Below are 71,548 nucleotides of genomic sequence, written 5' to 3'. Positions count from 1 at the left end.
GACAGGTTCACCCTTGATGTGGATTGTCTGTGATATGATGCATTTCATGAAAGCATGAACTTTAATATAATGTTTTTAGTTTCTGCTCACTGGGCTTTTAGCTCACCCCTCTCCCCTAACCCCAGGTTTGCAGGTACGGGAGTGATAGAGAAGAAAAGAAGAGAAAAGTCATGTGTATGTAATAAGCTAGAGTATGTGGACATGACAAATGATAAGAATGTAAAGTAATTATGTTATTGAGGATAGAGTTGTGCTTGACTATAGTATATGTTAATCCCTTGGTATGTACATGATCTTGTGTTTTGATATTGATGTAAACCAACTCACCATATGATGTATAGCCCTTGAGGCTTTGATGAAATCCCACAGAGGGATTAATGTTTACGTATATGATGAATATAGTGCATGCACAGGTTGAGTTTGGTGAATGAAGAAAAAGAAAAGTTTTTAATTCTTATGTATGTTTGATGATCATGTATGGGATTAAACAGGTGAACAGGATGTATGTAGGCTTGCTACGGGTTCCGGCGGCCTTAAGCCGACCTGAATCCTAGCGCCGGTAGCGGTCCGATTTTCGGGGCGTTACAGAGTGGTATCAGAGCCCTAGGTTCATATGGTCGGACCTAGAGTGTCGGGCTCATAGATGTTATAGAAGGTCAAGCACAATAGGCAAAAATCATGTCCACTAGGATAGGATGTAGAGTCCTGTCTTGCTATGATTGTATGATATACCATGATGATATGCTATGTGTGTAATGTAGCTGTGAGGTTCATGCTTGCCGACATGAACCATTTAATGCTAATGTTTATGTGATGTTTACTGTTTCTCAGAAAACAGGATGAGAGGAACCCGTCGATCTGCACGATTGACTGGAATACCACCTCAGGACGAGGGCATTGATGCCCGTCCTTCAACATTGCCTAGGGCAATGTCAAGTAGGTCCAACAGGGACCGAGCAGTGAGAGACCCTAGAAGGTCTTTAGATCTGGGAAGAAGCAGATCAGTCAGAGGAACAGTGCAGGGAGGTATGTCAGAGGATATGGGGGATCAGATGGATGTTGATCAAAGGAGGGATGGCAGTTTGGGCGTCAGTATGTCAGAAGAGGGTATGGGAGAATCCCAAGGAGGCACTCAGGCCTCGGGATTTGTTCAGCCACCTCACTACCCGCCCTACACCCAAAATCCCGGGTATTCGATGGGAGGTACATCGGATTACCCTAGTTTTAACCCTTACTCCACACAGATGCCATACCCACCATACTACCCTCCATATCCACAGTACCCAATGTACCCACCTCCACCATATCATCCAAATCCAGCAAACCCTACCTCAGGGGATGCTGTACCTCCTCCACCACCAGCACCTACAGTCCCAGATACCCAGATACCTCAGCCTAGCTCATCTGGGGGAAGTAAGGCTAAAATGACAGATTACATGAAGTTGGGTGCTCCCCAGTTTGAGTCAGGCGATGACCCGTTCGTATATTTGGAGAAGGTCAAGATGATCACAGAGGAGATCGGAGCTGATGATAGTAGAGCCATTCAGATGGCTGGTTTCACCTTGAAATGCAAAAAGGCCCGTGAGTGGTTCAAAAACTATGTGAAGCCGAGGGTGGATAGCCTATCATGGGAGGAGTTCGCTAATGAATTTGCAGGATGGGCTTTCCCTGATAGTTCAAGGGAATTGAAGATGATAGAATTCGAGCAGTTGAGGCAAACCGATGACATGAGTGTAGACGAGTATACTGACAGGTTTATGGAGTTGCTGCCTTTTGCTGGGCAAGACCTTAGCACAGACCAGAAGAAGTCGAGGAGGTATATCATGAAGCTCCATCCCAGGTATTCCTCCTTGGTACAGTCAGCAGATAGAGAGAGTTTTCACGCCATAGTAGACATGGCTAGGAGAATGGAGGCTAGTGCCATCGTTCAGGGGACAGTCAAACAGACAGTGGCACAAGCTTCTGGTTCTAAAACTCCGGGAGGGGGAAGGTTAGATCCCTCTACCTTGAGTGCAGCAGCTTCAGGCAGTAAGAGATGGGGTAAGCCCAAGGGTAAGAAGAATAAGTTCTGGAACAAGGTCAAGTCTAGTCTGGGGTTTGGCAGTGGTTCTAGTTCTGGGGCAGATAATGCAGCTTGTGCGAAGTGTGGTAGGCCACACAGGGGTTTATGCCGGTATGGGACGACGACCTGCTACAGATGTGGGCAAGAGGGGCATATGTCATGGCAATGTCCTAAAGCAGTTCCTATGGCACAGACACAGCAGACAGCTTCAGGAAGTGTGGCACAGCCAGTAGCTCCAGCTGCTACACAGGCCAGTGGCAGAGGCAGAGGGAGAGGGTCAGCCTCTTCTTCAGCAGGGTTCAGAGGTGAGGGTCCGTCAGCTCCAGCCAGGATCTTCACCATGACGCAGCAGGAGGCTAACACATCCAACACCGTGGTGTCAGGTAAACTCATCATTGGGTGTTCTGATGTGTATGCATTAATGGACCCGGGTGCATCTCACTCTTTTATTGCACCGAGAGCCGTTCAGAGGTTAGGATTGATGGTCTCTGAGTTAGAGTGTCCCCTATGGGTCAGTGGACCCAAGTGTGACCCGTCAGTTGCAGAGTCAGTCTGCCAGTGTAGTCCAGTTTTTATAGAGGGAAGATGCTTGTCCGCCGACCTTGTGGTTCTAGATTTGACAGATTTTGACGTCATTCTAGGGATGGATTGGCTATCTACCCATGGTGCTACCTTGGACTGCAGGGACAAAGTGGTTAAGTTCAGATGTCAGGATGGGTCAGAGGTCGTCTTCAGAGGAGACAATAGGGGTACACCTAGAGGTCTAATTTCAGCTCTTCAGGCTCGTAGGTTGCTTAGGAGGGGATGTCAGGGGTTTCTAGCTCATGTGAGGGAGTTGGATAGTCATGTTAGAGAGCCCGCCTCAGTGCCTGTGGTGAGTGAGTTCTTAGACGTTTTCCCAGACGAGCTGCCAGGGTTACCACCTGCTAGGGAGATAGAGTTCGAAATTGAGTTAATGCCTGGAACTAGGCCTATCTCTATCCCTCCCTACAGGATGGCACCAGCTGAGATGAAAGAGTTGAAGGAACAGTTGCAAGAACTGGTGGACAAGGGTTTCATCCAACCGAGTACCTCACCTTGGGGTGCTCCAGTACTCTTTGTGAAGAAAAAGGATGGATCCCTCAGGCTTTGTATCGACTACAGGCAGTTGAACAAAGTCACCATCAAGAATAAGTACCCATTGCCAAGGATCGACGATCTATTCGACCAACTAGCAGGAGCGGGTTGTTTCTCCAAAATAGATCTGAGATCCGGGTACCATCAGTTGAGAATCAGAGAGGAAGACGTGCCAAAGACGGCCTTCAGGACCAGATATGGGCACTATGAGTTCCTTGTAATGCCGTTTGGGTTAACCAACGCCCCTGCAGCATTCATGGACCTCATGAACAGAATATTCAGACCATACCTGGATCACTTCGTTATTGTCTTCATAGATGATATCCTAGTGTATTCCAGGAATGCAGAGGAGCATGCCCATCATCTGAGGATAGTTTTGCAGACCTTGAGGGAACATGGCTTGTATGCCAAGTTCTCCAAGTGTGAGTTCTGGTTAAGGAGCATATCATTCTTGGGGCATATAGTGTCAGAGAATGGAATAGAGGTAGACCCCAAGAAAGTAGAGGCTGTGACTAACTGGCCCAGACCCACCTCAGTGACAGAGATCAGAAGCTTCTTGGGTTTGGCTGGTTATTACAGGAGGTTCGTACAGGACTTCTCCAAGATTGCAGCTCCTTTAACCAGATTGACCAGAAAGAATCAGAGGTTCGATTGGACCGATCGATGTGAAGAAAGCTTTGAGGAGCTCAAGAAGAGGTTGACTTCAGCACCAGTGTTAGCTCTGCCAACCAGCAATGAGGACTTCACAGTATTCTGTGATGCATCCAGAGTAGGCTTGGGTTGTGTGTTGATGCAGAATGGTAGGGTGATCGCTTATGCTTCTAGACAGCTAAAGAGGCATGAGATGAATTACCCCACACACGATCTGGAGATGGCAGCAGTAATATTTGCCCTCAAGATGTGGAGGCATTACCTCTATGGGGTAAAATGTGAGATCTTCACAGATCATAAGAGCCTGCAGCACATCTTGAGTCAGAGAGATTTGAACTTGAGGCAGAGGAGATGGGTAGAACTGCTCAGTGACTATGATTGTAAGATACAGTACCATCCGGGTAAGGCTAATGTAGTAGCTGATGCCTTAAGCCGGAAATCACTTGGCAGTCTATCCCACATCACGGCAGAGAGGAGACCGGTGGTGAAGGAATTTTATAAGCTCATTGAGGAGGGTCTACAGATGGAGTTGTCTGGTACAGGTGCTTTGATTGCACAGATGAAAGTAACCCCCGTGTTTCTGGAGCAGGTGGCTCAGAAACAGCACGAGGACCCAGAGTTAGTGAAGATTGCCAGGACTGTTCAGTCAGGCAAAGATAGTGAGTTCAGATTCGATGATAAGGGGATCCTCCGCTATGGGAACAGACTATGTGTACCAGATGACATCGGGCTTAAAGGAGACATTATGAGAGAGGCTCATAATGCAAGATACAGCATTCACCCTGGAGCCACCAAGATGTATCAAGATCTGAAGAGGGTGTATTGGTGGCCAGCTATGAAGAGGGAAGTGGCACAATTCGTGTCAGCCTGCGAAATATGTCAGAGGGTGAAGCTGGAACATCAGAAGCCGGCTGGAATGCTTAACCCGCTACCTATTCCAGAATGGAAATGGGAGAACATAGCTATGGACTTTGTAGTGGGGTTACCGGCAACATCCAACAGACTAGACTCCATATGGGTGATTGTGGACAGACTCACCAAATCTGCTCACTTCATTCCAGTTAGGAGCAACTACTCTGTGGATAAGTTAGCGCAGGTTTATGTGGATGAAGTCGTCAGACTACATGGGGTCCCGGTATCTATAGTGTCAGATAGAGGGCCCCAGTTCACCTCCAGATTTTGGCGGAGTCTGCAGAGTGCTATGGGTACCAGGTTAGATTTCAGTACTGCCTTCCACCCCCAGACTGATGGACAGTCAGAGAGGACCATCCAGACCATAGAAGATATGCTCAGAATGTGTGTGCTAGATTTTGGCGGTTCTTGGAAGCAACATCTACCTTTGGTGGAGTTTGCCTACAATAACAGCTATCATGCTAGCATAGGGAGGGCTCCATACGAAGCTTTGTATGGGAGGAAGTGCAGGTCACCCGTTTGCTGGGAGGAGGTTGGAGAGAGGTCCTTAGCAGGGCCTGAGCTTGTTGAGATCACCAGCAGGGTGGTGCCCATTATCAGAGAAAGGATAAAGACTGCCACCAGCAGGCAGAAAAGTTATGCAGACATCCGCAGGAAACAGGTAGAGTTTCAGGAGGGGGATCTAGTATTGCTCAAGGTGTCTCCGATGAAAGGGGTGGTTCGATTTGGTAAAAAGGGTAAGCTAGCTCCGCGGTACATTGGACCCTTTGAAGTCCTGCAAAGGATTGGGAATGTATCATACAAGCTGGACTTGCCTGCTTCTATGGAAAGAATCCATCCGGTTTTCCATGTTTCCATGTTGAGGAAGTTCGTGTCAGATCCGGGCAAGGTTCTTAGCGAGCCTGATGTGGAGATCCAAGAGGATCTCACTTATGTTGAACAGCCAGTGCGGATTCTTGACACTCAGATCAGAAAGTTGAGGAACAAGGAAATCCCGATGGTGAAAGTCCTTTGGAACCACCACAATTTGGAAGAATGCACTTGGGAGACCCGGGAGTCCATGCTCCAGCAGTACCCCCACCTCTTCTAAGGTTAGTTGAGATGTGTTCCATGTGCTATATGTGTGTATGTTATGTTTGTTTCGCTATGCATGTACTAGTTGAGGAACATTCGGGGACGAATGTTCTTAAGGGGGGGAGAATGTAATACCCGGCTAGACTCCGGTATCGGAATTCCTACCGTCCGGTGGAATTTGGGTGTCGGAAACCTCTAGAAGGGTAAAAGCATGTTTTTATTAAATGTTTTCATGTATTTTAATGTTTTAAGTATGATTTTAAATAAGTTTTTGCATGAAAATTCTTTAAGGAAAAACCCAGGTTCGGCCGCCGAAACTCACTTTCGGCCGCCGAACATGCATGGACTTTGGGAGGCACGTTAGGCCCCCGAAAGTCTAAGTGAGGGAAGTGCAGGTTCGGCCGCCGAACCTCATGTTCGGCCGCCGAACATTGCATGGATGCGGAGGCACATTCGGCCCCCGAACGTGGCCTGGCCAGCCACTATAAAAGGGTCCCCTTGGTCCGCACGGGCGAGCTTTTTCTCTCCCATTGTCGGCCAAGGTGAGTCTCCACCGTTCCTCCCTCGATCTTGAGTGTTTCCTCTAGATCTTTCATGGTTTTAACAAGTTTATAACTTTGTTTTGAAGATTTGTGAGCTTTGAGCAAGTTTTGAGTGCTTGGAGGTTCAAAGAGCTTAATCTCTCCATCTCCAAGCTAGGATCGCTTTCCTCTCGTTTCTTCAAGAGGTAAGGGTCGATCTTGAACCCTTTTTATGTTTTAAACAAGTTTTAAGTAAGATCTATGGGTAGAAATGCATGTTAGGACATATGTTGAGTTTATGGGTTTTGATGATGTTTGAGCAATGTAGCTTGATTGTGTGTGAATGAAGTGTTGTAGATGGGGTATATGCATGTTTGAGACCCCTAGGAACTTGTATGTGTGTTTTGGTTGAGAAATATGCATGATCTATGGTTTTGGGAGGCAGGAGGTTCATTTGAACCAAGTTTCTGCCGTTTGGCAGAAACCAGGTTCGGCAGCCGAAGGGAGTTTCGGCCGCCGAACCCCTCTTGTGAAGGCAGCTTTCGGCTGCCGAAGGTGCCCCCGAAAAGAGACTTTCGTCTCTGTCTGGCACTTTCGGCCGCCGAAGGTGCCGCCGAACCTAGCTGAGTTTCGTCTCTGTCCAGGACTTTCGGCCGCCGAAGGTGCCGCCGAAGGTGCCCTGTTCAGCCGTTTCATGCATATTTTCTGTGATGTTTTCATGATGTTTTAGGGGGTTTTTGGGGGATGTATTAGAGTTGTGTTTATATATGTTTGGTCCCTCATTGGAGTCCACCTGTGTAGGTTCGGACCCGAGGAACCGAGGACCCCAGCAGTGAGTGAGCTGCTTCAGTGTCTGGACAGAGCTAGCCAGAGGTGAGTGGAAACAAGCTTAATGTTTTAAATCAAGCAATTAAATGTTTTGAGCATGTTTCATGCATCATGATGACATGTAATAGGCTGATTGCATTAGTTCACGAATATGTCGCATTGCATTTTATTTTGTGGTTGTGGGTGAATGCTGTATGATCCAATTAGTCCACGAGACTTTATATATGATATGACAGGAAGACCAGGACCCCATGCTACGGCCTGGCACGAGACTTTATATATGATATGACAGGAAGACCAGGACCCCATGCTACGGCCTGGCACGAGGCTTTATATATGATATGACAGGAAGACCAGGACCCCATGCTACGGCCTGGCACGAGACTTTATGTATGTTATGACAGGAAGACCAGGACCCCATGCTACGGCCTGGCACGAGACTATGTTGGGACTAATTGGTGACAGGTTCACCCTTGATGTGGATTGTCTGTGATATGATGCATTTCATGAAAGCATGAACTTTAATATAATGTTTTTAGTTTCTGCTCACTGGGCTTTTAGCTCACCCCTCTCCCCTAACCCCAGGTTTGCAGGTACGGGAGTGATAGAGAAGAAAAGAAGAGAAAAGTCATGTGTATGTAATAAGCTAGAGTATGTGGACATGACAAATGATAAGAATGTAAAGTAATTATGTTATTGAGGATAGAGTTGTGCTTGACTATAGTATATGTTAATCCCTTGGTATGTACATGATCTTGTGTTTTGATATTGATGTAAACCAACTCACCATATGATGTATAGCCCTTGAGGCTTTGATGAAATCCCACAGAGGGATTAATGTTTACGTATATGATGAATATAGTGCATGCACAGGTTGAGTTTGGTGAATGAAGAAAAAGAAAAGTTTTTAATTCTTATGTATGTTTGATGATCATGTATGGGATTAAACAGGTGAACAGGATGTATGTAGGCTTGCTACGGGTTCCGGCGGCCTTAAGCCGACCTGAATCCTAGCGCCGGTAGCGGTCCGATTTTCGGGGCGTTACACTATCTATGTATGTTTTTGATGTTGTTTTTGGAGTTTAATCTAGTTGTTTAAGCTCCTTTGTGCATGGTTAAGGGTTTATGCATGTTTTGGTAAAGTTGGATGCTTGTTTTGGGGTGTTTGGAAGGTTTGGGAGGCTTGAATGCATGAGAAGCTGAGTTCTGCCCTTCCGGGAAGAACTCAGGTTCGGCCGCCGAAGGTGGTTTCGGCCGCCGAACCTGCCTTTGGATGCATGGTTTGGCCGCCTAACCTTGCCCCGGAAAGTTGAGTTTTGGCTTGAAAGCAGACTTTCGGCCGCCGAAGGAAGGATTCGGCCGCCGAAAGTGCCTGACTTTCGTCTCTGGAGAGGGACTTTCGGCCGCCGAAGGTGCCACCGAAAGTGCCCGAGTTTCGTCTCTGGAGAGAGGGTTCGGCCGCCGAAGGTGCCGCCGAAAGTGCCCTGTCCAGCCTTTTCAAGGTTGTTTTCTATGCAGGTTTAAGTGATGTTTTAGGGGGTTTTTGGGGAATTGTTTATGAGTTGTTTAGAGTGTGTTGGCACCTCATTCGAGTCCACCTGTGTAGGATCGGACCCGAGGGATCGAGGAGGCCATCAGTGTTAGCAGTTGCAGAGTCAGTTCAGCGTCTGCCAGAGGTGAGTAGAACTAAACTTAATCTTTTATTTTATGACATCAAATGCCTAAAGCATGTTCATGCATCATGTTTATATGTAATAGGTTGATTGCACTAGTTACACGAATATGATGCATTGCATTATTTACTGTTGATGGAGATTGGACCAAGGACGACCCCACTAGCCCTAGAGATGTTGTGAGACCTGGCCGGGCCAGGCATACATTTACAGTTGTTGTAAGACCTGGCCGGGCCAGGCATACGAAGGTTGTGAGACCCGGCTGGGCCGGGCATACTGAAACTGGAAGGGATGTTTTGGGGTTGGTCTAATCCGTGATATGACTTGTTTGTGTTGTGACGCATTTCATGAAAGCATGTAATTAATGAACTGTTTTTCTTTGTTTCTACTCACTGGGCTTTTTAGCTCACCCCTCTCCCCTAACCCCAGTGTTGCAGGTCTGAAGTCGTCCGGGAAGTCTAGAGAGTTAAGGCTTTGCTTTTGTAATAGTATTAGCTTAGTACTTTTAGTGTGGACATGTATTATAAATTGATATAATGAATTGTAAGAGTATGTAATGTAAAGTAAGTGGAGTTATGTTTATGGTTTAGTACTGTGCTTGGCCCTGAGACTTGGTTAGTCCCTGTTTAATACATGATGTATGTTATGCTAGAGGTTGAGTTGTGTTTGAGCGAATCTTGTGGCATGTGTTGTTTACCACGCTATGTTAATTGATGAGGACCTTAGTGGAGGTCTTATGTTTGTGGTTTGAGGCATGCACAGGTTAGGTTCTAGTTCTTTGGATGTGACTCCGGCTTGATGTATGTTATGTTGACCCAGCTAGAGTTGTGATGAGGACTCTAGTAGGGGATCCTTTTATGTTTTCAGTTATGTCGCATACAGGTCAGGCTCGGTTTGTACATCAGATGTTTCAGTTTTTATGTTTAAGTTTTGATCATGTATGGGATTTGACCAGGTGGTAGGAGGTATGTTTGGCTTGCTACGGGTCCCGGCAGCCTTAAGCCGATCTGGATCTTAGCGCCGGTGATGGTTCGGGCCGTTACAGAGGGGTACCGGTTTTCGGGCTGTTACAGAGATGATATGGCATGAGATGGAAAGACCAGGTGTGGCCTAATCGCCCCTGGCGTAGTTGGACATGTTATGATATGAGCTAGTTAAGGGAAGCCCAGGTGAGGCCTAACCGCCCCTGGCGTAGTTGGACATATTACGATATGTAGAGGGCTATTGGTGACAAGTTCATCCTTGATGTGATATGTTTGTGATGTGTTGTATTTCATGAAAGCGTATGTTTAAAAGATTATGATTATTATTCTGCTCACTAGGCTTTATAGCTCACCCCTCTCCCCTAACCCCAGGTTTGCAGGGTCAGAGATAGTTCAGGGAGTCGGCAGGATATGGCTATGGTTATGATATGTAATAGAATAGTTGTGGACATGATGTAATGTAAGGTTATGTAATGATGTAAAAGAGTTGTATTGAAAAAGGATATTTTGTAATGTGTTCAGAGTTATAGTATTGTGCTTGGCCCGAGTTGGTTAATCCCTTTGTACATGAGTTTTATATTATATTGATATATGTGTTGGACCGAGTATGACATAGGGTATGCTGACCCTAGGGGTTCTATGAGTTCAGTCATAGTGCATACACAGGTCAAACTTGGTAAAGGTAAAGTTTTAAATGTTTTATGGAAATGTTTGATCATGTTTGGGATTATACCAATTGTACAGGATGCATAGTAAGCTTGCTACAGGTCTCGGCGGCCTTATGCCGATCTGGATCCTAGCGCCGGTAGCGGTCCGGTTTCCGGGTCGTTACAGATGCTTTATCTAGACGTGAAGATGACGAACATGTGGGGGGACACGTGTTGGCAATCTCTTGTCCAATCCCGAATTGGATTGATCCGATCAAAGAAGAGATCATGGCTGATCCTGATTTGCAGAAAAAAATTCAGCAGATACATGATGGGGAAGCGCTTGGTCCATGGGAGTATAGAGATGGAATTCTATTTTTCAGAGGTAGAATATTTTTATCTAGGAATTTAGCTCTGTTGAAAGATATAATAGAGCAATTTCATAACAGCACTCATGAGGGATTTTTTAAAACTCTTCATCGGATACGATCAACCTTTTACTGTCCTAATCTCAAGAAAAGAGTGAGGGAATTTATTAGGGAATGTGATATTTGTCAGAGGCATAAGATGGAGCACACTGCTCCGGCTGGACTTGTTCAACCTCTTTTCATTCCCAACAAAATTTGGGAAGACATTTCCATGGACTTTATTGATGGACTCCCAAACTCCCAGGGTAAGTCTGTGATATTTGTGGTGGTGGATAGGCTCTCAAAGTATGCTCACTTCATTCCTATTTCCCATCCTTATACTGCTGTAACGGTTGCTAGAATATTTTTTGATAATATTTTCAAGTTACATGGAATGCCACTGACCATAGTTTGTGATCGGGACCCTGCTTTTACAAGTTTATTTTGGAGAGAATTGTTTGACTTGAATGGCACCCGGTTCAATTTTAGTTCAGCTTATCACCCCAAAACTGACGGGCAGACGGAGGTGGTAAACCGTACTTTAGAGATGTATCTCAGATGTTTCACAAGTTCCCAACTGAAGTTATGGACAAAGTGGCTGTCATGGGCTGAATATTGTTACAATACAAGTGTTCATTCTGCAACAGGGAAGTCTCCTTTTGAGGTAGTTTATGGGAGATCACCTCCTGCACTTCTTACTTATGTTTCTGGTACAGCCAAAGTCCAGGCAGTTGAGCGGGAATTGGTTGATCGTGACATCATGATTAAGGAGCTTAAGGAAAAAATTCAATTGGCTCAGAATCGTATGAAGCGGGTGTATGATTTGAAACATCAGGAGCGTGGATTTGAAGTTGGTGATATGGTTTTTCTTAAGTTACATCCCTATAGACAGCAATCTCTGGCTTTGCGGAAGAATTTTAAATTAGCAGCAAGGTTATTTGGCCCTTTTAGGGTGCTGCAGAAAATAGGAAAGGTAGCTTATAAATTGGATTTGCCGCAAAATGCTAAGATACATCCTGTATTCCATGTATATCTTCTTAAGAAACAGATTGGGACCAAAAGCATTGTGCTTCCACAATTACCTTTTTTTCATGAGCTTAGGGAATTAATTCTGCATCCTGTAGCAATTCTGGACAGCAGAGTTCGACGCAAGAAGTTGGAGGTGTTGGTTCACTGGCAAGGGTTGCCCCCCTCTGAGGCCACGTGGGAAGAGTTAGCTAGAATTAAATCCAACTTTCCAGATGTCCTGCTTGAGGACAAGCGAATTGTTTAAGAGGGAAGGAATGTCACGTGTCTTTAATTTAACTTTTGAATAATTCTTGCTTTGAATAAGTCTTGATTTTATTTGTATTTTATTTGTTAGTTACTGCAAAATAGTAGTTTGCTTCCTTGTATTTAGCTTGAAGTTGTTAGCTTGTTGGCTATTTAAAGTGAATGAAATAAACATACCGGGGGAGAAAAAAAACAATTATCAATACGTTACTTGGACGTAGAGGCCTAGTTTCCTCAATTAAACCATTTCTTCTTTTAATCTTTTCTTCATTATCAGTATAGGTTCCAAAAGTAAAAAGCAGTTTGTACCAAAATATGTAAAAGGCAAGAACTCTCAGGCACCGCTGGATGCAGTCAAACGAGAAGCAGAGATACCAGCGATGGCTTTCTACCACTGAAAAGAGCAAAAAAAAGAGTTCTTTTCTTCTTGCAATGGAATAAAGACATGAGGACAAATCAAAAGAAACTAAAAGTGAGGCCAATTGACCGGCGATCACACTCAAGTTATCGAGCTTGAAAATATAGCAGGTTTGATCTAGAGAAAGAGGTGAGGCAGAGCTCTAGGGACTGAAGCATCTTATAGAGAGTGTCGTGTGCATCTCAAAGAAAAGTACCAAACTCTAAACGTCATAGAAAGACGAGCCTTTGAGGGAGACCATATAATTATTTTCATCGGGCAAAGGAAGATTACTTACAATCACAAACCAATGACATGCAAGAATAAAAAAAAAAGGGAAGCACTATACGAACGATTAGTGCCATCTACATGCAAAAAGAAAACCCAACCAACAAAAAATAAAGAAAAGTATATATGTAAAAAAGAATCTCTAAAAAAGAAGCTCATATCTATCAAAACAAACAACAAAAAAAAAATTATATATCTATAAACTCCGTTCAAAAATGGGGAGGGAAAAACCCACATCCAAGGCAAGAGAGGAAGTTCGTTGTCTCTTGCTAAGAATAGGAGAAGATGGCCACATGTAGACGATAGTGAAAGGCGAAGTGAAGCCACAGAAGAAAGGAAGAACCGAGAGAGATTTCTCTCTCTTTTGCAAATCCTTACGTAACATGTTTAAGTGAATTTGAATTTAAGAGAAGATTCTTGTGGTGTAAGAAATATATTAAAATATTTATAATGTTTTAAAAAAATTACTAATTAATTTTTTGATGTTGAGAGTATTTTAAATTTTTATTAAATATTTAATTACTAAATTAAATGAAAGATTAATTAATAAATTTTTTAAAATTTTAAAAATATTCTAATATATTTTTCAAAATCGAATTTCTAATTAATAAATTTTATTAGAATTAAACAGTAAATATTTAATAATTAAAACTAATAATATAATTAATTCGTATAATTTGTTGAGATTTTAAAAAGATTTTATTATATTTTTCAAAATAAATAGATGAATTAATATATATACTGCATTTCAAAATTTGATCTCGCAATATTACATTACATGTAAAAGAGAAAACTCTAGTTGTGCTCTATGGGTGACTATTTTCTGTATGGTAACTCTCGGGTATGATTTCTGGGCCTTGGCCGGTTGTTTTTAGTAGAGCTTGTAAGCCCTTTTTCTTTTGTCTCTGAATCGTGCGGGCTCTTAGGCTGAGACTCTAACCCTGTAATTTATGGTCATGGAAGGTAATCTCTACATGGAAAAAAAAAAACAAAAAACTATTTTTTATTATATAGAAATTCATTACGTAGTCTTTAATTTTAAAAAATATATTAAAATATTTTTAATTAATTATTTTATTAATTTTAACTGTTAAATAATAAAAAAAATTAAAAGAGTTGCGTTGAATATTTAGTAAATATAAGGTTAAAAATAAGTATTAACCCAAATTATTATAATAAAAATAAACATTTAAAAAATAAATCATTACGTTACCAGCTACCACCAGCCTACCACTCTTGTCATAAGACTTTTAATTTACCTATCTGTCCGCTCATAAAGTAAACAAAGACTGTTCGTACATTACCCACACGGCTCACCAAATACCAGTAGTTGGCTATTTGATTTCATCTCTACCACTCGGTATCTGCCTAATTAAAGCTACGACTTGTCTCCTCGTCGGCTACCAAAATGGCAGCGCTCAACAGCACCACCATCTTCTTTGCTAAATCTGAGTTTCCGGCGGTCTTCCCGTCGTCATCATGTGGAATGAGTAGTTCCTGCATTGACTTTGACTCCAGACGGTTGTCTTTAGTGAGTAGGAAGATGGACGCTGGGCGATCGAAGTTGCGGCTTCGATGTGCGATTGGTGGCAGCAATACCAGCGGTAACAGCAATTGTAGCAGCAGCAGCGATGGCAGTAAGAATAAAGCGGTCCCTAATTCCAATTATGTGGTGCCCTTGGATAAATCCTTCTCTTCAACATACTCCTCCTGCATCACTCGCCCCCTCGCCGAGATCCTGCGTGATCTCAACAAGAGGATTCCCGACAATATCATCAAACCATCTTCCCCTGGAACCACCTTCATCCCTTGGTATTTTCATTAGCATTCACCCTCATGTATTTATCATTATTTGTTTTTATTTTTATTAAATTCAATTTTTAAAAATTTCCAAATCTGTTACTGATTTTGATGTTTTTCTTCTCTAGGTACCATGCCAACCGTATGCTTAGCTTCTATGCTCCTGGTTTGTTCTTTCCTCCTTTTATTTTCTTATTTTTTCAATTTCCCCCATATCTGTGTTGTATCTTCCATTTGTACCTTCTCACAATCTCACATTACCATTTTCTAGTACGTTTCTGTTCGACTGATGCTTGCTTGGATTTTATTTCCAGAGCTTGTTGCTATGCCTTATTCTGCTTAATCAAATGATATTGCATCCATATTATTGACCCATTTACCGTGAGTTTCAGACCCAATTTCAAGCATGCAAGGATAGACAGGATCTGTTAGGTTGAAAGTTCTATGCTACTATTATTAGGCAGTTTAAAAGGGGTTTTAAATTATGATCGACCTTGTAGAAATCCGTTTTATCTTGTGGTTCAATTAGATATAACAAAATTCCCCTCTCCACAAACAAATAAGCGGCTTACATCCGTTATTGCAGGATGGTGTGGAGAGATTCGCGATCTCATATTCTCTGACAATGGAACCGTGACTGTGGTATACCGTGTTACAATACGAGGATCAGATGGCGAGGTATGGCTCATGTTCTCCAATTCTCTATTGATTATTCACCTTGTTATTGCTTTAATAAATTTGGAATTGATTTGATGGTATTAGAATTTTTTTTTTCAAAACTTACTTTTAGTAGTTTAATTTATAGGAAACCTTAAAGTTTTGCAGCTATTTGCATGTCATGGTTTATTATCTTTGTATCCGCAGCAGGCTTAGGTATTTCCATAGTGAAAGTTGACCATTATTTCGTTTTAAATGAGTAGCTGGATATCTGGACCAAACCCATAATATTTCTCTACTTTTGTTCTTTTTCCTTCCCTAGTAAAAAATCTCCTTTATGGGTTTGATATTTTGATACCTTGGAAAAGTGCAACTGAAAAAAGTCAAAATAACTGAAGCTTTTATAGAATAAAATTTAAAATGCATTTCTAGAGTGAAAAATACCTTTACATGAGTTGTATTACATATGTAACTGAACAAGGAAAAAGTTTGACTTGTTGATGATATGGCTTATTTGCATTTGCCTTTAACTAATCACTATGCTCATGCAAGTATTTATCATGAGAAGTTTAGGTTACTTTTTTAAGATGGATATATACATGTATTTGAATTACTATGAGCATGTTTCTGCCTTGCTTTGCTTGATCTATATTTTTGGTTTGGTTGTCTTTGTTTTTCTTCCCATATTTTCATTTTAGACTTGAGAAATAGGGCTATGTATGGTTCTTAGAGGTCCCGAAGCGAACTGAAGAACTGTACCATAACTGAAAAAGAATTGATGTTATAGAAAGTTAGAGACCGAACCATACCGAATCAAACTTGTTTAATTATTTGGTTTTGATTCTTTGTCAAGAACCATACTAGAACCATACAAATCAATTTTGTGTATGTGTTTTTTTTAATAATAGTGATATTATGATTCCATTTTATAGTTTTAATAATATGTTTTATATCTCATATGGTTCCAATATAATCTTGTAAATTATATTACCAAAATTCTATGATTCTATTAAAGAATTCAAATCTTATTTATAAAATGTAAATTATATAAAGTAGAAAACTATAAATAAGGGTATAAACAAAATAAGTTTTTTGTAAACTATTTGAAACTTAACTTGATAAAAGTTTAGTTCATTGCGTATTTATATAAATATATATATTCTCTTTAATTATATTTATATTTAATATTATCTATGAACAATTTAATTATGACTATCTCTCTTAACTATTAAATAGTTATTAATAATATTATAAAATAACCATATATTCTAATTAGTTATTAATGATTTCTAACTATATGATTTAAATATTTTAATTAGTTAGTTATTGTTCTATTCTACCTAAGTAGATTATATATATAAAATATCCTTATTAATTGAAACAATAGTAATGGAATTTATATATATATGTTTGTGTGTATATTTGTTATTTCAAACATAAATATAGTAGTTACTTTATAGTTTTTAACTATACGTTTGAATCACATATTAGTAATATAATATACTTTTATATATTAATTACACATGTATCTTTTAATCAAAATTATATAATTAATAATTATATATAAATAATATAATATTTTTACTGAAAATTGTATATATATATATATTAATATTATTATTATTATTTAAATGTTAGTTTTATTATTTTGTTTTGATGTTAGTTATTTACTATTTTATAATAAACATAAGAATATTGTAATTTATGCGTGACAATCAAGATTTGAATGAAATTAAGACTAAAATTAAAGTTAAAAAAAAACTAAAATGGGAACCGAAACCGAAACAGAACCATACTGAAATTGCTTAGAATTGTATCGAAATATGGGTCCAAGTATAGTTCTTAAAAATTAAAGAACTAGAGGTTTAGTTCTGGTTTTGGTTCTTAGTTAGAACCGTACCAAAACCAGAACCAAACAGCTCTATTGAGCAATCTGAAAAGGTCTAATGACTAAAAGGGCTAAAAGCCAGCAGTAACATAAGGAACTGCACCCATATTGAGGTTTGGTTGAGTTGGTTAGTTTTTAGAAAATTGCAGCGAGTTCAGTTACTCCTAAATTTTAGTTCAGTTAACCCAACAGGACAAATGTAATCCACTGGACCAAGATTGATGCCTGAGTTTTATATTAAGCAATATGTAATTTAGTACTTTCATGCATGTGTGATCTGACTTAATTGAAGGAACTTGATGATGCTTGCACGGTTAAAAAGGGGAAAACTGGTTTGAAAACTTAGATTGAAGTCATTTATTGTATACCAAGAAGAAGATGTTTTGCAAAGGAAAAAGCATCCTAAGTGGTTAGCTATTGTATCCAACTGCTTTTTCAAGAGTTCTGCACCTGAGTTTGTAATATCATGCATTTTCAGTACGTTCTTATCCAGTATGCACTATCCCATTTAACCATTTAGAAGTTATAGACTCCTTTCAAAAGCTTGTTTGACCTCAGCTTTTTAGAAGTAAGGTTGTTCACTATGCTATCTGATGACCAATAAATTCTCAGAATTAGATTATAATAAGTAGAACACTAAGGCTTCTAATTCTAATTATGTGCAACATTTCACCACTTTAGACTTAATTAAAAAGAACACTTATTTAAGACATGTCTGTTTGATATCCTTGATTTAAGAAATTTATATGTAGTAATCATAGCTTCAGGGAGACTTGGGGTCCTTGGGGACCATTTTAGGTCAGGATCTCTTTTATTCTTATTCAAGAAATTTGGTCTTAATTAGTATCTAATCATACTCCTGTGACACAACTTGCTCCTAGTTAACCATATGCAACTTTGGATATCAATTCCTCATATTATGAAAACACATTGAATTGATAGCTGCCTGCAACAATTTTTGGTTTGTAAACATTCTATTTGATTCATTATGAGTATCTTCTTTCCCTCTGCCTCAGTCCCTCTCCTTCTTTTTGGTTAGTTTATGTCAGATGTGTGTTCTAATTTTAACCTTACTTACAATTCGTGCCTCTAGTTTCTGTGGTGGTGTATCTCCTATATTTATGCTTTCTTTGTATATTTAAAGCTGCAAGGGAAGGGAAACAAAGAGAAATAATATTATGGAAAAGATAAGAAAGAGAAGTGAATTTAAATTCCCTCATGTTATTTGAATTCTTACAAAGAGAACTTCCAACTTAAATTCACTGTTATAACCTTATTAAATGGCTTTACTTTTTGTTGGTATACAGAAATTATATCCGTTATTGAAGTTTCAGTGTTTTACTTGAGTTATGTCCTTCCATTTCCCTTGATTTTATCCCAAAACAAAAAGAAATTTAAAAAATGGAGTTGAAAGGAAAATAGGGAATCTAATTTCCCTTCGCATTTTTCTCTCCTCTTTTTAATACCCAAAGAAAGGACAAAAATGTTTTTCAATTATTTTCTTTCCAATTCCACTCATTTCCCTCAGAACAAGGTGTTATGTTTCAACCAAGGTGCAAATAACACGAGGAAGATATTGAAACGATATATTGGGAAAAGCTTAGAAATGTATCTTCTGTTCTAGTGTTTTGGTAGTTAATATATACTGAAATTGACAGAGTATGATTCAGTGGTATGAGGAATCATCTGTTATTATTCTTTACAATTTTGATTTATACAATTGAATTGTGTTTAATATATATATATATATATATAGATTCTTATGGATAAATTATTATAAGCAACTTTATAATGATATTTGTAATTCATTATAGATATTATTTTATGTTTATTTTATTTCTTTATCTATAATGGAACTTTATTCAGAAAAGAAAAAAAATTCTATTAAAAAAGAATTGATTTGATGCCACATGGTCTTCGTGCAATTAAGTATATAGATAGTGCACAAATCTAATTGTCATGTATAACATATGAGCATTGCAGAAGTATGATTCTAATACCATTAGCCAAAGATAGTGTTAATAATGAATTAAAATGCAAAGAATTTACTCGGTTAAAGTGCATGATAACAATGTACTTTTCTAAGCTTTTCCTTAGAATGTTAATTGTGTAAGAACGATTTTCTTATTTTATTCCTGACTGCACTTTTGAGTTGCCTCAATTTCTGCGAGTTCTAAACCTACATTTTGGTTTCATTCTGCAACTTACATGTAGTGTTTGGTGACACAGGCCTACCGTGAGTCAACTGGCACAGTTTCATCTAGTGATGCCCTCATTGCAGATCCTGTTGCTGCAGCAGAGGAAATAGCTTTCTGCAGAGCATGTGCCCGGTTTGGCCTTGGCTTGTATCTATATCATGAAGACTAAATCCCTGTAGACTGCAAGGAGGTACCTATCTTGGGCATGTCCAGTTATTAATCTTTTGAGATATCAGAAGATTGTATTCTATTCCGCCCTTATGACGTAGTGTAAATATCCAGCATTCTCTGGTAATCAAGTTTGGTTTGTTGGACCTGCAAAGGAAGATTTTCTTAGTTACTCTTGAGATAGGAAACAATATTTTTCAATTAAATAATAAAATGCTTGATTATTAATATAAATTTGTAAGCCGCGAGAACAACCATCTGATACTGAATGGTTGGGTGATACTGAATGCATGATGAGAATTTCTTCTTCACAATTCCAGGAACATAGAATGAATTATTTGCTTTTTAAAATTTTGATGCCTAAACATATGAACTATTGTTTCATTTCTACAATCACTTGTAATAAACGGCTTGCATTTCTGTTTCAATGGACGGGAACATCAACCTTACTGTGTTGGAGGAAAGAGAACTTGTCCATGAAAAAACTGGAATAAGATTCGTCATCCCAGCGCTTTAAGTTATGACAATTGGGGTTAGTTCAAGCATATGCATGGCTAATTGAGGAATGGAGAATGGAAGTGCCAAGTTTATATAGGCCTTGCATTTTGAATAAATGTGATTGGTGTGATCCCTTAAATTAGGTAATTAGGTAAGACAACATGCGTGAACATAGAACAAATGACGGTAAGATTTGAGAACCAAATTATTATTCAATCTAATGTTTGTTGCGGAATAGACAAAGAAGTATAAACAAATCAAATAAATAACAAAATTGAAGAGTTCTCTTATAAAGTAAAAAATTTTACTACTCCACTATGAAAAAAGTACACATTAAAACCAAAAACACATTTTATTTCTTTCATTTATATTTTAAATCTATAGAATTTCTGATGTTTTTATTACAACCTAAGAAATTCTTAGATTAAAAAGAGGGCACAAACTACATCTGCCTTCTTATGAAAAAAAATATGAGAACCTGTCCACTCCTACTTAGTTGAAAACCTTATTTTCATTAACTTCTAAGATTGGACATGTCAAATAATTACAGAATGTACAACAGAATACCATAAAGATTATATTCCTGAAGCACTTTTCTAGCATCTCCAATGTTTGCTTGATCTAACAACCCAATTCATCATGGTCTCAAAAGTTTTGGACCTGAATTAGAGGCCATCCACGAGGTGATAACTTCAACTAGCAGGTTTATGTCCTTAGATACTTCAGCACGAAGAATCCTTGAATCTGCACCTATTGTGTTGCCTACTTCTTTAGCAACTGTCTCCCACGGTGTTCCCACTGTCAGATTGGCCAAAAACTCACTTCCCCGGTTTACGGCATCTGCCATTGCTGGTGGGACATCTGGAAGAACCTGGGAGACAGATACACAGACTACATTAAGGAATGTCATTCGGATTGGGGATTATAGTGATTTGATTTCATTTAGTTCATCATTACCTGTTGCAAAGGAAGCCCATGATCTCCTGGCAACGAGCGAATTGACATGTCTAGCATTGAACTAATAGCTGCTTCTGAACTAAGCACCTGAGCTAATGTTGAAGTTTCGTCAATTGCATCGTCCTTGAACTTTATGAGAAGATTTCTAGAAATGCCATAGTATGACTTCACCTGTAGAAATACAAAACTTAGATTATGAGGTCTTCATAAAAAAAACCTGAAAAAATGTTCTATAAAGTACATTGAAGATTGCAGAATTGAGTTGTGAGTTGCAATTAACTCGGCAATTTTCAAGCAATTGCAAAAGTTATTCACAATAAAGACCTAAGAACCTTCTAATCTGCCATCGTATCATGCAATCACAAAAAAGTCACAAGTTGCCACGGCACTGGTCTACGACACAAGGCTCTACAATCATGAAATCAAAACATGATTGTACCATCACTAAAATCAGAATGGATAAATATTTCACTTATTGAGGCCCAAGAAATTTTGTATAATGCAACAGAAATTCCACAAATGATTTAAGTTGTTTTGGAACTTTAACATACAAGTCGGCGGGTTTCTTCAGGTTTTGGAGAAAAATCTTCTCTTCCGTTGACCAAGTCCGTGTATAATGGAGGGAGTTGTTCCACCAAAGGAAGAACTTGCTTCATAATGGGCGGGGTTAGGTTCTGTATTTGCTTCAAAGTCATCTCTGCCTGCAAGAATTGTAAGTCATTAAAGGGAACTGCAAAGATCAGTCATAGAAGTGCACACCAGAATTTGTTAGAGATAAGCATCTCCAACCAAGTATGACGATGTCTACACCTTTTATAATATCATTTGGCCTTCTTTCAATTTGAATGAAATTGCCTAGCAATTGAGGTATCTTATTACTGCTACCTATACATCTAGCAATTGCACATTTACACTAAATAAGCAAAATAAGCACAAGACATGAAGTCAATTGATCTCTTCACTTCCCATTTCTGTTGTTGGGGGGGGGGGGGGGGGGGGCTTGTCAAAGTGGCAGACTTAAAAAGATATTTCCAAAGAGGAGTGAAAGAAAAAAAAAAGTTATTTAACTAATGCTGGCAGAGAAACTCTGCCAGCGGTAATTTGTACCTTTACTAGCAGTGAGGTACATATATGTATATATATAATATTTTTATATTATTCTTGTTAATATGATAAAAAAATTTATTTAATAATCTTTATAGGATTGTATAATATAATGTCGGTCATAATTTTTTTACATAATATTATTAAAAGTGAGGTGAATACCCGATTCTCTAAATCTCGAAATATCCTAAGGTATTGCCATTTGTGAATGTTCACTGGACTGCTGAAAATCTTTTCAGATGGTTCGGATAGACGGGTCTCAAATCTAACTATTCGGACCTAACATCAATATTATTTTTAAAAAGTATAACCTCGTGTAGGAAAAAATTAAATTAAAATAGATTGTTAATTTAACTTTATTATTCAAAATAAGTTTCAAAGATATTAATTCAAATCAATTCTAATTTCAGATAATATCAATCCGATTTAATATTTAATTAGTTCCTAGATTAATTTGTAAAATTCAAAAGGCGAATATGCTACCAGATTACTAGAAATTTTTTTTAAAAAAAAAAAAATTCCTAAATTTCACAATGCAGTTCCTGCATCATGGTTTTGCAAGTCTTTTCACAAGTATGAATGAGAAGTTTTTGAACAAGGTTATTGTCATCTTCCGTTTGAGAACCTAGTGTTTTCATTTGTATTTACTCCATTCATGAGAACCGATCATGACCTCGTTCGCTAAAAGGAGATCCGATATATCAATCTAGGAAGGGATTGATATAAGGTTATTATTAAATTAACAATCTATTTTAGTATAATTTTTTTACTACACAAGGTTACATTTTTAAAAATAAAAATTGATGTTACAGTCCGATAATTAGATTTGAGACCCGTCTATCCAAACTATCCGGGTAGTCAAAATTTAGAATAATAATTATAAAAATATAGTTTATAATAAAAATATATATTATTATATTCTATTTCATTATATTATTATATTATAATGTGTGTGCGTTTGTGTATTTGTACCTTGCCCCTGGTACAACCAGCTGTAAGGTACAAATTAATGCTGGCAGAGTTTCTCTTCCAGCATTACTTTTTTGTTTTTCAGGTCCTGCTGCCGGTTGGGTGGAATCTCTAACATGCACCCCACTTTGACAAGTTTTTCTTTCATCCCTCTTTGGAATATATCTTTTTCAAGTTCCCCACTTTGACAAAAACCCCCCCCACATTTTTGTGCATTTTGAGAATTTGACTTAAGTTCTGAATTAATTTGGTCAGTAGCTCTAAATTATATGTATAATATTGAGAAACAGATAATTGACTGATGTATCTATGCATTGACAAACACACTATTGGCTGACAAGAGAACTAAAATGTCCAGGTGAACCACTGAAATTGTTAGAACAGCACCAAACTTTGTAGAGGAGAAATATAAAGTAAGCGGCACTAGATGAGACACTAAGTTGTATGACAAAATGGATGGTACAATGACGACCAGACCAATTCATATAAAATATAAGAGACGGATGATGAGTTCCTCAGGATGGCCTTACGCTGAATAAATGAAGAAGCAATCTTATAGATATTGCTTCCTTCAATGGTTAAAAAAGAAATGTAGATTGCACTGAGAAAATTACCAACTTAGAATCTCACCCCAAGGCGGACTGTTGGTGATGATGCAATTTGTGATAGAAGCGGTCCAATGCTTTGAGCCATAGGAACAACAACAGGCGAGAACAAAGGGATAGCTGAGCTTGCCTCCTGTGAGATCAAGGAAAAAAATTTAGTTAACCTCAAACTATTCAGAAAAAGGGATTCTAAAAATAAATGTACGAGAATCAAGATATATCTGTTGTATAAGGATTAAGGAAGACTAAATGATTATATTTAAACATATGTTCAAAAATGTAAAAGAAATGGATTACTAAGTAAAAGATAAAAGAGAGAGAACAGGAGAATCTTGATCATTTGTGTCATCTGTCAAATGAATTATATGAACCCAGTCCATAAGTAGACCAAATAAATCAACTCACATCATTGGGATGGTAAGATTTCCAGGATGGCCCTACAAACTATATTGTCTTATAATTACTCTTTACTCTTTTTTTCTTCAGTCTCTACATCTAAAGTCAAGACAAGAGTCAACTACCTTGTTGTTAAAAGCCATTAATATGTTCCCATTTCTTTGCACAGCATATCTTGATCCTGGTAAAACAGATAAATCATGTCAAGCTAATAAATAGATATAAAGCGAAGGTAGTCCAACACTGTGAGTGAGAGAAATATAAAGAACTAGCAAGTATACCAATCAACAGGTGGATAACAGATCCCAATGAGTGGCCAATGCCAAAAGTAGGAAGATCTTGTACCTGTCACAAGAAGCACTTTAAGGCTATTTGCTTCCTCAACACCCACCCTCTCCCAAAAACTGAGGTAAATATCATTTTGCAGGAAATGAATAGAATAACTCACTGTATCTTGTAAAAACCGTAAACACCTATCAAATTTAAACTGCACTTCATCCGCAATGAAGAAATGGTCAAAGCCACTAGCATATGGCGTGGCAATCACCAAAATACCCCTAAGATTGCCCAAAAGGATAATATCATCAAGTCCTCATTTATCAGCAGTAGACAAATTGACTAAGATTCACCAGTGGCAGATCAGATAAGAGTATAGATAACATTGATTGGCAAAATAAAACATCAGAATGGCAAATCCAAATTCTAATCCATAAATAAGAACAAAAGCATTCTCAAACTTAATAAAATGAGACAAGGCAAGAGACTATATTTTACTGCATAGCATTTAGAACTTACCTGGTGATATATGGAGCCTCATAAAATAAAATGATCTTTGTATTTTATCTTATGATATACACAACTCAATAACATGAAATGAGGTTGTTACCACAAAACTCCAAATCAGACCATTCAATACCGAGTAAATAATGCATTTGTTAACAATGTAATTAACAGGCTATAAAATCAGAATAATAATGCAGCAACTCACTTTTCTGCAAGACGCTCAAGAAACAAACGGTAGGTAATCTGTGGAGCTGCTCCAACAAATATACCTCCAACGAAATGAACAACTGACTTGGGTCGTAAGTTTCTTGGTTTGAGAACCCATGCTCCCTGAGATTACATCATAAATAGCTAGTTAAATGGGGCAATTTAGAATAATCAAGTCAATTCAACTAGTTGTGGCAATTGATTAGATGGAGTTTTGGATCCTTGTCTACGCTGGAAAGCGAAAACAATATTAGGACTAATGGCATATAGAAGATGGATATAGCTAGAAAAATTCAATAAACTTTTGGGATTGCCAGTATGTAAGAAAACCATTCATAGGGCAAATAGATTAAAGAAGAGAAAATCATTACCATATGATGTTCAAAAACAGGAAAAGTTGATTCGAATGAATAGGAAAAAGGGGACAATACCTCGACTTCAATCCATTCTCCTGAACCACCCCAAGCATCTTGGGATTGCCTCACAGTCTCCGTAATTAATCTGAAACAAGAAGAATTTGATTTCTTAATTTCTTTTCTGTTTAATAAAGGAAGAAACGGAAGAGGTAGAGATCGATTTTATTCTTTTTTGCAACTTATACCTCTCAATCTGACCGTAAAGTTGAATTCCAGTAGAAGATGATTGGTTGGGTTTGGTTGAATCATCATAGTTACAATAGATTCCGGAGTACCGTCTACGGCGGGAAGTGGTTGAGACTGAGAAATGACAACGGCGGCGCTCATGACGATGACAGGGATAAAGACGATTAAAATCGGATAAGCAGAAGGAGCGATGGCGAAATTGAATTAGTTGCTGAGAATGACTCCATAGACAACTCGCCATTTCTTTTTCTTTTCAGAAAAAATAAACAGAGAGCTCACCCGCTCGCTTTAATTCGTTTTAAAATCTAACGAGTGTCTCACTTCACCTGTAACCAAACAACCAAAATGTGAAATATACGAAAAATGTTTACGTTAATTTTTGTACTATTTGAAGAAATTCATTAAAGTAGTTTTAAATTTTATTTTTATTTTACATATTTTTTTTGCTCTCTATCCATTTCATTGATAATACACACGCAAAAATCACTACAAATATTTTTAAATATTTTTTAAAAAATCAATAGATAAAAGTATTAATAATAGTGGTAAAATATAGTGATTGAATTGACTCAGTACTGTTATATACAAAGGAATTACTTTTGCAGCTGTTGGTTTCGCCGCAGGCTTCGTAGGAACTGCACTCTTAAATGGGTTGATTGCGATGAGGAAGAAGATGGATCCAACTTGTGAGACTCCAAACAAGCCACCTCCAACAGTTTTAAATGCAGTGACATGGGCGTTTCACATGGGCATTAGCAGTAATTTAAGATACCAAACTCTGAATGAGGTAGAGTTTTTGCTTGGAGAAGGGGCTCCCTCCTTTAGCGTTTAAGAGCTCACTGGTGGTTCTTCGATGCTTAAACAACATTCTAGGTGGGATGTCTTTTGTTATACTAGCTCAATGCTTCTCAAGATTCATGGGACCAGATTTCTTTGAGACTATTTGGAGGTTTTGGCTAAAGGAAAAGCTTCAGAGGCCATTGTTATGCTTATGAACGTGGCACTTGAAACAGCAATATTATAGAGTCTAGATAATGAAGGATATTATCAATTATAGAAAATTTTTGTTAAACTCTAGAATTGATATTTTCGTCGCTTAAGTTGCTTTACTTAATCATATTTTGGCTATTTATTAAGTATGATTAGTCCCTTAAATATTTCTTTTTGTTTAATAGAATTTTATTAATGCAATTAGTAGTTTTATTTTATAAAAAGAAATGAAAAAAATGTGATCAGAAAAAAAAAATATCGATCGTCATTTAATTTTTTAATATTTTTTAACAGTAAATTAATGCTTATTTAACTGCTGTTATTAATAATTAACGAAATAAAATCGTAAAAATATTTTAATTAAATATTAAAAATACATGAATATTTTCATTGTACAATTAAATTTTTATGGTAATAACTTGCCCTCAAAGGAAATCAAAAAATTGAATTGAAATTAACTTTTTTCTATTAAATTTTTTTTAATTAGAAAATTTTTATCTTTGAAAAAATAAATAATGTATAATGCTATAAGAATTTATTGAAAACTTTTTTTAACAAAATAAATAATGTGGAGGAAGCGTAAATTAAGGTGGTTGCTGATTAATTGAGTGTGAAACTGTCCAAGCTAAGCTAACAGTTGCATTTGTCTGTTTGCGAGTTCTTGTGGGGTTTGCTGACCCACGACAATAGCGTGTTAGCTTGTTTTCCCTTTTTAACAAATAATAATAATATTGACTTCAAACTAATACTAATAATGATAATAATAATAATATTTTTTTCAGATAAAATGCATATCTTCGCTCTTTGTAAAATTATAGTTAAAACCGCAAAGGTAAAAAAATTAATTCAAAGAACAATTTTAAATAATTTTTTTAATAATTGAATCTAATTAAATCTCAGTCTCGAGAATTCACAGATCTAATAAACTCTTAAATAATGTAATTACTGAGTTATGGAACTCGTGTTTTTCATTTCCGCTAGACATTTCTGCAAGAGTAGTTATGAATTATGAAATAGTAATTGTAAGAATCCCATCCAAAATCCCATCTGCCCATCAGACCAACAAGCTGAAGGTTGCCATGGTAGCTTACATGCATGAAACCACCCAAAGTCATGAAACTATTTCACCAGTAAAAAGCCAAACTGACATTCAAAAACAAATATAGTTCAAATTTATGCCCATAGATGATAAAAATAAAGCTCTAATACTGTTTTAGCTAAACAAAACAACGACTGACACAATAAAAGCCAACACCAGTAAGCTTCAGCAACGCAGACAAATTTCCAAAAATTTCTATGCAACAGTTTGAGCTGCAGCAAGCCTCTTCCGGGACTCTTCAATGATTGACAATTTGATACCCTTGCCCTTGGGGAGAGACACCCATGGTTTAGTCCCTTTTCCAATTGTAAACACATTGCCCAGGCGAGTAGCAAACTCATGACCAGTAGCGTCTTGAATGTGGATAGTTTCAAAACTTCCCTTATGCTTCTCTCTGTTCTTGATGATTCCAACTCGCCCCCTGTTTCTGCCTCCTGTGACCATGACAACATTTCCCACATCAAACTTTATGAACTCAGTGATCTTGTTGCTTTCTAGGTCTAACTTGATGGTATCATTAGCCTTGATAAGTGGATCTGGGTAGCGAATAGTGCGTCCATCATAGGTGTTCAGGTATGGGATCCCCTTCTGTCCAAACTGAACAGATCGGACTTTGCACAACTTAAACTGCATAACATTAAGACATGAATGAAACCACTAAAAAGTTAAATGAAAAAAATGAAAAGTTACCATTTTTTTTTACTAATATATTTCATAGAATTTCATATAATTTATTGTCATGCATATAAATGAATGATATAGAAATAAACAAGCAATTTAAATAATCAAAATCAGTAGGTAAATACAAAAACTGAACACAAACCTTTGCCTCATCATCTCTAATGGAGTGGAGACGGAAACGGCCCTTAGTGTCATAAAGGAGACGGAAGTTCTCATTTGTCTTTGGTATCGACACAACATCTGTTAAAATAGACCAAAGCAACGGATATTATACAATTTTCTTTTGAAAAATAGAATAGAACATATCAATGCAACAAGGATTACATAGGGTTCATTATGGCAAATCACATATGATAACTACTTGTCTGCAAAACATATATCAAATTTCCTCATCACGCTACATGCTTGGCACTGCCAGATGAGAGAAATCAGACAAATCGCAAAATCCATGAGTTCTATTTGGCCAAGAATATTATTGCTGGAAAAATCTTAATGCCTATGACCAATTATCCCAATGCTACAGTTGCAAATGAAAGAGGAAGAACCACTAGAATATTCTTTCATTTAGAAGATCAAATTATTTATACAGGTGGGTGGCTGGAGTGGGGGATAGAGCCATAGAGTAGAGGAGTAAGGCACAAACCCATGAAACCAACAGGGTATGTTTTATCTGTCCTAACTTTCCCATCAACAAGAACATGCCGCTGCATCAGAATAGAAATAACTTCACGATATGTGAGGGCATACTTCAGCCTATTCCGCAAAATAAGGATCAAAGGCAAACATTCCCTTGACTTGTGAGGTCCAGATGATGGCTTTGGGGCCTGCACAACACCAATAAACAAGGGACATCCAAAAAAGCATATCAAGCAACAAGAATAAACGAGGAACAAATTGAAACAACACATATAATTGCCATTGATAACCATCATACAAATGCACCGCTAAGCTTGTCAAGCATCCAATGTTTTGGGGCATTAAGCCTCTTCAAGTGTTTCTTCAAGCCTCTTGCCTGTTATATACATTAAAAAAAAAATGAAAAGAATCTCAGCTGAAAAGAGTTAAGCAATAGAAAATATGGATTCCATAAATAGCAGTAACAGAACCAGAACAAAAAAATAAACATGTCCTAAGAAACAAATGAACGAGGACATAAAGTTGCAATAAATTCAAATGAATTAAAGAGCACTTCTCTTTCCAAAACAAAACAAGTAGAATCACATGGAAGGTTCATTAAGATATATGATGAGTGTAAATGAAAAAGGGAGTGAGCTACGGCTGCTGCTTGGGGGGGGGGGGGGGGAATGAAGGGAATTGAATTTGAAATTTATTAATATTTATCACAAATTCAAATCCACCTTCGCATGAAGATGCTCATATAACTAAATGGGCCATCAAATTCTTTGTCCTCAAACAAATAAGAAACAGAAAAATGGACAGCCCCATAACAAAATCATAAACTGCCTAAAGCACTAAGGATACTTTTACCAGAAGCAGCTTTTTGTCCTTCATGAAAAATAAATATTTGTACAAGCAGCAATTACATGAACAAAATGTCAGATTGCTTAAAATCTATCCCACTCCCAAAAAAAGGGAGCGAACACAGAACCAAAAAATTGCACACTGAAATCCCACTGCGTAAGAGAAAAATACAAATACAAGAAGAAACAACAACCAACCCACAATCACGATGGGAAAAAATAACAATTGGCTTTTATTTTAAAAAATATCAAATTGAATTGTTGGACAAGTCTCCTCCTCAGAGGCAGCACCCCATTATATTTTTCTCGGGATGTTAAAGAAGGCTAAAACGTTTTCGTCTTTGTCACAATATTTTCTGAGCAAACAAACAGATACGAAAGCAGAAGTAAAATAGAGACAATAATAATGATGTTAACGATGACGATCCAACCAAAGAAAGCATCTTCCCAAGTGAAGAAAACTTACCATCTTCTACGCAGCTGTCCTCTTCCTCCTGCCGAGATGAGCTCTGTTCAAGAAGAAAAGAAGAGACGCTACAAAAATGAGATGACTGATATTTATAAGCGTAAACCCTAATCTGACATGAGCTTAAAAGTTGCAGCCCATCTTATATGCCCCGAGTAAGGAAAGCCCATGGAGATGCTGCTGTTAGCCTTATACTGCAAAGCCCAAACAGACGCCGCTCAACCGTGGGAGTGAAGATAGATGGGAGCTGTGGTAGCATTATTAATATTTGGTTTAAGTTAAAAAAAATTGATTAAATTAATTTAATTTAAAATTTTGATTAATTTTTTATTTATTTTAATTTAATTTAATTTTTAATTTTAAAAATTTTAGTTATTTTCATTCAATTTGATTTGATTCAGATCATTGCTCTAAGTAAGCTTCAACGAACATCACGATGGCTATAAGAGGAAGACAGGAAATAGTCACAAAGAAATGACTTAAGGACCTCAGGGTACTTTAGACCCAACCATGCAAGAACCACCTCTGTAGCTAGCCACCAATCAAGTCTCACTGAACCACTTCTGTAACCTTTAACCTTGTACGATTTCTTTTTAAAATTAAAAATAATTTTTAATTTGTGTTATTTATTTTTTAAAATTATTTTCTTAAAAATATTTTTATTAGAATAAATTTATAAAATTTTATATAAAAATAAATAATAAAATATTTTTTAAAATATAATATTTAATGCTTTTTGCATCTCATAATTTTATCTATTTTTTTACTATCTTAAAATTATTATCTTTTTTTTATACTATAATAATATATAAATTCACTATTATAATCTTATTTAATTTTATTTATTTTTAAAAAGATTTTAAAATATTTTTAATATTTAATAAAATATAAAAAATTATATTTTTTTATATTTTATTAAAAATAAAATGGATAAAAATTACTAGACGGATGGATGAAATAATAAAATAAAGATAAATATAATTTTATAAATGGTTCAACATAAAATTAATAATAAATTATTTTTATAAAGCGTATGATATTATAATAAAAAAATTATTATTTAGTTTGTGTAATATAAAAAAAATTTATTAGTTAATTTTTTAATTTTAAAAAATATATTAATATTTTTAAATTTTTAAAAAATTTACTAGTTATTTCATTAATTTTATATATTAAGTGTTGTAAAAATAAAAAAATTATTATTTAATTTTTATAATATAAAAAACTCATTAATTAATCAATTAATTTTAAAAAATATATTAAAATATTTTTAATATTTTAAAAATATAATAATTAATCTCTTTTATTAATTTTAGTTATTAGGTATAACAAAATTATTTAAAATGCTTTTAATATGAAAAGAATAATTAGTAGGCATTCTTATAAAATTAAAAAATTAATTAATAATTTTTTCACATAAACTAAATAATAAAATATCAATGACTAAACTATGGAATGATTAATTAATATATTATTTAATATTTTATAGATATTTTAATATATTTTTTAAAATAAAAAAATTAATTAATAAAATTTTCAATATAATAAAAATTAAATAGTAAAGTTTTCTTATAAAAAAATTTAAAATTTATTCAATAAAAAGAAAATAATTAATAGACATATCTACAAAATTAAGTGATCTATTAATAAATTTTTTTATAATATAATAATTAAATAATAAAAAATTGAAAAAAATAATTAATTAATAGATATTTTACTTTATGTAAAATCCCAAAAAACTAGCTCATAGAACACATTCCTAAAAGAATCTCAACTCAAAACTTCATATTACGCACGCACACCGATTCACTTTTCATATTTATACTTTTTATCAAATATAAAATTATTTATGATTTTAAAAATATTTTAATATATTTTTTAAAATTAAAAAATTAAATTAATTTTTTTATATTATAAAAATTAAATATTAAATTTATTTTATAATAATAATAATATAAAATTATATTTTATAAATTAATTGAATAAATATGTATTTTTAAAATATAAATTTAATTATTGAAAATAAAATTTTAAAATTATTAATAATAATCTGATAAAAATTATAAAGAAAAATAAGAGTTTAATAGAATATAATTATTTATTTACTAAATCAAAATTATTTTGGTATTGAAATTAATAAATAAATAATATAAAAATGAGTAACACTTCTCTATATGCTATTGAGATATATAGAATGAAATAAGAATAAAGTGGCCTCTCGTCTTGCAACAAGAGCGACCCATGTTTTATGTTTGGTATAATTTATTTTCTAAAAAAAAAAATTAAATAAAATTTTACAAAATTATACATGAATTTATTTTTTAAAAAACAAAGATTGTGTAATTTAAGAAAAAAATTAAATTTTTTCATTTCAGAAAAAAAAAAATTTTAATTACAACAATTCAGAATATGTATCAATTGAACATCTGCCGAGATGCTATCCTGCTTGTTTCTGATTATGCTGCGCAGCCTTTCATAATCGAAGGTGACTCGGAGATAGTCATTAATGCCATCAGGGATCGAGCTTTCCCTCTACTTATTCACTGTGTGATTGAGGTGTCTTAAGAATTTCCCAAGACTTTCAGTCTAGTGGCCTTCTCTTCTGTTAAGAGATCGTGTAACCGAGCAGCTCACCTTTTTCCTGCCAGAGCCATGCGTGACCCGTCATTTCATTGTAATCCAATGGCTCAATTGAACTTTCTAATGGGCTCAATGCGTTGCAACTTTTAATTCAATGAATTTTCATCTTCAGACAAAGAAAAGAGAACATAAGCTAATTAAGTTAGGTTTTAGTTTTGAAAATTGAAGTTTTGTTTGTTTTGTAAAAAGTATTTTCTGGCTTTTGAAATTTCTAGTATATTATTCTTTCTAACCCCTTATTTTTAAAAAATTTTTAATTTTAGGTATTAGGATTTTAACAAACATCAAGTGTGTTTCTTTCCACCAGTATACTAGGAGTTGTAGTTCAACTTTGTATGTAGAGGTGATTTGTTACTTAAAATTTCTATTTGAAAAAAAGATTAAAAGAGCAAAAACTTCTTAGTATCAATTAAAATTAAAGATTTATCAATTCATTTGGTTAAAATTTCTGCTATACATATGTTTACTATCTTTTTTTTATTTATTTTTTTTTTCTGTTGACAAGTAAGGTTTACCAATTCAATGCACAAGGTACATAATTTTAACTTATTAAATAAGCAATTGGGGAGCATATTTATCCTAAATTATATTTTTATCTATCTTGACAATTAGGGATAATCTGCATGCTGAACTTAAGAGATGATAGGAGATGCATAGAAAATGATTTGTCACACATTCAACTAAGGTGACATGGTGTAAGGGAGGAGAAAACTAGGACATGTAACACCTTACATTATCTGAAAAAAATGAAAGGGAAGTTGGATCAGTTATCTGAAGAAAACAAAATCAAGTTGTGGGAGCTTGATGAAGATGTTATAGGTAGCATTTTGTGATTTGTATGGGGCTACTTATATTAATTGAAGAGAGTAGAGTATTTTTTTATCATTCATTATAGAACAATTATTTTGTAAGCATTGTATATCTATATAAACTTATTTTTATTATACTTAGAAATTTTTTATTTATATTTTAAATTATATAATAATAATAATAATCCATTTTAAATTACCTAATTATTCAAGCAAATTTTGTCATTGAACTCGTTACTCATAAAAGAAAAATTGCGACAAGAGAAATGGTTGTAAAGCGTGAATTAGCAATCAAATTGTGATGATACTATTATTTAATAATACTATTATTTAATATTATTTAATAATAATAATAATAATATTAGTTTTATAATTTATAATTGTGATGATATTTTCGATTATAATTAAATTTTTAGCAATCAAAATTTAATATTTTTCTTAAAATATATTTGCAACCAATTACTTTTTTCTATCTTGTAAAACTTTTCAGAGTAAAATCTATTGCGACGGTATACAATAGAATACTTTCAATGGCTATTTAATTTTTGTGACCGAATGACGTCGTTTAGCAAATGAATTTCCTTTGCCAAAAAGCTTTTTCTTGTAGTGATTGTTAAGATTATAGAAAAAATCAATTAATACAAATTACATAGGCTAGTACATCACACTCCCATAATCACTTTTTATATATTAATCTAGGTAGCATCTCACGACTTCTCTTCTGCCTTACTAGAAATAAACGACGTCATTCTACCAAGCACTGGCCGTATCCCATTATAACAAATCGAAAAACTTGAAAATTCATGGTCGGAAAACTGCCATAAAACTCTCAAGGGCAGAGTACGAGTCCGTAAAACACCAAAACATTGCAACATGATCCTACTTAAAGGGAACATTTTTTTTGAAATGGAAGAATTCATTTTGTTTTGCATGATTTTATAGGCAAAATAAAAGATACCAAACGGAGGATATAAAAAGAAAACGGAGAGTTATTTCATGAAATAATATAACAAACACCGTAAAGAAGTTCACGCAAGAATGCCACACCCAGTATTCGCAAGAAATCGTATATATGACATGGATAAACAAATTAAATAGCAATTTAAAGCATATATTGACAACTACAGTAATTAGGTTTGCTCTGTACAACATCACAAATATAATTGCATTTAGCTAGTTTGCTGGATAAGTACTCCCACAAAGAGAAGGGTTATTACATGGAGCGTTCAGCTGGAGACAACTGGTATGTGCGCCTCCTTAACTCCGATTCTGGAGTGGGCTGCTGCAAAAATATTCTTGTTGGATCATTAGGATCAACGTATCTGCAAAATGAGCAATCCGAATTTAGCCAACATGTCAACTAAGCACATGCAAAAAAACAATATCGTCAGTCAGCCAAGCGTTAATTTGCAAGAATAGATATCGTCCTTTCTCAAAATTGTGTAATCTAAATATTTAACTTACGCATGTCTCATCATTTCATCAACTGGGGTCTGCGCAGCTACTAAAGGGTTCATCTGGGGCCCCATTCCAGAGGTTTGTTGCTGATTGTATTGCCTTACTGAAGAGAGCAAGTTGAAAAAGAGCGGAATGAAGGTTCCACAACCCCCTTCCTTGAACAAAATCTTGAATGAATGAGTGGAGTAGAGAGCAGCATTCTCATTTTCGGGGACTACCTGGACAGTCATGCCAAGACAGTCAGAATTTACGGAGAAAAATTGGTCACGGCCAATAATTGAAAGTCAATCGTTACACTTACTGGTTCCACAAGCCCGGAGACGTTGTTGCAAAAGAATATTGGTTGGTTAAATTTTTCACCATGAATATAAAGCTGCAAAACCAAGAAATTGAATAACCATTGGCAAATATTACAAAGGCTGATTGAACAGAAGGGAAGTTGAATTTAAACATTCTAGAAGCAACCATTTAAGTGTAACTTAGCCATGTATTAAGTTTCCAATTTTAATAGTTGAAAGCCTTGAATAGACTGAGACTAAATGAGTAATAAAAATACAGGCATTCAACCAAACCAAACATTGAGTAACTTAGTCTTTCCCTAGAGCTTAAGTCCTCTACAACATTTATTTTTAAACCTCATTATGTTATGATTCTTTGAAATAATTGATACATTGGAACAATAAAGTCAAATTTAGATTAGCAGCAATACAAGGCAAGCAAGGCAGTTCTTTAAGTAGTCACTTACCAGGGGCATATCAAAAGCAGTGAAGTTTCCAACAGGTTTATATGCAACAAAAACCATGCGAATATTTGACAAGTAGATTATTCCCTTAGCTTTAACATGACCTCCATGACTTCTGCAATCACGTTACAAGAGTTAATTAGGCTTCCAAAATAATAATAAACTTCAGACTTCCTCGTCCAAATTGAATTTCTAAACCATATTTTTCATGTCATTTAAATCCCATATCAGATCAAAGCTGGGACATTTCAGGATTTTCTAACCACCAATGCTAGAGTAAAAGAAAAATATTATGATCCTTTGGACTTGTCCTTGTCAAGTAAGTCTTTGACCAAATAAAGACTGGAATTCTCTAACTAGAATTGTGTCATCCATGTGGTCCAAAAATGGCTAAATTCCAACATCTGAAATTTCTGAAGCAATAAAATAATTCTACCATCCAATGATATTTCAGCAATTTCCTTGAGCTGTTAAAGTTGCTAGTAATTATCTTGATCAAGAAGTCAAACAAAAAGTAGCAGCAGTAATTGAAGAAACCTAATCTGTGGAATGCAAGGGACAGAAGGAAAAGAGAGAATAAAATCCAAAGAAATATGCTTGAAAATCATCTCTAAAACAAAAAGAAGATACCAAATACCTTGAAACCAAAATCTGAATTATTTAACTTAAGCTGAATCTCCAATACTACAGCCTATTTGTCAAGTGGTTTTAAGTTGTTTGAGATCTTAAATCAATCTGAATTACCAAAACTTGAAACCACAATCTAAAATATTCAAATTTGAAGCCTAATCCAGAATGCTACAGACAAAGTTATCAAGTTCTATTGATTGGGTTTGAAATCCTAGATCATTTTCTGAAATTATTAACTAAAAACGAAGGATTGTCCAATTTTTATTGCTACTGAATTATGTCATTCAAGATTCACTCAACATATCGCAATACAAGCCTATACAGTAATAGTTAAATTTCCATTAGCAAGAGAAGAACACCCATTTCTTCCAATCACACTTACCATGCTCAAACTAAATTCAACGAAATGCACGAGTGAGTATCACAACTAATTGAAAGTTATTTCCAATCATATCCATCCCCAAACCTCTTGGTAATATAAAATTCATACTTATATACATACATATTACCCTAAATAGAGGTCCAGGAAGCAGTGCACACAAAATCCAACAAAATTCGCACTTCCCTTTATTGAATAACCAAAATTCCCTCAGAAAAATAATGAAAATCCGACCTCCACTTCTTCGACGGAGAAGAATTATCATCAAGCAATCAAAGATAGAGAATAATATCTAATTCATCCATGATTATGATGGATAATACTTTCATCGATCCTAAAACAAAAGACTAAAATTTCTATGACGTTATTAAACATCAAGGATAGAGATAAATACAGAGGATTTGAATGAATCAAGGGAAATAGAAATAGCAACTGACCCAGGGATCTTGTCAATCTCGAACTCGACGCCATCCCTAGTCAAAACAAAGATCTCGTTAACAAATGGAACGGGCATCCCATTTTGGAAGAGCTGAGGGTTCAGAGCCATCTCTTTTCTTGCTCTCGGTGGCCGGTGCGATGTAATATTTTCTCTTCTCTGCGTTTTTTCGAATATTAATTTCTTTAATTTATCGTTCGCATCGCACCGGCTCGGTTTATTTGATGAGACTTCTACCATCCTCTGGACTCAGACTACAATTAAAATAAATAAATAAATAAATAACAAGCTGACGTGGATGTCGACAAGTCATATGAAAGTGAAATTTCGCTGTAAAATTATCTTCTTTGGAGTTTGGCATTACATTTTTCTATCTTAAGGCAAACTTGTAACCTGTTGGCATTAGTTGTTTAAAAAATTTTTATTAGTCGGAAAACATTAAAATTAATATTAAATTCGTTGAAATAAATTGAATTTGGAGATGATAATATAACATACGATCAATATAAATTTATTAATTAGTAAATATTTTTATAAAATTAAAAAATAATTAATAAAACTTTTTATATTATAAAATTAAATAATACATTCTTTATCAAATCAGATAATGAATACTATGGAAAACTGTATATCCTTTCGTGATGTGGTGTTGGCCAAGTACCCTAACACGGGAGTAAACTCCAACTTGTTTGGAACAGAAGGGAATGAGATGTATAGCTCTGATTATAATATGTCAGATGTAGGAGAAGAGTCTGATGGTCTTTCAGATGATGAATATGAACCTAATATTGACGGCGATGAGGATGTGGTTATTTTTTAAACTAATGGGATATTTTCTGTCTCTTTTTGAGAAGTTTAAGGAGGAAATATCAAAGCTCTAGAAATGATCAATAGTTGTTAAACTCTTGGGGAGGGTGATTAGTTACAATACCCTTTGCAATAAAATTGAACAATTATGGCAAACGAGAGGGGAGTTGAAGGCCATTGATCTGGATAACAACTTTTTCATAGTGCAATTCAGTCAATAGTAAGATTTTATGGATATCTTTCTTAGGGGTATGTGAATGATCTTTGGACACTAGCTAATAGTACAACACTCTGGTTTCCATAGGTTGACATGGATAGTGTTTAGATTCAGAAAATGATGGTTTGAGTTAGCACTACAAGAATTTTCAATCACTAACAGAAAAATCCGTTAGTAAAGGTTGAAAATCCATTAGTAATAATTTACTACTGAATAAGTGATAGATAAAATCTATTTTCATCCGTTAGTAAAGGTTGAAAATTTCGTTAGTAATTTTTTTACCAACAGTTTCAAACTCAATTAGTGTCAATACCAGATTAACAATGAATACATTTTTTGTAGTTACTAATGGATCATATATCCGTTAGTGAAAGAACATATTTTTGACATGAATTGCACTAACGGATTAAGTTATCCATTATTGACACTAATGAAATTTTCGTTAATAATTTGATAGTGAAGAAAAATAATTTTGTTTTCCATTGAAATCGAACTTTTTCGTTAGAAATTCCAATGGAAAATCCGTTGGTAATCCATTAGTGAATTTATTATAGATATATATCCATTATCGCTATATACATTATTCATATATATCCATCATTATCTCTATACATTATTCATATATATCCATCATCACTCTATACATTATTCATAGATATTAATCATCACTCTATACATTATTCAACTATATATGTAAGAACCAAATCAATCAATATATAAACTAAAATATCTTTAAAACTTACAATATTTAATAATTATAATACATATGTCAAATTTGTACAACATATCTAAATTAAAGTAAAATTATCAAATGATCCAAATAAAATATATATACTAAACTAGCAAGCTCATCATCTGTATCACCATCATTGTCTGTATGATTATCACCAATAGCAGGGGCATTATCACGCTGTTGTTATGGAGCTGGAGCTGGAGGTGCAGGAGCAGATGTCTGAGTGGATGTCCCGACATCCTGTTGTGCCATCATCCTGTGCATAAAGACCTGCAACTCCTCAACCACTGAGGTCGATCAATTTTATTCATCATTCTATTCATTGATTCAATGAAAGGAGGATCTACTTGGGGTGCAGACGAGTATGAGGCAAAATAATGTGATAATGCATGAAAATATGCAGAAGTCTGGGACCCTAATCTATAAATTCGACTTTTTTCCTGCCTATCAATTACCTCGTAATAAAGCTAGGCCTCATGTATGGGTGTTGGCTCACTGCTTCCCTCTTGTTGTTGTGTTGCTGACTCTTTTAGTTATATGAATTTGTCTTACATTATAAAATTTTATGAACTTACTATTAATATGATAAGATTTAAGTATCTCAAAATTGTCTATAACTAAATATATTGTCAACTTATATAAATAATTTTTGACTTAGTATCAACAAACTCATCCGTCCCCTTTCTCTAATGTGTGGCCTCAAAAAGCTCATGATGATGTGGTTCTCTTCCTAATCTTTCTCTCTGTTACCAAGTATAAAAAAGATAATAATTAGCATCGCAATAAAATATATATAACAAAATAAATATTTTTGGGGTTATTAATACCATTCTTCTGGTGGGTATACTGTGAAACTGATCCACAAGCAAGTCTGGAAATGCTAGATTCTATCCCTCCAGCCTCACTGCGCCTATTGGCAGAAAACTTATCACACCTCTCTCTATATTCAGAATCGCATAATGAAAATTGACTATAATACTAAGAATGTTGACAGGGCATAATTTGCTAGACTTGTCTCATTGAAGTTGATTTAACTAAATTTTTGACTGATTTTTTTACCTTAAAGGGAGAAAGTTCATGAGATTGTGTATAAGGAATTGCCTAAGGTGTGTTTTTATTGTGGCAAATTTGATCATGTTTCTGACAATTGCCTAGAAAATCCAGAGGTGGTGGTTGGCTTGAGCAAGGGACAAGAATTCGAGAAGGGCAACGATTCTAATGCCCAAAGGAACGAGGTGGCCCTTAATGGTCCCACTGCAGAACAATGTTATGGCTAGGGCTGTGCAATCGGTTAGTTCGATTCCGAACCGAACCAAACCAAACCGATAAAACCAAAAACCGAATTGTTAAAATTTTAAAAATTGAAAAAACCGATTATGAAGATATAACCGAACCGAATCGAACCGATAAAAATTGGTTCGGTTCGATTTGGTTCGATTCAAACCGAAATCTTCAAAGGAATTATTTGTTTCTGTAAATTAAATAGCAAGAAATTTCTATATCACCAAACACTGAAGTTGCTACTGTTGTTGCTTAAACTCAGAGACAGCCTCGGTGATTTTATCGAACCGATAAAATCAGCATCACGGCGGCATCCTCAGAGACAACCTCGCTCTTTCCCTCCCTCCCTCCTTACCATATTGCTCATGGATGGGTTGCTTTTATCTGCTCTCTTATAAAAAAAAAAAGATCATCTGGGTTCTACCGTTGTTCCTTTTTTCCTACTCTGTCTTGTCTATTTTGCGCGCTCTCAACAGAGCGAGGATGCCGCCGTGATGATGCCACCGTGATGCTTAAACTTAGAGACAGTCTCGGCAATCCGTCAAATTTAGGATGGTTTGGTTCTGACCCATGTAGCAGCTGGGCTCATATGGCGGCGAAACTCAACAAATCAATAGGGAGGGAGGGAAAGAGATCGATAGGGAGCGATTCGTGAATTTGTTCAGCAGATCGATGGAAAAGAAGACACTGAAAGAGGACAGACAATCGACGGTCGGCGGCGATACTCAGCAAATCGACGGGAAAGAGGTTGATGGTCGACGGTCGACGAGAAAGAGATTGACGATCGACGTTGTAATACCCGGCTAGATTCCGGCATCGGAATCCCTACCTTTCGGCGGAATCTCCTTTGGAATATGGAATTTTGATGATGCCAGTGTCTTCTAGAGGGGTAAAAATGTGATTTCTAAAATGAGTTTTTACTGATTTCATGATTTTAAATGAAAAAGATTTGAGTTTTGAAAAGAAAAGACTAAGGAGGTTTTTGCCAGGTTCGGCCGCCGAAAGTGAAGTTCGGCCGCCGAACATGAGTTGGTTTTGGGAGCGCTTTTGGCCTCCGAAAGCTATGTGTGAACAAACCAGGTTCGGCCGCCGAACCTCAAGTTCGGCCGCCGAACATGGGGGTGTTTTGCTTGCACGTTAGGCCGCCGAAGGAGGTTTGGCTGGCCACCTATAAAAGCCCCTCAGACCGAAAATGGGCGAGTTTTCTCCCCATTCTCGAGCTCAGGTGTGTTCATGGCCTCCTCTAGTCGTTTTCTTGCTTTTTCTTCAAATCCTTCACGTTTTATAAGCTATATGGTTGTTTTGAAGAGTTTTAAAGCTTGGATCAAGGTTTGGAGAGCTTGGAGACTTTAAGAGTTTGGGTTCTCCACATCTCAAGCTTTGGGTCGCACCAACCCTCGATCTTCAAGAGGTAAGTGTGGATCTATGCTTTCCCTTACGTTTCATGAGGTTTTAAGTGAGTTTTAAAGGGTTTTGATGGTTGAGTATGGGTAGAAATGCATGTTAGGGTTTATGTGGGTTTTATGCCCAATGTATGAAAATGTATGTTTATGTGATGTTTGTGTTGGGGTTTAAGTTAGTTTCAAGCCCCTTGAGCATATGGGAGAGAGTATGCATGATTGGGAGAGAGTATGAGAGGTTTGGTTTGTTTTGATGGTTTTGGCTTATGTGGGTCATAAGCTAGTTATGTATGTTTCTTGATGTTGTGGGTTGAAGTTTAAACTCCCTTATGCATGGTTAAAGGTTTATGCATGGTTTTGAGAAGTTTATGCATGTTTTAAGAGGTTAGAGGCTTGTTTCGGGGGACTTGAAATGCACAAAGGCTGAGTTCTGGATGAACTCAGGTTCGGCCGCCGAAGGTGGTTTCGGCCGCCGAACCCGCCCTTGAATGCATGGATTGGCCGCCTAACCTTGCCCCCGAAAGTTGAGTTTTGGCTTGAAAGCAGACTTTCGGCCGCCGAAGGTAATGTTCGGCCGCCGAAAGTGCCTGACTTTCGTCTCTGGAGTGAGGGTTCGGCCACCGAAGGTGCCGCCGAACTTGCCTGACTTTCGTCTCTGGAAGGGACCTTCGGCCGCCGAAAGTGCCGCCGAAAGTGCCCTGTCCAGCCTTTTCATGAGTATTCTGTATGCATGTTTCTTTGATGTTTTAGGGGTTTTTTGGGGAGTTGTTTATGAGTTGTTTAGAGTATGTTTGGCACCTCATTCGAGTCCACCTGTGTAGGATCAGACCCGAGGGAACGAGGAGGCCATCAGTGTTAGCCGTTTCAGAGTCGGCCCTGAGCTAGTCACAGGTGAGTGGAACTAACCCTTATGTTTTAAAAATTAAACGAATGTTTTAGCATGATCCATGCATCATAAAATGCCATGAAACATATATATTAGGTTGTGCTGCACTAGTATTCACGAATATGATGCATTGCATATTATGTTATTGATGTGGATGAATGTTGAATGATCCTCTAGCCCTCACCATGATAGTATATGATGATGATGATGATGATGCTATGATATGAGATGAAAAGACCAGGTCGCCCCTGGTACTATGAGTTATGTAAGCGAACACTAGGTGAGGCCTAATCGCCCCTGGTGTAGTCGGACATGTTATGATATGAGTTATGTAAGCGAACACTAGGTGAGGCCTAATCGCCCCTGGTGTAGTTGGACATGTTATGATATGTAGAGGGCTAGTGGTGACAAATTCATCCTTGATGTGATATGTTTGTGCTGTGGCGCATTTCATGAAAGCATATGTTAAAAATGAATTGTTTTCTTTATGGTTTCTGCTCACTGGGCTTTTTAGCTCACCCCTCTCCCCTAACCCCAGGTTTGCAGGGTCAGAGATAGTCAGGAGATCAGCAGGTTACGTCCATGGTCGTGTTTATGTAATAGAATAGTAGTGGACATGATGTAATATAAGATTATGTATTGTTGTAAAAAGAGTTGTATTGTAATATGACCTTATGTTATATGTTCAGAGTTATAGTATTGTGCTTGGCCCGAGTTTGGATAATCCCTTTGTACATGAGTTTTATTTTATGTTGTTTCATGTGATGGACCGAGTTTGACATAGGGTATGCTGACCCTAGGGGTTCTATGAGTTCAGTCATAGTGCATACACAGGTCAAACGGGTTAAAGAAAAAAGTTTACAGTTTTATGTTTTAAAGTTTATGCTTATGTTTTAAGAAAATGTTGGATCATGTTTGGGATTATACAAGCTGTACAGGATGCATAGTAGGCTTGCTACGGGTCCCGGCAGCCTTATGCCGATCTGGATCCTAGCGCCGGTAGCGGTCCGATTTTCGGGTCGTTACAGACGTGAAAGAGAAAGAGATTGATGTGATTTGATGATTGATTTGTTAGGGATTCAACTATGGGAGTGTGGAGAGGCCAGGGGGAGGAATCGGGAGAATATGGATTCGGAGATGGAATTGGGAGATTGGAGAATGTGGAGAATGCCTGGGGCCGAAAGGGATGGAGGGGGTTGGGGTGCTGGGTTGGGTACGAGAGGTCAGGGCTCGGGCTCAGGCCTAGCCACTAAATCGATTTTTTCGGTTTGATTGGTTATTTAACATGTTTAAACCGAACCGAATCAAAAACCGAATAATTTTAAATATATTAATCGAACCAAACCGACCGCTCTGACTAACGGAACCGATAAACCGAAATTAACCGATTCGATTCGATTTTTTGATTTAGATCGAAATATACTCTCCCCTAGTTATAGCCCCTAGATGCTAGTTCGAAAAAAGAGACGCATACCTATTCATATTAATAATATTAAAAGTGTGCCTCGTACTAACGACTATAAGGCTGGTATTGACTTATAAATTTAATTTATTTCACTTTATTTAAATAAATACTTAAAATAATCTGTTTATTGACTATATACTACTCATGTCTTGTAAAATGCTAAATAAATTGTTTTATCCTATAATTATATTGACTCGAATTGCAAGAATACAAGACATCTTCAACCTGAAAAGATGAAAATTAGCTCAAAAAGACTGGAATAATAGCTATGAATTATACAATTAAAGGTAAATGTCTCCCTTTATCACTATAAAAATATTTTCATAATACCTTATTTAATACGATTTATTTTATAAGAAAAAATTTAGATAAATTATTATAAAATAATATATAATTTTATTTTTTAAATAAAATTTTTATAAATTAAAAAAATAAATTCTTTTATTTTATTGAAAATAAATAAATAGAAAAAATTCTTTCAACCTTTTATAAATTAATGAAACTGAAATAAGAACATGTACCATTTGGATAAGCTTTCTTCCCAGGAATGATGATTGAAAGTCAAATAATGAAAATTTATTTATTTACTTAAATTAAATATGGAAAATTAATAAATATGCGTTGAATAATATAAATGTTAAAATTTTAAATTATAAAGTGATTTGGCAATAAGATGCTAAATATGATAAATTATTAGAAATATGTGATTTTTATTTTAAGTTAAAAATTTGTATTACTATTTTGAGAAAATTTAATTTAAAGGTGATTAAAACAAACAATTGAGCACTTAAAATTAAAAATATATATATATATAGATTAGATTCGATTTAAATTGAAAAAATCGATCAAATCGAATTAATTTAAAATTTTAATTTGATTTTTTATTTATTTTGATTCAGTTTGACTTTTAATTTTAAAATTTTCAATTATTTTGATTTGGTTCAGTTTTGATCAGAAAAAATTAAATCGAACTGAGTAGTGATAGTATTATATTATTTTTAATAATATAAAAAAATTGAATCATATTAAAATTAAAATATTTTAATTAAATTTTAAAATATTAAAAATAAAATATAAAAAATAACAAATTTATTAAAAATTTAAATTGAATAGAATTATCGATTTAATTTTTAATTAAAATTAATTTAATTTAATTTTTATAAATGCTTAAATTTTAATTTTCAATTCCATTAAAATCAATTTTAAATCGAAGTATCGAATACTCGCTCTGATCAAAGGATAGCAAACTCAATAAAAAAAATATTATTTAAAGTGGTTAATTATATTTAATTTAGAGGTAAATGATGGTGGACTTCAAATTATACCAAACTAATAGACAAAACTTAAGATAGTAAACTCATTTTCGTCGTAGGTGAGCGAAAAGATCTCCTTTTTTAACCTCAAATGGATTGAGAATAGAATTTGGCAGTGGGCAAGAAACCAACATCCTGGAAGAGATGGAAACCAGGAACCTGCCGTTTTCCTTTCTTCAATCCTGCCAGAAAATGTAGATTGGTGGTGGTGGGTTCTCATCCATTTCCCAGAAAACGAGTGTTTGTTCCTTGTACGCCCTCTTCTATTGTTCTTCCTTTACATTTCCATTTTTTTTTTATCATGTTAGCTTTTTATATGTTTTGACCCAAGCCACGTGAAAGTCTTATTTTTTTTTATTTTTCGTTCAATTTTCCTATAGTTTTTTTCTTCCAAGGAAATTGTTGGATGCTGTTGATATAGCATTTCTTGCTACAGACGTGTTTCTTGGGCTTTAAAGATATGGGAGCATGTTGTAGCAAGGGTGCTAATGGTTCCGGTGATGAGGGTGTTGTGGTGGAGAATTCCTTAGAAGATAGGGATTATGATGTCGTTGAGGAGGATGATAATGTTACCATTGGAGATTTTGGGGCTCGGATGAGATTACAAGGAGCTTCTAAATTCATATCTATGTATACCCAACAAGGAAAAAAGGGGGTTAATCAGGATGCCATGACTGTTTGGGAGGTAATAACATCCATCATTCCCATCAGCTTTTCAATTTCCCATATATTTTTCTGTTTATGGGAGTTAATTTATAAGTTTCCTGGCCCTGATCAATTCATTTTTTCATGGCAATTTATTCATGGATCATATTCATTTCCATTTTTTCCCCTTTATATATCCTGCATAACTTCTGCGAAGCCCTTTTTTTTAAAATGCATTTACTATCCCTCAAGGCCTTGTTCTTCTCCTGTTGTTTGCTCAATTTTTTCTTATGTTGGTATTGGTTTTTTTCTTGGATGTTAACATTAATTGTTGATATGCTTGAAATTGTTTTCTGGGTTATCAAGGAAAATTCCAATTTTTCATGTTTTCACTGTTATATTTTGAAGTGCTTGTGAACTCATCCCATTTGTTACTAATTGGTGATCTAATTAAAATCCATGGCTTTGATGATTTGATCGGTTAATATATATATATTAAAAGAAAAAAATCTATGTCAAGGTAATAATTATCACGTTCAGCATTGAGGGTTAAGAATTTGAGAAACTTTAAGCAATGCCTTATTGTTGTGATAAAGGTGAGGCTTATTTTGAATTTGATGCAGGATTTTGTTGGGAATAAAGATATGACTTTCTGTGGAGTGTTTGATGGCCATGGTCCCTATGGCCACAAGGTTGCCCGCCATGTACGTGACACTTTACCATCAAGGCTCTCTTCTGCCATCAAACTATCACAGTCTAATAGCTTCAGATATGGTGATGGAAATGATAGCAATAACACACATAAAAGTGGCGGTTGCATAGAAGATCATATTGATTATAGTGAGGGAAATCCGCTTTTGTCTACATGGGAGGCTGGTCTTGTTAAATGCTTCAAGGATATGGATGAAGAACTAAGCGTTGATGCCAGCATTGATAGCTACTGCAGTGGTTCTACTGCTGTAACTGTAATTAAACAGGTACTTTTAGTTAGTAGATGATCCATTTTATTACGTGTTCATAAGATAGTGATTGATTGATCTTGTTTCCCAACTTACAGGGAAATCACTTGATAATCTCCCATTTGGGAGACTCTCGTGCTATTCTTTGTACCAGAAGCAGTAAAAACCAACTCGATGCCGTCCAACTCACAGTTGATTTGAAACCCAATATTGCAAGTCTGTGCTTAGTTTCTTTTTACTAATCTGTTCATTTTGTGACCAATTAAACTTCTTAGTCTTACCAGTCTTCTTTTGATGTTAGGTGAAGCTGAAAGAATTAAGAAATCAAAAGGCAGGGTCTTTGCAATGGATGAAGAACCGGAAGTTTTTAGAATATGGATGCCTGATCAAGATTGTCCTGGTCTAGCCATGGCCAGGGCCTTTGGAGATTTCTGCATGAAAGACTATGGCCTCATTTCAGTTCCTGAAGTTTCTTATAGAAGGCTGACAAAAAATGATGAATTTGTGGTTCTTGCAACTGATGGGGTAAGTAAAGAAAAACAAACAAAGCTCCCAAGATTGGAACATATACAATTGATAACTCGGAAGACATAATTTTTCTCTCTTTCCTGCAGATTTGGGATGTCTTATCGAACTATGATGTAATAAAGATAGTTGCTTCGGCAAAGAAACGTTCCTTGGCTGCAAAAATGGTAGTGAAGTATGCAGTTCGAGCATGGAAAAATAAATCTCCAGGTTCCAGGATAGACGACTGCGCAGTTGTCTGCTTGTTCCTGAAAAGCAAAACTTTGTTGGCGAGATCCTTCTCTGAAGTTAGCAGGGTGAGTGCAAATCACTCAGAACTTGCAGAAAACTACTCAGAAGTGAGCAGCGCAAGTTTACATCATTCAGAGATTGCAGCAGTTCCTGAAAGACCAAGAAAGTGAAAAATGTTAAAAGAGAACGTGGCCATAAATCTGTACATGCAAAGGCCAGTATAGGCTCGAAAGAGAGCACTTCTCGCTAGTGTAAAGAAGCATTTTCAGTTTGCAAATTCTTTGAGTCAGTGGAAATCGTCCAAGGATGAAGGTGATCCTCCAAAAGCAGAAGTCTTAGAACGCTAACAATGAGTTTTTACCAAAGAGAATATAAGCAACTCATGGGATTTTATGTGTCATTTGTACAAATACAAAAAGCCCAAGACACATGCTTGATGTCCATCCCTAATTAGCCTGCGTGAATTAATTTTTCTCTGGAATATTAATGGAGAAATGCAATTGAAAATGCACTGTTTTTTTGATAAAAATAATCATAGAATTTTTTTGGAATATATATAATTTTATAAATAGATGGAATTAAGTTAAATGTTAAAATCAAATTAAATCACTAAAATTTAGTAATAGAGTCTATCAATTTAAAAAGAAAAAGTCATAAATATCCTCAAACATTCACCGATTCTCCCCGACTCCTTTCTTCCTTCCTCACACTTCCCCAACACATTTACGATTTTCTTTTTTCTGAAAACACTCACGATTTTCACTGCTCTCTCAAGACCCATCCTACCTATCCTCACCGAAATTGGCATCACCCCGCATTCCACAACTCACCTTCTATTATCCGAAAATGAACGAATAACATACAACATTATTGCTGCTTCTTTCACCTCGCTACCTTTCCCCTAATTTAGTAGCGCGAATATAGTGTAACAAATGGCATGATAATCCAGCGACCCAACCCGTAGAACCATGACGACTCGGTCAATTGCATCTTCCGCCACTAGACCCACCTTGTTGCCATCATCGAGAGAGAGATTGAGTAATAAAGAGAGGGCTTTGTGCTGAAGGATCGACTCTGGCGAGTTAACACACTTGAGAACAACAGAAACAACTCCAGCATTTGTTAGTTGGCGGTGAAGGGTATGGTTGAGCTTGGTGAGTTTAGCGAGCTGGAAGAGCAATATGAACTTGGAATTGAGAGAAGAAAACGAAGAAGTGAGTGTTTGATAAAATGGTACTCTTGAAGACTTTTGTTAATGTGTTGGCTTTATTGCTAGAAATTAAATTTGGTGCCATTTTAACTTGCCACCACAAAGCTTCTTGAATATACAATAATCTTTTACTTCAACACGAAAAAAATTAATGGCCAATAAATACTATTTGCTTAATATAGAAAATTACTTAACCACAAAAATATTGAGTTGGCAAGGAAAAATAGACAGCACATGATGGAGTTTCTTCAAGATGTTGCACGTAGATAAGTTTCGTGAAGTTGCTTCATGAAGTTGCAACTTCTCCAATTTGGAGTTGTCAAATTTCACAAACGGGTACCGCCATTTTTCACCTATGGGACCAATTCTTTACATTTGCAACCAGAATTTTCAAAGAGAATATTAAGGAAATGAGAGAATTTTGTTTGGATAAAAAATAAAGAGATTTAGCTCCAATGAATTAAGTTAAAAATAGCTCCTACAAGTTATAGTGTGTGTGAAAAATACTTTGTATTCGTGAGAGAGTTTTTTTTTTTTTTGTTTTAATCAAACTATTTGAGTGTTTGTATGGATAATTAATTCCACTTAGTTTCTTCTAGGCAATTTTAATTTCAATTGCCAATATTTAGTATCAGAGCCTGGTTACAAAAAGATGGTTTCTAGGTCAAGCGCTGGAGTCCAACCAATTCAACATTTGGAGAAAAGGTTCGAGGAAAAAGAAAAGCCAACAGCTGAAGAAATGCAATAATTAGTTTGTGATCGTTCATTCAATGAGAAGACCCTATTTTTAATTTGTCAGTATGTTGAACTACCAGTTCTTGAACAAATATTTCATGCAAAACAGTGAAAGAGGCTTGGAATATTTTATTCAAAACATATGAAGGTGCAGATCCAGTTAAAAGAACGAGACTGCAGGGATTAAAAAGACATTGTGAGCTGATGGAGCAAGGAAAAGATGAAAGTATTCGTGATCATTTTTCTCGCATGCAGAAAATAGTTAATGAGATGAATATAATGATACTTGATATCAATATGCTTGCTACGACCATAAAAAACAGGGTTCTTTGTTAAAGCAATAACTGACTTGTTATCTCAATAAATAATTGTTGGACTATCTTGCTCATTTTTCAATTCATTAAGCATCCTTCATAACCAAAATGCTTTAGTTGCACAAGTAGCTACTGCAATATATTCTGCTTCTGCCATTGAAAGTGCCACCACTTGTTGCTTCTTTGAGCACCAAGAAAATGCTCCAGAACCAAGATGAAATACATAACCATAAGTGATTTTTTGATTCTCTGTATTTTCAGCCCAATCACTGTCTGTATACACTATAAGCTCTATTTTATCATTATTAGAATAAAATATACCATCATCTAGTGTACCTTTGATGTATCTCAAAATTCTTTTTGCTGCCTACCAATGAGATTGTCGTAGTAAATTGATGAATCTACTTATAATTCCAACTCCATAAACAATATCAGATCTAGTTGCTGTTAGGTACCTCAAGCTTCCAATAAATCTTCTGAAATTTGTCGCATTAACATAATCATCGCTGCCGTCTTTAATAAGTTTCAACCTTTCTTCAATTGGTGTTAGCATTGGCTTGCATGCTTCCATCTTAAATTTCTTTAAAATATCCCCTGCATATTTCTTTTGTGAAATAAAAATACCTTTATCAGTTTGCTTCACCTCTATGCCAAGAAAGTAAGACAACTCCAAATCTGTCATCTCAAATTGAGCGATCATAGCCTCCCTAAATTCTGATAGAAGTTTTAGATTATTGCTAGTGAAGATCAAACCATCCACATATAAGTAGATATCACCATCTTTGTTAACTTTGATGTACAAAGTATGCTCATATGGACACTTTTGAAATTCATTATTTAGAATGTAAGAGTCAATACGAGTATAACATCCCCTTAATGCTTGTTTCAGACTATATAAAGCATTTTCCAGTCGATATATGGACACTTCTGAAATTCATTATTTAGAAAGTAAGAGTCGATACAATATACAATGCCTTTAATGCTTGTTTTAGACCATATAAAGCATTTTCCAGTCGATAGACTTTATCTTCAGCTTCTTGCTTCACATAACCTAGTGGTTGTTCAACCTATACCTCTTCTTCAAGTAAGCCATTTAAGATTGCTGACTTGACATCCATTTGATATATTTTCCAGTGATTTTGAGTAACAAGTAAAATAATCATACACACTATATCAAATCTAGCAACCAGAGCAAATACTTCATAGTAATCAATTACAGGCTTTTGTTTGTACCCTTTCTCCACTAATCGTGCTTTAAAGCGTTCCACCTCTCTATTGGACGTGTACTTCCTCTTGTACACCCGTTTGACTCCGATTGGCTTTTTTTCTTCTGGTAGAGTATCTAACTACCATGTATTATTTTTCTCAATAGCATGAATTTCTTCATTCATGGCTTTAACCCAACGATCATCATTAGCTGTTTCCTCGAACATTACTATATCACAGTTAGTAAAGAAAGCATAATAGGCACCAACCTCATTGTCTTGTAAATAGGTAGATGGGCGATGATCATGCTATGAGTGCCTAAGTACTGGAAGAGATGACTCTTCAAGATTTGGAAAAGGTAGTGCTTCTGAAGTTGAAGGAGTTGGTACACCATTATGATTGTTTGTTTCCACTTCATTATTGATAAATACAAGTATTGGCAGTGATCTCTTTTCTTCTTCTGACCAATCTCATATTTCATCTTCGTCAAAAATAACATCTTGGCTGATAATCAACTTTTAAGTCTTTGGATTGTACAATTTGTAGCCCTTTGTCTTTAGACTGTAACCAATGAAGATGCACTTCTCTGCCTTATCATCAAGCTTCCTTCTCAACTCATCAGGTACATGTAAATAGGCAATATGGTGGAGTTACGGAACATAAATCCCACACAAAATAAGAAAAATAGAAGATTAATAAAGAAATCAAGATAAAGTAGGTCTAAAGGTTGGTATTACTATCTTCCTATAAAAAACAGAACACATAGAAGAAATACTGCATTACAAGAAAGAAAGGACAATGCAAAAGAAATGGCTCTCATAGCTCCCAGGAGAGTATCAGCTCCCGTGAAGAAATATTCTGCCCTTAACTAATTTTGTCTATAATAGCAGAAAAAGTGCCTCTCCTACCATTCCTCTCTTCTTAAATGAGGAGTGAAATCTCCTTGATAGGTGTCCGTCTTTGTGATTCCCACAACAATAATTTCCTTAACACCAGAATAGAATATTCTCCTCTTACCCTCCTGCCCTTTAGGCATTCTAGAATAAACCTTAAAAGACCTAGATTTATCTTTCTCTACTAATTGGGTTGTCTCATTTCTTTCTTGGGCTCCCCCTTCTCTATAATTGTCTTCTCGTTAAAGATTAGCCTTGTCTTCAAGAAAAATAAGGAAATTGTCCCTGAAAGTCGGCCTGATCAATCCAAGTGGCATCTTCTTCTAACTTCCCCTTCCATTGTACCAGGATTTGGGATATCAATTGATTACCTCGATGAACCTTGTGTTGCTGGCATATTTTCTGGGGTTCAATCATAGGTTTCTCTTGGCCATCCAAATGTGCAGGTAACTAAGTAACAACTGGATTATTCCTAATGGCCTTCTTGAGTTGAGAGATATGGAATACAGGATGAACTCTCGAAGAGACATGTAACTTCAATTTATAAGCTACTACTCTAACTCTGCTAGTGACTGGGAAAGGATCGAAATACCTAGCGGATAACTTTAGGCAAATTCGATTTGCAACAGATAACTTTCTGTGTGGTCTCAACTTTAAAAACACATAATCTCCTATAAAAAATTTCAAATCCCTTCTCTTCCTATTGGCATATTTAATCATCAACTGCTGTTCTCGATGATGATTAAATTTGAGTTGTCGTAGTACCTCATCTCGATCCTGCAATTGGTGAGACATCGCTTCTATTTTGGTTTCTCCTGGCAAAAATTTTGCAGTACAAGTGGTTAGCTACCATACACCATTTCAAAAGGTGTCTTACCAATTGATCCCTAAAAGCAAGTATTATACCAATATTCAGTCCAACTTAGCCACTTCATCCACCCGTTGGGTTGTTTTGATAGAAAACAATAAAGATACGATTCTAGACATCAATTCATGACTTCTGTATGCCCATCGGTTTGTGGATGATATGACGAGTTGAATTTTAGTTGTGTACACCTGCAAAAGAAAGAGCTTGCTCCAGAAGTTACTAAGGAATATTGGATCTCGATCACTTACTATCATCCAATGAATCCCATGTAACTGTACCACCTTTCTAGTGAAAACCTCAGCCATATTGTAACGACCCGGAAACCGGTACCCCTCAGTAACGGTCCGAACCATCACTGGCACTAGGATCCAGATCGGCTTAAGGCCGCCGGGACCCGTAGCAAGCCGACTATACTCTCTGTGTACCTGATAAATCCCAGACATGATACAAATAGACTCAACAATCCTGTAAAACTCTGTAGGCTTAATTGCTGCTACTCAGACATTTGAAATGGCCCTCCGGGCCTATACCAGGGACTACTATCTGCTGTGGGTCATGGGAATGAAACCCTTTTAATCTGTAACACATTCCACTGGTATGTCATCGAAGTCATACATTAAGCCTAACTCACACATTTCTCATCAAGAAACGTAAAACAGGATTCATGTACAGGGGATTAAGCAAACATCACACAATAGCAAAAACACTAGGGAAAGCACAAGTCTATTCGTATATGACAGTACAAATCTATACATTACATGACCGTTAATCTTTTAATTACATCATGTCCACTACACTATTACAGCATACATTCAAGCACAACTTTCCTCTGTCCTCTTGCTGACTTTGATTTCCCATAGCTATCTCAGGACCTGCAAAACTGGGGTTAAAGGAGTGGGATGAGCTCTAGAGCCCAGTGAGGAGGAACAATAAAACAATTCATTAATTACATGTTCGCATGAAATGCATCACATCACAATCATATCAGCTCAAAGATGAACTTGTCACCAGTAGCCCTCAACTACATGTTAGAATACCAACAGTGCCAAGGAGACAATGTCATCACCTGGTCTACACTTATCTCTCTGCTATCATAGCATGACAAACTGTGCCAAGGAGACGAGGTCTCACCTGGTCTACACTTAACTCTGATTTGACAGCCCAGCTGTCTCACTCATAGTACCAGGAGCGACCTGGACTATCCAGGGGCGACCTGGTATGGCTATCTCATGCCATAACTCTGTATCTGCTCTCTGTCAAGGGCTAAGGATCATCCAACATTCATCCACAGGAACAACAACATATGCAATGCATCATATTCGTGAAGTCTAATGCACACAACCTAATATATAACATGGCAATTTATGATGTATGGCTCATGCTAGAATCATGTCATTTCTTAAGATAAATATTCCGTTTAGTTCCACTCACCTGTAGCCACTGCTTGGCTAACTCTGGGCTACCTCTAACGCTGAAACAGCTACGACGACTGCTAAACACCTCGGTTCCTCGGGTCCAATCCTACAATGGAGGACGCAAATGAGGCACCAAACATACTCTATATAACTGAGAAACAACTCCCCAAAACCCCTCTAGACTACCTCAAAATATGCATGCAAAACAAGCAAAGGAAGGCTGGACAGGACACCTTCGGCGGCACCTTCGGCGGCCGAATGTCTCCTCCAGAGACGAAAGTCAGGCATGTTCGGCGGCCTAACTTGGACTTTCGGCGGCCGAACCTGAGTTCATCCAGAACTCAGTTTCGTGCACAAGGACGCCTGCCAGTCCCTCCATCACCTGCTCAGCCCTCAATACATGCAGGTAACCCCTCTAAAACATGCATAAACACTTTAACAAGCAGAAAGGAGCATCAAACAACGTAAACGCCAACAAAACAATACACATAACATGCTTACACCATTAAAACATCAAAACTCTACCTCACACCTATAGCAACAACTCTACCCTTAACCTCCTTACAAGCTGGTCATAAACCATGAAAACAAGTTAAAAGCTTCCCTTACCTCTTGAAACCAGATGCTGGGACAACCTAAACACTGAACTATGGCCACCACGACTTCACCTTCACCACACCTCCAACACTCTTCTTTTCTCTCAAAACCTTTCAAACCACTTAGACACAACCAACCCTCTGCATAAGCTGATAAAAGCTTGCAGATGAGTCAAGGGAGACGTGGCCTACCCTCTGGTCATGATCTGGAGGTGAACACCTGGCCAAACCACGGACTGAGGAGTGTGCACAACTAACCGACCACCTCAGCTTCGGCTGCCGAAACTGCATGCAAAACCATGCAACTTTCGGGGGCCGAACATAACCTTCGGGGGCCGAACATTGGGCACTTTCGGCGGCCGAACTTAACCTTCGGGGGCCGAACATGACAAAAACTCCTTTGGCCAATTCTCCACGAAACTCAACTCGTTTTCTACGCTAAACCTTACAAAGTCTTAAAAACATTTAGCAACTCTTTCTAATACCGTACTAGAAGTCTCTGACATCCCCGAATTCCACCGGACGGTAGGAATTCCGATGTCTGACTTAGCCGGGTATTACACATATGTTTAGCTGTGAATGGATGCCTTAAAGGAATAAAATGTGTGAATTTAGATAAACGATCCACAGTTACTAATATGCAGTCCATACCGTTAGAACGTGGTAATCCTGTGATAAAATCAATTGATATGTCTTCCCAAATGGCAGAAGGAATAGGTAGTGGTTGCAAAAGACCGGTCAGGGATTGTACTTCATACTTATGGGTTTGACAAACATAGCATGCTGTAATAAATTTTTGGATAGTGGACATTATTTCCTTCCAATAGAAATTAGACACTATATGCCGATAGACATGATAAGCACCAGAATGGCCCCTTTGAGGAGTAGTGTGAAATTTCGATATCAATTTTGGAATCTAGCTCGAACTTGCTGGGATTGCCAATCTTCCCTTGTAATAGAGCCTGTCTTGTATGAGAGAGTAATTATCAAGTGCAGCAGTTCCTTGCTTAATTTCTTGTATAATCCTCCCTAAAGTTTCATCTGCCATTACTTCTACTGCAATCTAGTCCTAATCAGCCCATGTTAAAATGGATATTGCCCACACTTTTGCATCCCCATCCTTCCGAGAATGAGCATTTGTTGCTTTATTTGTTATGTCGGCCTTATACTCAATGATAAAATTGTAACCCATCAACTTCGAAAGCCAGTATTACAGAGAAGGGGTACTCAATGCCTGAGACTTTGTTCTCACTGTAAACTTCTTTCCGATTAAATAAGATTGCCAATGTTGTATTACCAAAATCAAAGCCATTAATTCCCTCTCATAAGCAGAACAGGCGGTAGACTTATCTAAAATGGCCTTGCTGAAATAGGCCACTGGTTGGCAATTCTGTATTAAAATAGCCCCTACTCCACATCTCGATGCATCACATTCTATCACGAAAGACTGAGAAAATTTAAGCATGACTAGCATTGGTGATGAAATAATTGCTTGCTTCAATGTTTCAAAAGCCTTATGTGCACTCTTTGTCCACTGAAACTTAAGCTGGGCTTCCTTCTTCAGTTACTTTGTGAGAGGCCTTGCTATCTAGCCATATTTCTCAATGAAGCATCTATAATACCCTGTTATGCCCAAGAAGCCCCTGACTACTTTAACTGACTTCAGTGTTGGCCATCTTAGGTTGGCTGAAACTTTTTCTGGATTCATTTCTACTCCTTTTTTGGAAATGACATGGCCTAAGTATTCAACTGAATTTCTCCTAAGGGAACATTTCTTATGATTCACTTTAAATTGATTGTGGTGGAGTAATTCCAGCATTGTCTTCAAATGTCATAAGTGATCGTTCTAGTTTCGACTGTATACTAGTATGTCATTAAAGAGTACCAATATGAACTTTCGAAGGTATGGCCAAAACAAATCATTCATTATTGCTTGAAACTTTTTCGGAGCATTCATCAACCCAAAAGGCATAACCACAAACTCGTAATGGCCTGAATGTGTTCAAATATTATTTTGTGTACATCCGGGGCTGCCACTTGAATCTGGTGGTATCCCGATTTTAAATCCAGCTTTGAGAAATAACACGCCTTATGCAATTCGTCTAGTAACTCTTGGATCACCGATATGGGGTACTTATTAGGGATCGTGGCTCGATTTAGTTGGCCATAATCAACACAGAACCGCCAACTCCCATCCTTTTTTCTTGACCAGGAGCACCAGACTCGAGAAGGGACTGGTATTCGGCCTTATTACCCTAGTAGATAGCATTTCAGACACTAAGTTCTCAATCTCATCCTTTTGAGTATGGCTATATCTGTATGGGCCAATCGAGATTGGCGTTGTGCTAGGCTGAAGCGGAATGCAGTGGTCTTCTTTCCTTACTGGAGGTAGCTATTGAATTTCTTCGAAAACTACTTCATGCTTACCCAACAATTGACTTAAAGCAAGTTTTTGCTGAAGGTCTAGTTGTTCATCTTCACTCCTTATCGTAAAGCTAGCTTCAACTGACCACTTTAAACCTGAATACATGACTTATTTGGTCTTCCTGAATGACCTTATAGAAACAGCTCCATGCTCAAAGAAGAATCCCCCTCTAAATAAATTTGTTGTTTTCCCACTTGGAATATCATAGTCATCTTCCTCCAATTTGCTTGTACATCACGCAGAGTCTCCAACCATGACACACCTACAATTACATCCACACCGCCCAAAGGAAAACTATAAAAATCTATTTCTATCGAGAGTTGAGATAATTGTAATTTAAGTTCTTACACATGCCAGTTGATGATATCCGATAACCATCTCCCAACTTGACCCTGAAAGCTAGCGTTTTGGATACTGGCAATTGGAGTTGTTGGACCACTTTAGAGGACACAAAATTGTGGTTGACTCCACTATCGACCAACACCACTACATTTTGTCCCGATATGATCCCATAGAATTTCATCGTTTTAAGTCTCTGGATGCCACCCATTGAATATAAAGGTAGTTCCATCATGGTAAAATGAGCTTCATCGATTACTGCATTTAATTCTGACCATCCTACTCCCTCCAACTCATCTAATTCCCCCTCCTCATTCACAAACTCATCTTTTCCTCCTATTAGGGCCTGAAAAAACTTGTTTGGGACACTCATGCAGCGGAGAATATGACTGTTTACAGCGGAAACATAGCCCTTTTGCCCTTAGATTTGGATACTCTTGGTGTGAGTACTGCGGTGTACCTTTAATTTGGTTTTGGAAATTTTGAGCTTTTGCAGGTACAGAGGGTAGGGGCCCCTTCCATGCTGATCAGAGCAAGAGATATTTTGAGTTCCTCAGAAATGTTCTGAATCTCAAAAAACTTTTATGCATGATGTTGTCCCTTGAAGCAACCCAAGAGGGGTGAATTGGGTTTATAAAAAAAATTAAGGTAAAGAGATACAAATTAAAAAGGGAGTAAGGAAGGTGAAAAAAAATCAACACAATGGTTTATAGAGGTTCAGCTATCTCAAGCCTACGTCCTCTCCTCAAGATCCTCCTTAAGAGTTCAACTCCACTATCTAATCTTCTTTGGGTGAAGATTAAAACCCCTTACAATTCTAGAGCAAAAATCTTACTCTTTTACAAATTTCTTTTTCTCACAAGAGTAATCCTTTGCTCAAAATCACACCCACCATAATTAATTCATTCAACAACCTTCACTCAATCTTAAAACTCAAACCAAGTACAACTCAAGAAAAACTTTCAAGGAATTAATGCTATAACTCAAGGTTTTGAGAGAGAGAGAAAGTGAAAAAGGCTTTAATCTCAATAATTGTTCGCTTAGATGGTTGTTGTAACCTTTTCAGATAAAAAAACACATTCTATTTATAGTTCAGTTATAAATATGGCCGTTGGGGATGCATTAAATGCAAATAGAGCCGTTTGTGTATAGAAATAACCGTTATATCGTGCTCAGAAATAACCGTTATATCGTACTCAGAAAAACTCAGGTTCGGCGACCTAAGGTTAAAGTTCGGCGGCCGAATCATTTAAAGTGAAGAACATCTTTCTTGAAAATGGACTTTCGGCGGCCTAAAGTCCATATTCGGCGGCCGAACATATGGGACTTTTGCCTCTATCCCCTCTCATTCGGAAGCCGAAAGTTACACTTTAGGGGACATCTTGAAAACAGAATTACGGCGGCCTAAAGTCAATGTCGGCGGCCGAACATATGAGACTTTTGCCTATGTTCTTCACTTTCGAAAACCGAAAGTTTGACTTTATGGGGCACAAAAAATAATTTTTTAAATATTTAAAAATCATAATTTAGGCTATAAAACTCTAATTTTCAATCCGTTTGAATTTTTGCAACCTATATTTTTGGATCTTTTATTTTGATAAAAAATAATTTTGAAATCACTCCTTTTGAAAAATTTCATTTTGGTCCCTCAAAGTCAATTACTTAATACTTGGCCATATTTATAGTCTTTTAAGGTTAAAAGAAACCTTGAGCCATCACAATTAATTATTGAAATTCACAATGCATAAGTTGATAATGCAAAGAGAAAATACATTATGATCCCTTTCTTGTAGTATGCTCCCAAAATTGACACTTTTCACTTTTGAGTCTAAAGCGATTTCATCCATTTTAATAAGGGATCTACAAGCTCAACACAAATACTTTTGAAGAATATTAGTAGCATACTAATTATTTATTTATCATCAAAATAAGGATTAGAACATTTAGGTCCAACACACGAGTTATACAACCCACGATATCACTTCCATCAAAGTTGGGCATCTCTATTTTCTTGGAGATGGGGTAAGCTCATCCAACAAAAGAGGTCTTTCAGTACTTCTGATGGTTGACACATTCATTGGTGTGACATTGGTGGGACATTGAGTAGAGGAGTCCCACATTGCTGCTGTTCCCTTCCCTTTAATCATTGTCGCTATTAAACTCTCCAATCTGTTGAACCTCTATTCCTGATCTGACCGCAATTGGACTTGACCTAATCGTATTGCTGCTATCACTTCCTCCAGTTCATTGAGTCCCTTCTCCACCTGTTCTATTCTTCCTTCCATCCTTGTTTTTGGTATCCAGTAGGTCGAACCAATTTGGTAGAGTTAAGGAACACAAATCCCACACAAAATAAGAAAAGAGAATATTAATAAATAAATTAAGATGAAGTAGGTCTACATGTTAGTATTACTATCTCCCTGTAAAGAAATAGAACACAAAAGAAATACTGCATTACAAGAAAAAAAGGACAATGCAAAAGAAATGGTTGTCATAGCCCTTAAGAGAGTATCAGCTCCCGTGCAGAAGCATTCAGCCCTTAACTACTTTTGTCTATAGTAGCAAAAAAAGTGCCTCTCCTACCATTTTCCTCTTCTTAAATAAGGAGTGAAATATCCTTGACATGTGTCCTCAGTCTCCATGGTTCCCACAGCAGTAATTTCCTCACAAGCAAAATAGAATATTCTCCTCTTACCTTCCTGCCCCTTAGGCATTCTGGAATAAGCCTTAAAATTCTAGATTTATCTTTCTCTACTAATTGGGTTGTCTCATTTCTTTCTTGGGCTCCCTCTTCTTTATCACAATACAACCAAATACTCTCATATAACTCATATTTGGCTTTCGTCCATTCTATGCTTCTTATGGTGTTTTATTGTAATACCCGGCTAGACTCCGGTATCGGAATCCCTACCGTCCGGTGGGACCTCGGATGTCGGAAACCTCTAGAAGGGTAAAACTATGAATTTATGAAATGTTTTCATGTATTTCATGTTTTTAAGTAAGAAATTAAATGAGTTTTTGCATGAAAAATCTTTGGAGGAAAACCCAGGTTCGGCCGCCGAACTTTGAGGTTCGGCCGCCGAACATGCATGCTTTCGGAGGGACTTTAGGCGCCCGAAAGTTTTGAGTGAGGGAAATGCAGGTTCGGCCGCCGAACTCCAAGTTCGGCCGCCGAACCTTGCATGCATGCGGAAGCACTTTCGGCCCCCGAACGTGGCCTGGCCAGCCACCTATAAAAGGGGCACTTAGCCGAAATGAGAGAGTTTTCTCCCATTTTCAGCCGCAGCAAGCTTCCGACCTCCCTCTCCCAAATCTCGTGTTTTTCCTTCAATCCCCACCATTTTCTTTGAGTTTTAAGGTTCCACAAAGGTTTTTGAGTGTTTTTAAGCAAGTTTGGAGCTTGGAAGTCTTGGAGCTAAATCCCTCCATTTTCCGAGCTAGGGTCGTTCTTCCTCTCGATCTTCAAGAGGTAAGCTTCGATCTATGCTTCTTTTATGTTTTATGAAGGTTTTATGCAAGTTGATGGGGTAGAATGCATGTTTAGGCTTGTTGTTAGGTTTATGTTGTGATTTGAACAATGTATGTTGGAAATGTGTTGTTTGAAGTGTTGTAGTTGGGGTATATTGTAGTTTGAGACCCCTAGGTGTGATGTATGATGTGTATGCATGTGTAGAAGCAAGTTTATGCATGTTTTGAGGCGTTTTGGAGGCTGTGGACACAAGGGAACCAAGTTTCTGCCCTTCGGCAGAAACTCAGGTTCGGCCGCCGAAGTGACTTTCGGCCGCCGAACCCCCTTGTGGAGGCAGTTTCGGCTGCCGAAGCCTGCCCCCGAAACTCAAGTTTCGTCTCTGTCTGGGAGGTTCGGCCGCCGAAAGTGCCGCCGAACCTGCATGACTTTCGGCTGCAGAGGGACTTTCGGCCGCCGAACCTGCCGCCGAAAGTGCCCTGTTCAGCCATTTCTTGCATGTTTTCATGTGATGCTTTCAGGATGTTTTAGGGGGTTTTTGGGGAGTATTTTAGAGTCGTATTCATGTATGTTTGGTCCCTCATTTGAGTCCACCTGTGTAGGTTCGGACCCGAGGAACCGAGACCCCCAGCAGTGAGCCAGCTGCTTCAGAGTCTCTTCAGAGCTAGCCAGATGTGAGTGGAACAAACTTTAAGTTTTAAAGCAAATTAATGAAATGTTTTAGCATGATTCACGCATCATGAATGCCATGAGATATATCAGGTTGATTGCATTAGAATTCACGAATATGTTGCATTGCATACTTTGTTGTTGATGCGGATGAATGTTGAATGATCCATTAGCCCTTTTATGTCATGATAGCCTATGTGAGTCCAGGTGTGCCTGCTACGGCTCTACGCCCCTGGCACTATGACTGATTATGGGAGTCCGGGTGTGCCTGCTACGGCTCTACGCCCCCGGCATGTATAAGTAAGAAAGATAGGGGCTAAATGGTGACAAGTTCATCCTTGTTGTGAAATGTTTGTGTTATGGCGCATACATGAAAGCATGATTTAAATTGATGTTTTATTATTCTGCTCACTGGGCTCTAGTAGCTCACCCCACTCCCTTTATCCCCAGAGTTGCAGGCACAGGATAGATCGGGAAGTCGGCTAGAGTGAAGTTAAGTCATGTATGTTGTAATAGATAGTAGTGGACATGAATATGATGTAATGAGTAATTATGACCATGTAATGTAATGAATAATTTGATGATGTATTGAGGATTATAGTAGTGCTTGCCCTAGAGGTGTGCGAATCCCCATTATGTACAGAGTGTTTAATGAGTAATGATGTTAATGACCATGATTATCCAAGCTGTTATGTATGATGATGGTACCCCATTGGAGTATTTGATGAGGACTCCAGTGTGGGGTTTATGTATGATTTTGTGCATGCACAGGTTTTGCTTGGATAAGAGAAAAGAAAAATTTTTACAGATCATGTATATGTTGTTATGTATGGGATTCCACAGGTTTACAGGAGGTATGTAGGCTTGCTACGGGTCCCGGCGGCCTTAAGCCGATCTGGATCCTAGCGCCGGTAACGGATCGGATTTCCGGGTCGTTACATTTATCATGAGCACTTTTAACAGGGCATCTATTCAGAATGTAGACAGCACAAGCCATAACCTTTTCCCAAAAAATTTTAGGTAGTTTTTTGCAATGCAACATGCTTCTTATCATATCCATGATGATTCTATTTTTCCTTTCTGCTGCTCCATTTTGTTGAGTAGTATATCTAGCTGTTAACTGATGCTTGATTCTATGCTTCCTCAAATAGTCATCACAGACAATATATTCAGTGCCTCTATCAGTTCTTAAAGTTTTAACGGAATGACCACTTTGTTTCTTGATATATATCAAAAAATTCTTTAGTATTTCACATACTTCAAACTTTTGTTTCAAGAAATAAACCCAAGTTTTTCTACTAAAATCATCAAATAAAAGAGATGAAAAATTTGTTACCTCCATTTGATGGAACCTCCACATAGCACAAATTCGAATGCACAAGTTCAAGTGGTCCTTTAGCCCTCCATGTCTTCTTTGTAGGAAATAGATCTCTGTGCTTCTTGTCCAGAACACAATGCTTACAAATTTGCTCAGGAATTTAAATGCTTGGCAAGTCGGAAAAAAGAACTTTGAGATACATAAAAGGTACGCTGGATGATGGTATATTTTATTTTGATAATGATAAAATAGAGCTTATGAGGTATACAGAGAATAAAAAAAAGTACTTCTGATTTTGTATTTCATCTTGGTTCTGGAGCATTTCTTTTGGTGCTCAAAGAAGCAACAAGTGGTGGCACTTTCAACGGTAGAAGCAGAATATATTACAGCAGCAGAATATATTGCAGCAGCTAGTTGTGCAACTCAAGCAGTTTAGTTGCGAAGGATACTTAGTGAATTGAAAAATGAGCAAAATAGTACAACAACTATTTACTGCAACAACAAGTCAGCTATTGCTTTAACAAAAAACCCTGTTTTTCATGGTCGTAGCAAGAATATTGATATCAAGGATCAGTATATTCGAGACTTGGTAAAAGATAAAGAGATCGTGGTTGAGTATTGTCAATCTGAAGATGAAATTGCAAATATTTTCACTAAGCCACTCAAAGCTAATTCATTTTTGAAACTAAAGAGAATGCCGGGAATAGCCAAACCAAGTTTAAGGGAGGATGTTAGAAATTAAACTTGGTACCCTTTTAACTTGCCACCTCAAACTTCTTGAAAATACAATAATCTTTTACTTCAACACTAAGAAAATTAGTGGCCAATAAATACCATTTGCTTAGCATAAAAAATTACTTAACTATAAAGATATTGAGTTGGTAAGGGAAAATGGACAACACATGGTGGAGTTTCTTCAAGATGCTCCATGTTAGATAAGTTTAGTGAATTTGCTTCACGAAGCCGCAATGTCTCCAATTTGGAGTTGGCAAATTTCACAAATGGGTATCGCCAATTTTTCAGCTATAAAATGGGACCAATTCTTTGCATTTGCAATCAGAATTTTAGAGAAAATATTAAGAAAATGAGAGAATTTTGTGTGGATTAAAAATAGAGAGATTTAGCTCTAACATGTTAAGTTAAAAATAGCTCCTACGAATTATTGAGTGTGTGAAAAATACTTTATATTTGTGAAAGTATTTTTTTTTATTTTAGTAAAACTATTTGAGTGTTTGTATAGTAATTAATTCCACTTAGTTTCTTAGAGGTAATTTTAATTTTAATTGCCAACATTTATTATTTTTCTTCCCTACCTGGATTATCAATGTGTTGGCTTTCTTATATATCGTTGATTGTATGTAAATAAACTTTAACTCTTGAAGACTTAATTGGTACTAAAGGAATTAGTGTCCATTAAGTGTTTGATAAAATGCTCAAGAGAGTGAAGTATTTTAGGTCTACAAGGTTAACAAAGATGATGGGATTATTTTTTATATTTATAATTATTCTCTCTTATAACCGAAAACTTAACTACTGACTAACATAATTCTTAATAAAAAGATTAAATAGTTGTATTTTTAAATAATGAAATACATTTTAATTAATTTTAATAATTATAAAGATTAACTAGGTAATTTCACTAAAATCTAGGGATTTCATAGTATTTTTTCCTTTTTTAATTTGAGCATTGATAAATGCATGTAAATGGACCTTTTAAAATTTATTTTCATTCAATTGACATGAAATTTTACCAGTAGTTGAATTCAGTGATATTGTTTGGAGGATAAATGATGTTGTCTCGATCTTTTTCGTAAATATGAATATTGGGTATAAAATCTACAAAATAAGAGAACATTGAATGATTAGTTGTGAACAACCTCTCCAATACTTAAATTAGTAATGATCCTCAAAAAAATCTCTCATAATAACATACATAGATTAACATATTTAGTGGTGCCCTTCCTAACCTTTGTTACTCAAACCCTTTTATAGCTAGGATTCCTTGAGGAGTCCCTCTTAGCCTGGGATTTATTTAAGTAGTGATTTATTAGGAATTCTCTATTCTTATGGATATTTGGTATGTGAGAGCTTTGATCTCCTAAGTGTTTGATATAATGTAGCACTCTTTAACTTTAGTTCGAGTCAATGTACATGTTCCTTAAAATTTGGTAATGTCAAATGCTTGTATATGTTGTTTCGTCCACTTTAATCGGAACCGTGTCTATAAAGTTCAGTATTTTGGTCCAAAACCTTTTAGCTCGAGTTTCCCCCCACATTCTGTGGCCATCGCACATTTTGAGAGGTTTGGTCCTCTTGGACTAAAACCATTGCGAAATGTCGGCCATAGAATCAATTCAAGAGGGCCGATCACTTGAGGCAAAAAAACTTCCGCATTTCAAGGATTCTGTTAGGTCAACTGAATCTCCTGACTCCATGAGGATTCGACCAAATTTTATATCAACAAGTATTTATGTGTTCAAATAGCAAGGATAACACTGACTCCTAATATATTAAGGCTCGATTGAAAAAATTTTAATATTTACTTTATTTTATATTTTAATTAAAATGTTTAAATTTCAGATAAATTGATTTCATATTTGCATTTGAATGTAATTTAATTAATTTTTAAGTTAAAATTAAAGATAAGCAATTCAATTGTTAAATGTAAAATATTTTATTTTCAATAATAATTAAGAATATTTTATAATAGACCTATTATTTAATGTAAAATAATTATATATTTAATTATCTGTTATAAAATCTTGCAAAAAATTTATCAATAAATTACATATTTAATAATTAAATTATTATTATTTTTAAAATTAAATATATCAATTAATTATAATTAAATATAAATTAAAAATAAAAATTAATTTAAATTTAAAAAATAAAAAATATTACATACCTTCCATTTATAGGAATAACAACTCAACTCTGTGCTTGGTTGTCCGTAGTTTTTATGAGTATGATTTTTTATTTCGGGAGATAAATTATACTAATATTGTCATTGTTTTTAAGTGCTCTAACTCAATTAATATTCACCAATTTCGACCCATTAGCTTATGTTGATCGACCCATTTTCTCATAAAGTTATTTTTAAAATTTTGGTGAATCGTCTGTTGATCAATTAGCCTTTATTCCATCCCGGGCTATACAGGATAATCTAGTTATCGCTCACAAAGTTTTTATCATCTTAAGGTTTTGAACAGTAAGTTACACACATTGGCTCTAAAATTGGACATTTATAAAGTTTATGATAAGGTAGACTCGTGTTTTCTCCATAAGATTTTATTACGGATGGGCTTTGATTCGTAGTGGGTCCATTTAGTAATGCAATGCGTCTCTACTGTTAGTTTTTTTGTGTTTATTAACGGATCCCCTACTGCCCCTTTTCAATCTTCTCATGGTATATGACAGGGAGATCCTTTGTCTCCTTGTTTCTCTTCACTATCCAAGTTCTCCCTTATTTATTATCATCCGCTCACGAGCGGAGACATTAAAGTGACTCATTTTGCTCCTCCTCTTCTTAATATCTTACTTTACTCTTAGCTCGTGCTACAAGATAGAAATCAGATACTCTTTCTGGGCTTCTTTAGTTAGACAAACAATTAATTTTTAAAAATTCTATATTTTCTTGAGTAAATATACACTTCGTACTCTCAAACATGATATTTTGTAAAAATTTCATATGCAATAAATGTCCTTGTCTTACAAGTACTTGGCTTACCAGTTTTCTTGGATGTTTGCGCCAGCAAGTTCTATGTTTTTTACTCGATAGAATTAGTTCTAAGACTCAAGTATATGGAAGCAATGATTATTTTCCCAAACAGTATGGTTATCATAATTCAGTCAATTTTATCTGCCATCCCATTCTATTCTATGTCTCTATTTTTGTATCCTAAGCAAGTGTTTGTTTCTTTAAACGGCTTGATCCCGCGGTTTTGTTGGGATGGTGATGTGCACCGGTGTAAGTTGCATTGGGTTAGTTGGCAAAGATTTTGTTGTTCCAAGTTTAAGGATGATTTAGGTTTTCGTGATTTTAAAAAATTTAATCTTGTCTATTTAGCCAAGCATCTTCTTCATCACCAGGATAGTCTTTGAGCTCCTTTGTTGAAGGGGATTTATTTTTCTAGTTCATCATTTTGGCAAACTGCTCCTAAAAGAAGCCGTTCTTGAATTTTCTTTGTCAAGGTGCTCGATTGAATATTGGCGACGGCTGATGTATAACAAGGCAGCAACTGCAGCACACAAAGTTATAAACGTTTGGAAAATACAACCATCCTGAAGGCAACATGTTACGTAAAGACATCCTAGCAGCCAGATCTGCAAAGCAATCAGCCAAACTTGGAACTCGCAAAAAAAGCAAACATTGAAAACACATCCGATAGAAGAGTATAGTCTTCACTATAGAACCAATATCCAAGATAGGAAAGAGTTAAAGCTGGTAAGAGAATCATATAAAAGAGAAGAATCAGTCTCACATTCAATGGCATGTAATCCAGCTTGAAAAATCCAAATAATAGCCTTAAGGACAACAAAAACTTCACCAACAATAACAGAAGAGCACTGAACTTTCTTGAAGGAACCATGTAGTATCGAGCCCGAGCTATTAGTAGTAATAACAATTATAGCAGCCAGAGAAAATTTATTCTTCCAAAAAACATCACAATTTAGTTTTGATTATAGTAGGGGAAGGAGGATGCCAAACCGAAGTGGAAAGCGAACCCGAGGAAAGAGATGTTGGAGGAACAACAAAAAGATCTATCAAAATATGACGCGCAATAAGAATATGATCAGTTTGTACATTATCAAAGACACACCTTAAGAAATGTGTAATTTAATTTTTATAAATTTAAATATATAAATTTTCTTTCACTAATTTATTTAAATTTAATTTTCGACTTAATTATTTTATTTTTTATAAATATATAAATAATATTTTTTTAAATGTAAAATTTTAAAATTTTATTAAGAAAATAAAATAAAATCTTAATTTTAATTTCTACGTCGATTACTATCAACTGAACTTTTAATGCAAATTTAATTTGTATGATTAAAAAAATTAACCGTTTAAATTAAAATGCACAATAGCGTAACATTGAAAAATTAAATTTCTCGTTTACGATTTCAGAGTTAAGAGTTGATTGGACATTATTATACTGCAATCTCAACCTTCATCTCCCAACTGTCAGTTTTTTTTTAAAATAAAATTAAAAATTAAAAAAATAAAATCAAAAATATTTTAAATTTATTTAAATATATTTACCAACAAATTAAAACTCACTTTTATTCATAACACAAAAATTTAAATGCTAAAAATATATATATATATTCAATTAATCACACCAATCACATTATCTGTCATGATAATTAATTAGTATTTTTCAAAAAAACACACTTTATACATATATCAATAAATAAATAAATTTTCAAAAATATATACAATAATTAACTAATATTTTTTAAGAAAAAAAAACTAATTTTACACAATCTTTATCGTTAAAAAAATAATTACTTTAAATACACATATTTTTATAATATTTATAACATTTTAAAAAAATAATTTAATTTTTTATTAATTTTAATTATTAAATATTTTACTATACAAAATTTATTAATTTCTCAAATTTATAAAATATCCCTTTAAATTTTTTAAAATTTTTATATATTTAAAAATTAAAATTAATATTAATTAGAAACGTTTAAGTAGTTAATTTGCCTTTTTGGACTGTATAGTCGATTTTATTCTATCCCAGCGGCTCTCTACATACTTCGATACGACAGAGAAGAAAATAGACAACAGCGACACTCGAGGCTCTCAAAAGAACACCATTGATTTTAGTCTTCATGATCCCAAAGGTCAGCAATACTTCTGAATGGACCTTCACTCTTGTTCACGAACAGATCCTCCCCATCAAGGACTCGTCTCTGTACACCCATGTTTCACGTTCAACTTTGCGTTAACAGATCCATGCAAATATATATTATCAAAACAAGAAAAAGGCGGTGGTACCTGATCTGAGATACTGCAGAGAGCCTGAAAATCTTCCTCTGGAATTTCCCAGCCAAAGACCTGAATATTTTCTTTGATCCTTTCAGGGTGGCTTGATTTGGGTACCACACTGGTTCCTCTTTGGAGCGCCCACTTTACTAGAACCTGACCTGGAGTCTTGTTTATCTTGTTTGAGATTGTTTCTACTGTTTTGTCATGTATGAGGTCTCTGCCTGATGATCCCAAAGGCGAATATGCCTGAAAACATATATATTCCCTCCAGAATTATCCGACATTCTTAACAGAAGGAATAATAATCGAATCTAGTTTAAAATCTTACAGTGACATGGATGTTATTCTTCTTACAAGCCTCCAGCATTTTATCATTCCTCCATCCTGGATGCATCTCCATCTAAAACCAAGATGATGACAATCTAATCCCAGTTACTCAAAAGTAAAATACTACAAGAAAATTGGCATAAACACAGAGACGATCCTATCTGACCTGACACACTGAAGGCATTGTTTGAGCAAAACCCACAAGCTTGTTGAGCTTCTTAACTGTGAAATTGCATATACCAATATCTCTAACTACATTTTCCTTGACAAGCTTCTCCATTTCTCTCCAAACTCCTTCCATGTCAAAGTCCAACACCTCTCCTGGCTTGGGAGGCCTGCTGGCTCCATCTTTGAGATGAAAAGGCCAATGGATTAAAAAACAGAATCCCTGATTCATTATTTGATATGGAATAATTAATGAAGCAAAAATATATGACCCAAATTCAACCCCAAATTACCACATAAAGATCAAGATAGTCAAGTTGCAGATCCTGTAGGGTCTTGTTCAACGCTTTTCGAACCCTGTCAGGAGACAGATCCGTGCACCTGCATACACGTTGAACACAAAACAATAAATTCATAAGTGAATTTCAATGCATGGACATTTGATAAAGAGTTGATGAAGCAGTTCTGTTAATTACCACAGCTTGGACGCGATAAAGAGAGCCTTCCTCTCTACCCCTGCATGCATGGCTGCCTTGAGTGCGTGTCCCACCTAAATATAAAAAATTATACACGTTAGTGTAAAATAAAAAACAAAACTCCTTATATTGAAAATCTGACGCTAGATAGAAATTGTTGAAGAGCCAGAAATACATCTTCTTGGACTCCATATTCAGCCGCTGTGTCTACGTGCCTGTAACCAGCCTGCAGAAATATGTAGAAATCAATAACTTCAGAAAACACTATTTGCCGATTTCATAACACTTAGCCGCCGTTGTTTGGACAAAATTATTTATAATTTGTAAAAATATTTTTCTGTAAAAAGGTATTTTTTAATAAAATAATTTATTCTACTAATAAATTCTAATTTAAAAATTAAAATATAACAATAAATTCATAAATGAAAGTGTTTAAAGATACTTCTTGAAAAGATAAAAAAAAATTCTGAAATAAATCGAAACTTAAAAGAAAGCCGAAATTTGGACAAAGCCCGTTGTTAATTTTAAGGATCTTTGGTGGGGTAGTCATGCTCTACCTCAACAATGGCAGAGTAGATCGCCTCGGTGACTTTAGAACCAGACCTCCAAGTACCCAAACCAACAGCAGGGATGGCGTGACCACTCAGCAGCCTAAATGATTCAACTTTTTCACCAGATTGATTGAAGGTGGCCTGAGCCATTTTTCCTCCCCTTTCGGTCAGCTAATGCGGTGCAACTTTTTTCCTATTAATGGTACGTTGGCTTCCACGTATCCATCATGCAACGCGACATGTCTTCCATAAGAGAATTTTGTGTTGTATTTAAAGAGATGGCAACATGTCACGTTGCATGATGGGCACGTCTAGGGCAATTGTGGGATGCGTGGCTCATTCTAGGAGAAACTCCTGGTGCTTGATAAAAATCACGGTTTTTAATTGGGCTGCGCCATGGGCTTCACAGGAAAGCTGTTATCTTTACGTACTACAACGGTATTGTTTTAAATTGAAAAAATTAATTGAATTAAATTATTTTAAAATTTTATTTTATTTTTTAATTTAATTTAATTTTTATTTTAAATTTTAATTATTTTCATTTAGTTTAATTTTAATTCATCAAAAATTATTAAAATTGAATTGATTAATAATTAGTAATATATTATTTTTAATAATGTAGGAAGATTAAATAT

The 71,548-nt window shown here is 36.0% G+C and overlaps 6 protein-coding genes across 6 annotated transcripts; 2 read left to right on the top strand and 4 right to left on the bottom strand.

The window, feature by feature from the left end:
- Nucleotides 1–14,110: 14,110 nt before the first annotated feature.
- On the top strand, nt 14,111–19,856 carry LOC110621404 (DNA repair RAD52-like protein 2, chloroplastic). Its single transcript, XM_021765683.2, has 4 exons — nt 14,111–14,643; nt 14,760–14,797; nt 15,218–15,309; nt 19,406–19,856. The coding sequence occupies exons 1-4, from the start codon at nt 14,240–14,242 to the stop codon at nt 19,541–19,543; spliced, it is 672 nt and encodes a 223-aa protein (XP_021621375.1). The 5' UTR covers nt 14,111–14,239; the 3' UTR covers nt 19,544–19,856.
- A 517-nt stretch (nt 19,857–20,373) lies between these two features.
- Nucleotides 20,374–25,971, bottom strand: LOC110621745. Its single transcript, XM_021766029.2, has 10 exons — nt 25,663–25,971; nt 25,493–25,562; nt 25,060–25,184; nt 24,520–24,628; nt 24,353–24,416; nt 24,197–24,252; nt 23,701–23,808; nt 21,549–21,698; nt 20,998–21,168; nt 20,374–20,911 (listed from the first exon to the last, which is right to left on the bottom strand). Exons 1-10 carry the CDS (start codon nt 25,902–25,904, stop codon nt 20,678–20,680), a joined length of 1,329 nt encoding a protein of 442 aa, XP_021621721.1. The 5' UTR covers nt 25,905–25,971; the 3' UTR covers nt 20,374–20,677.
- Nucleotides 25,972–27,775: 1,804 nt separating this feature from the next.
- Nucleotides 27,776–30,520, bottom strand: LOC110621194 (40S ribosomal protein S4-3). Its single transcript, XM_021765349.2, has 5 exons — nt 30,381–30,520; nt 29,368–29,445; nt 29,077–29,257; nt 28,576–28,673; nt 27,776–28,379 (listed from the first exon to the last, which is right to left on the bottom strand). The coding sequence occupies exons 1-5, from the start codon at nt 30,381–30,383 to the stop codon at nt 27,948–27,950; spliced, it is 792 nt and encodes a 263-aa protein (XP_021621041.1). The 5' UTR covers nt 30,384–30,520; the 3' UTR covers nt 27,776–27,947.
- A 4,280-nt stretch (nt 30,521–34,800) lies between these two features.
- Nucleotides 34,801–37,714, bottom strand: LOC110620253. The gene is made up of 5 exons (XM_021763905.2): nt 37,476–37,714; nt 36,033–36,144; nt 35,589–35,660; nt 35,294–35,505; nt 34,801–35,151 (listed from the first exon to the last, which is right to left on the bottom strand). Exons 1-5 carry the CDS (start codon nt 37,712–37,714, stop codon nt 35,043–35,045), a joined length of 744 nt encoding a protein of 247 aa, XP_021619597.1. The 3' UTR covers nt 34,801–35,042.
- Nucleotides 37,715–45,619: 7,905 nt separating this feature from the next.
- LOC110621430 (probable protein phosphatase 2C 65) lies at nt 45,620–48,442 on the top strand. The gene is made up of 6 exons (XM_021765712.2): nt 45,620–45,827; nt 45,957–46,261; nt 46,845–47,198; nt 47,279–47,396; nt 47,482–47,705; nt 47,795–48,442. Exons 2-6 carry the CDS (start codon nt 46,037–46,039, stop codon nt 48,104–48,106), a joined length of 1,233 nt encoding a protein of 410 aa, XP_021621404.1. The 5' UTR covers nt 45,620–45,827; nt 45,957–46,036; the 3' UTR covers nt 48,107–48,442.
- Nucleotides 48,443–69,139: 20,697 nt separating this feature from the next.
- On the bottom strand, nt 69,140–71,063 carry LOC110620038 (aldose reductase). Its single transcript, XM_021763597.2, has 8 exons — nt 70,920–71,063; nt 70,538–70,588; nt 70,363–70,436; nt 70,183–70,267; nt 69,888–70,109; nt 69,723–69,794; nt 69,404–69,640; nt 69,140–69,318 (listed from the first exon to the last, which is right to left on the bottom strand). Exons 1-8 carry the CDS (start codon nt 71,061–71,063, stop codon nt 69,229–69,231), a joined length of 975 nt encoding a protein of 324 aa, XP_021619289.1. The 3' UTR covers nt 69,140–69,228.
- Between the last annotated feature and the right edge of the window lie 485 nt (nt 71,064–71,548).

Source organism: Manihot esculenta, chromosome 8 (genome assembly GCF_001659605.2).
Source record: "Manihot esculenta cultivar AM560-2 chromosome 8, M.esculenta_v8, whole genome shotgun sequence".
Classification (NCBI taxonomy): domain Eukaryota; kingdom Viridiplantae; phylum Streptophyta; class Magnoliopsida; order Malpighiales; family Euphorbiaceae; genus Manihot; species Manihot esculenta.
This window is presented reverse-complemented; position numbering and strand designations above follow the sequence as displayed.

Coding starts and splice junctions, on each gene's coding strand:
- LOC110621745 (XM_021766029.2), bottom strand. CDS start 25,904: ATGGCGAGTTGTCTATGGAGTCATTCTCAGCAACTAATTCAATTTCGC. Junction 25,185..25,492: donor GAGAATGGATTGAAGTCGAG/GTATTGTCCCCT, acceptor ATGTAATCTCAG/GGAGCATGGGTTCTCAAACC. Junction 20,912..20,997: donor ATGGGCTTCCTTTGCAACAG/GTAATGATGAAC, acceptor TCTGTCTCCCAG/GTTCTTCCAGATGTCCCACC.
- LOC110620253 (XM_021763905.2), bottom strand. CDS start 37,714: ATGGTAGAAGTCTCATCAAATAAACCGAGCCGGTGCGATGCGAACGAT. Junction 36,145..37,475: donor GAGATTGACAAGATCCCTGG/GTCAGTTGCTAT, acceptor ACGTGATTGCAG/AAGTCATGGAGGTCATGTTA. Junction 35,661..36,032: donor CTGCTTTTGATATGCCCCTG/GTAAGTGACTAC, acceptor TTGGTTTTGCAG/CTTTATATTCATGGTGAAAA.
- LOC110621404 (XM_021765683.2), top strand. CDS start 14,240: ATGGCAGCGCTCAACAGCACCACCATCTTCTTTGCTAAATCTGAGTTT. Junction 14,644..14,759: donor GGAACCACCTTCATCCCTTG/GTATTTTCATTA, acceptor TTTCTTCTCTAG/GTACCATGCCAACCGTATGC. Junction 15,310..19,405: donor TACGAGGATCAGATGGCGAG/GTATGGCTCATG, acceptor TTGGTGACACAG/GCCTACCGTGAGTCAACTGG.
- LOC110620038 (XM_021763597.2), bottom strand. CDS start 71,063: ATGGCTCAGGCCACCTTCAATCAATCTGGTGAAAAAGTTGAATCATTT. Junction 69,795..69,887: donor CAATGCCTTCAGTGTGTCAG/GTCAGATAGGAT, acceptor TCTTGGTTTTAG/ATGGAGATGCATCCAGGATG. Junction 69,641..69,722: donor AGAATAACATCCATGTCACT/GTAAGATTTTAA, acceptor ATATGTTTTCAG/GCATATTCGCCTTTGGGATC.
- LOC110621430 (XM_021765712.2), top strand. CDS start 46,037: ATGGGAGCATGTTGTAGCAAGGGTGCTAATGGTTCCGGTGATGAGGGT. Junction 46,262..46,844: donor ATGCCATGACTGTTTGGGAG/GTAATAACATCC, acceptor AATTTGATGCAG/GATTTTGTTGGGAATAAAGA. Junction 47,397..47,481: donor TTTGAAACCCAATATTGCAA/GTCTGTGCTTAG, acceptor TTTTGATGTTAG/GTGAAGCTGAAAGAATTAAG.
- LOC110621194 (XM_021765349.2), bottom strand. Junction 29,258..29,367: donor ACAAGCTTAGCGGTGCATTT/GTATGATGGTTA, acceptor GGTGTTGTGCAG/GCCCCAAAGCCATCATCTGG. Junction 28,674..29,076: donor ATACCCTGTTGGTTTCATGG/GTTTGTGCCTTA, acceptor CTATTTTAACAG/ATGTTGTGTCGATACCAAAG.